At 44.2% G+C, this 71,798-nt stretch overlaps 1 protein-coding gene and 1 long non-coding RNA gene across 4 annotated transcripts; one reads left to right on the forward strand and one right to left on the reverse strand.

The window, feature by feature from the left end:
* Positions 1–14,269: 14,269 nt before the first annotated feature.
* 1700012B07Rik (RIKEN cDNA 1700012B07 gene) lies at positions 14,270–54,083 on the reverse strand. 3 transcript variants are annotated; one of them, XM_006534114.3, is made up of 6 exons: positions 53,842–54,083; positions 39,563–39,750; positions 23,282–23,415; positions 20,110–20,283; positions 17,640–17,798; positions 14,270–14,805 (listed from the first exon to the last, which is right to left on the reverse strand). In XM_006534114.3, the coding sequence occupies exons 1-6, from the start codon at positions 53,907–53,909 to the stop codon at positions 14,488–14,490; spliced, it is 1,041 nt and encodes a 346-aa protein (XP_006534177.1). In that variant the 5' UTR covers positions 53,910–54,083; the 3' UTR covers positions 14,270–14,487. The 3 variants fall into 3 exon arrangements, with proteins under 3 accessions (XP_006534177.1, NP_001155900.1, NP_081314.1); NM_001162428.1 differs by having other exon boundaries at positions 14,295–14,825; positions 53,842–54,050; NM_027038.1 differs by lacking the exon at positions 14,270–14,805 and having other exon boundaries at positions 17,565–17,798; positions 53,842–54,050.
* Positions 23,187–28,800, forward strand: Gm11683. The gene is made up of 2 exons (XR_389104.3): positions 23,187–23,317; positions 28,014–28,800. It is a non-coding gene; the product is annotated as a predicted gene 11683 (long non-coding RNA).
* Positions 54,084–71,798: the final 17,715 nt, after the last annotated feature.

The raw sequence follows: 71,798 nt of genomic DNA on the forward strand, positions 1-71,798 counted from the left end.
TCCTCGATATTCTAGAAATATTGAATCCAATGCAGAGAAGACCTTGGATAGAAAAAGCATGTGCCATCGTAATTAGCTCTGCTCGTTAATATTTGTGACATTTCTGTTCCTGAAGTCAGTGTTAGACAAGATTCAGGGGCCAGAAAGAATATAAGAGCAGTGATCTGCCAGATAATGTCAGAGCCATCTGGCCTGAGGAGACAACAATTAAAGATCAAGTTCAACTTCTGCATTTCTTTTGGTTTGAGTCTCAGGTTAGTAGTTCAGAGATAAAAGAGAAAGTCACAAATGACACCCAGGAGATGTTATTCCTGGGTAAGCAGCCTGACAAACCAAATATTTAACCATACATTTTAACGGCTGAACAAGACAGTGGCAAGAATGAGAAATGGGTAGATGAAGGAAGAATTGGCTGTTCCAGGTCTTATAACAAGCTACCAGATATGAGGTACCTATGTTGGTTTGAACGAGATGACTTCCATAGGTTCGCGGGTTTGAATACTTTGTATTCAGGGAGTGGCACTATTTGAAAGGATTAGGAGGTGTGGCCTGATTGGAGGAAGTGTGTCACTGAGGATGGGCTCTGAGGTTTTAAAAAAGTCCATTCCAAGCCCAGAATCCCTCTCTTTCTGCATATGGATCTGAATGCAGACCTCTCAGCTCCTTCTCCAGCACCATGTCTGCCCGTGTGCAGCCATGCTCCCTGCCACGATGACAATGGACTAAACCTCTAAAACTGTAAGCCAACCCCATTTAAATGCTTCCTTCTAAAAGAGTAGCCTTGATCTTGGTGTCTCTTCACAGCAATAGAATACTAATTCAGGCAGTACTTTTATGAACAACAAAAATTTATTTCTCATCCTCCTGGAGACTACAGGTATGAGATAAGGTTAGAGTCTGGTCACTGTAACAAAACATCTGACAAGATCGTTGTAAGGAAAGAAGGGTTTCTTTTGGCTCACAGTTGGAGGGGATACAGTCCGTCATTGTGGAGAAGGAAGAACATTAGCATGAGGAAGCAGGTCACATGGCATCTGCAGTCAGGAAGGACAGAGAGAGAGAGAGAGAAAGAGAGAGAGAGAGAGAGAGAGAAATATGAAACTGATGCTCAGCTTGCTTGAGCTGGGACTCTAGCTCAGGGAATGATGCTACCCACTTTCAGAGTAGGTCTTTTCTGCTCTGTTGAACCCTTCTGGGAATACTCTTACAGATGTTCAGAATGTGTTCCTGTGATGAGTCTCAATCCTACCATGTTGACAATGAAATTCAACCATTGCAGACACTAGACCCACTCATGAGGCCTCTACTCTCTCAGACTAATTACTTCCCAAAGACCCCCCCCCCCACTTCCTAATCCCATCACACTGGGAATCCCAGCCTATTTCAGAAACATACAAATAGATGATTAACTGCACCGATTTATCCTGCAGCTTATGGATATATGCTATTTGGAGTTTCAGGAGGCAAAGATAGATTTTTTTCATCTGGAAGAAAAGAAGATGAAGGGGAAGGTGGTATGATCGTGATGTGTCAGAAGGAATGGAACACTGCTCTGAAGCTGCAGCTATTCACTTGCTGGGTGTTAGAGCTTTTCAAGGGGTTAGACTTTCCACCTTAAGAAGAAGCCCAGAGAGGAAAGACCTCACATTGGGTCTAGCATGGAGGCAAACCAGCTGGTTGAGACAGTGATGAACCCGTGGACTCCTTTCCATACCTGTCTGTGTGGCTGGCTGACATCTTCGTGTACGGCTGGATAAATCTGCTGCCATGGTCTCTGGAAATGCCAAGTTTCTTCCTGTGCAGTTATTCCCCAGACAAACAGACTAGACAGAGCTTAGACTGCCTTTTTCCCCCCCTGCATAGAGTTTTATTAGTGTATATAAATTATACATAATAATGGGTTTCATTTTATTGTCACACATGAGTATAATATATTTTGATCATATTTACCATCCCCCCCATTACTTTTGCCCCCCGCCACTCCTACTGATGTCCCTCCATGTAGACCACCTTTAAAAAATGAACTCCAAACCTAGAGAGGCCTTGAAAGTTATCCTTGTACTTTGTATAAAAAACAACAAAGTTTTAAGCCCAAGGGGACTCAGCTGTTAGTGGCAAAGTTCAGACTAGAACACAGACTTCTCCTGTCTTCTCCCTCCACTTACCACCACCTTCTGGCTTTCTAGTCTGGTGTTCCATGCTGGAAAGTTCTCCTGTTTTCACAGCAGGACGCGTTGACCAGTAACATACATTTCCCACTCAAGTGTTTCCAGGATCTTCCTTGCAGAGGTGAGGCGAGATGGCTAGTTCTTGGTGATGGTGCCCCATAAGCTAGTGATGGTGCAGAGGCAAGGAGGAGTTGTCAAAGGAACTAGGCTGCATTCAACTCAGAGCCTCAAAGGATACAGGCTCAAACATCTCTCTCTCTCAGTGCTCCTGTGGAAGGTCCTTAGAATTAAGTCCAAGTTTGAGGAGTCAATGTGGACTCTAAGTGGACCCCTATTACAGTTGAGCATCAATAACTCATCAACAAACTCTAGCGAGTTTCAGGTAAACCATGACTGTGGAAGCTGTGACTGAGGAAAGAGACTGTTCCAAGTTGTAAGGGAGGCCGGTGCTGTTAGTGGGATGCCTTGAACCTGTTTTAAACAGCGAAATGGTGACAACCACAATGTATCATCAGACTGTTTTTCTGTAGAGAACACTGACTGGAGCTCGAACATTTGCAACTCCCACCTCCTTATGTTAATCAACAGCCTCCCTACCTCAGTCCTGCCTGCCTTCTTCTCAGGTCTCAGCCCAAGGCGTGCCCTTCTTTCTGGCCTGGTTGCCTGCGTGTTGCAGATGATGGATTCCTTTTGGTGTTCTGCTACATGGTGTCACATGCCTCATGGCTATACTTATTTACTTGCGTTCCAACATGGACAAGAAGGTCCCAAGGTCTGGGGTTTTGTCCTGTGTCTACCACTTAACATAGTGCCTTAGGGACTTTAAATGGCGATGGTAAATAAAAAACCAAAACTAAAATTTCCTTTACTCCCCTTGGGCGAGAAGACAAGACCTCCAGATATCCGTGGGCTCCAGAGATTCACAGAGTCTTGAACACAGTTAATTTGCTACTATGGTCTGGAGATACAGCTCAGTTAGTATAGTGCTTGCCCAGCATGCAATGAAGCCCTGGGTCCGATACCTAACACCAGACAATCTAAGTACGGTGGCAGATGTTCCTAATCCCAACACTAAGAAGTGGAGGCAGAAGAATCCGAAGACAAAGGTCATCTTCAGTTATTTAGTAAAGATTCAAGGCCACCCTGGGCTACATGAGTCCTTATTTAAAACAAAATTAAAATTGAGTGTTGCTTCTGAGATACAAAAGCTGCTCACGTTTGTCACCTAACAGGACCCCTGTCTTTACCATTTACTGTCAACCAGCACTGGTTCCTCTCTACTCCTGTCTTGGTTCCAACCTGTCAAGGTCTGGTTCTTACTTTGCCTGGAACAATAAGATCCGTCCATACATCTACAAAGGGTTTGTGTGACAAACTGCCATATTGTGTCAAAAAAATTTATGTAGAACCGAAGTCCTCGTGTTCACTAGGGAAAACAGGGATGTTAAACACACAGGGTTGTATCTTCAGAGATGTATAACTTGATTTCCACCTAGGAGGAGTATGAATGGATGGATGAATGAATAGGGTTAATAGCCTGGTGACTGCTGCACTATCTGTATGGTCTTCATCTGGCTCCCCCAGACCATTATATTTATCTAAGCCATTCTCCCAAACCCTTATGGTGAGCATTGTTTCTCAGTCTTTATGGGAACATGGACTTTACAAATGAGAGCGGAGCCTGATGACATTTTCCCTATCTGTGTGACCAAGACTATGCCAAATCCTCCTACAGACCCTTAAGATGTCACCCTTAGTTAATCTAGAACTCATCTTTATGGAAGCAGTCACGTCCATGCCTTAAGCTTTACGGTACACATGGAACCTAGTTAACCATCACCAGGAGACTTTCTCCAAACCGTGCTATACTTAGATCCCTAAAACGAACTAAGCTGGTGTCGGATTCTCCAAGTCTGAACCAATACTGGCTGAGCCGTGTTGAACTTGAATTCCTTCTTGCTTTATGAGGATCAGCACTCTGCTAGTCTTGGTGGTGGCAGAGACGCCCCATAAAACCTACCTCCTGGTTTCCAGGGGTTGAGATTCTTTGTTCTGATCACTCTTCCATCCTCTGGTGATACCTACACACTTCACTTGTTCCACTGAGAACAGTAGTAACTTGATTTCTGGGTTGTCTAGAACTTCAGGATCCTGTGTTTATGAGACCAGAATGAAGACTCTTCCATGTGGGTAAAAATCTACTGCACCTTAATGGATTTTATTTTAACCCAGATGCAGGTGGCCTCCTGCATCTATCTCCTATCTATCTATCTATCTATCTATCTATCTATCTATCTATCTATCTATCTATCTATGTATCTATCTATCTATCTATCATTTATCTATGTATCCACCATCTATCTATGTTTCTCTCTTTCTTTCTTTCTTTCTTTCTTTCTTTCTTTCTTTCTTTCTTTCTTTCTTTCTTTCTTCCTTCCTTCCTTCCTTCCTTCCTTCCTCCCTCCCTCCCTTCCTCTCTCTCTCTCTCTTCCTTCCTTCCTCTTTCATTCCCTCCTTCTTTTCTTTTTTTCATTCTTTTCTTTTTTCCTATGTGAACACACATAGGGCATTTTCCTAAACTTTCTGTCATTGTTAAACTCTACTGCTATAGTTACATCAAGAGTGGGCAGGTGTATCTGGAGAGAAAGACCATCAGGAGACTTGTGCCATAGACAACAGAAGAGAGCCAAACATCACAGCTCCCAAGAGAGTGTGGGAAGTTCAGGGCAAGTAGGAGCAAGGCCAGGTTGGGCTGCTGCACTTCATGGCAGACTGGTCAAATTATATCTCTTGCCCAGAGTTTCTCATTAAGGGTCTGTGCCTTGGAGACATTTTGGCCTACCAAGGTGCATCATTAAGGCAGCCTGGGCATAATAACAGTGATTCAGATGAATTTAAAAGAGAAGTCTAAATTAGAGCACACATTCATGTTTCTCTTGAAGTCTATCGGGTAAAGGAAGTTCACTGAAGGAATCATTAGCAAAATAACCAGGTGAGGTGATGGTTGCCAGTCGTCATGAGCAAAAGTTAAGAATATCCAGCACATCCTGTGACTGGTTCTTGTGTCTTCTCCAACATCATTTCCTTACAGAACATTTCTCAGCAGCACCAGGTCTACCCAGTGATTCAGTAATGCAACATCAGGCCTTTTCTGCAAGGCTGCCCTGTCTCTACTGCATACATTCATAACGAAATTTTTGGATGCGCTAAATATACTAGTTACATTTTTCTCGGCTAGAGATGGCTCTCTTGAGGTATCTAGGAAGGAGTGTGGGGCATTTCCGCCATCATTAGCTGAGTTCCACTATAATCTTTCACCCAGTAGAGTAAAGGTAAGAGAGCTTCTTAGAGAAGGCGTAGGGAGAGTTATTTTCTTGCTGTACCTTATAATACAGAACAGAGGAAACACATGGCCATGGGTGTGGGAGTTTGGTTAACTTAAGGTAAAAAATAAACATGGTTTCCTGTCTGGCTCTTATTTCTATTCTCTCTTCACTCATCTCATCTCTATTTTCATCGGAGTGGCTGGTGGGTACTTCCCATCAGGGCTAACATTTTTTTATGCAGGCGATGAAGGTATCATTTAAGGATAAAAAATACCAGCCCCTGCAATGTTCCAGAAATTCTCACCTTCACTCATCAGCATCTTTTCTTGAAATAATACCATCTTTGAATCAGACCTAACTCACTGTGTTATTTGTGTTGAATGAAGCACTGTAATGTTGAAGCTTTACAGTCATCTAATACGCCTCCTTAGTTTGAAGAGATGGCAAGTCTGGAGAACAGTCAGTTGTCCATTGCCCATCCATCCATCCATCCATCCATCCATCCATCCATCCATCCATCCATCCAGACATTCTTCCATCCCTTCCTCCCTCTCTCCCTCCCTCCTTTCATTCATCCCTTCTTCTTCTTCCTTCATCATCCATCCCTCTGTCCCTCACTCACTCACTCCAACTACCCATCTATACTTCCATCCAAAGAAGGGGCTAGTGTTCTACACTAAGGGAATAGTAGGTACATGGACCTTAGAGAACAGCAAGATCAACATTCCAAAGTAGATGTGTGTGTGTATGTGTAATACTACTAACTGAAGTATTGTGAGGAATGGAGAGGGAAAGTAGGATGGTAGGGGATACAGAAAGGAAGAGGTGGAGGATTTGGGGATGCAGTCATAGGGATCTGTATAGAGCATGTGTGAAGAGTCCTGATGGCTTTCTAAGTATGATGGAAACCCAGTGGTGGGCTTTGACCCAAGGGGTGACATAGTGCTATTTAGAGTTCACAAGCATTCCTCTGGCTTGTGTTTTGGGAAGAAACTTTAGGAGGCCAAAACCAGAGGCTATAGGTTCCAAAAGACATGGAGAAAAAGGGAAATATTCAGGCTACAGAACAGCATCAACAAGTACAAAGAATGGAGGGAAGAGAGCCATCACTCTGGGCATATGGCTTGAGAGACTAGCATTGGCACTGCTGACTAGGACAGAAAACACTGAGTGCATGATCAGACTTGGGAGCAGAGGCAGGAGCTGATAGTGCTTGTTTTATAATAGCTAAGTTTGCTACTTCCATGAATCTCTAGAGAGAAGGCAGAGGATATACAAGATGCACCCTGGCCTGCAGGATGTGTTGAAAACTGTGAGAGCAGAAGTTTCTCTTGAAGGTAGAGTACGGGCAGGGAAGCTCTTTCTAGCAGCTAGAGATTGGCAAGAAGGGGAGGAGTCAGGAAAGAAGGTGTTTGGGGCTGGTGAACTCAGGGGATGGGACAGTCACCAGTGAGTCAAGAGAGAGTTTGCATTGAGGTAAGACAGACTGAATTCTCACATCAGAAATCAACAACGGTAGGAACATTGGCCACTGAGCCTTGTCAGTTAGACTGGTCACTTTGCATAATCTGTGAATTGCTTGGCATAAGTTGAAACTTTGGGAAGAAGCATAAGAATTAAAAATTTCTTTCTTTCTTTCTTTCTTTCTTTCTTTCTTTCTTTCTTTCTTTCTTTCTTTCTTTCTTTCTTTGTGTGTGTGTGTGTGTGTGTGTGTGTGTGTGCAGGAGACTTGGAGGCCAAAGGTGGGTATTGGATTACCTGGAACTAGAGCTATAGATGGTTGTGAGTCAACATCTTGATGCTGGGGACCAATTTCTGCTCCTCAGAACAGTAAGCACTACTAACTACTGAGCCATCTCTCCAGCTCTACTCTCTACCTATTCCTTTTGAGAGAGGGTCTCTTCCTGTACCCAAGGCTCATGTTTTAAGTCTAGGCTGGAAGCCAGCAAATCCCTGATCCTCCTGACTGCCCTCTTTCCTAAATCTGGGCTTACAGGTCTTCATGGGGGTTCCTAGCTTGATATGTGGGTGCTAGGATCTAAATAACTCTGGTTCTTAAGATTACAAAGCAAGTGTTCTCAGCTGAGGCACTGTCTTTCCAGCTCTGAAAAAGCATAAGCTTTCTAACATCTTGTGTAGTCATTGCTTTTCTTGTTGCTGTGACAAGATACTTGACCAAAGATAGCTTAAATAAAGGTGGGGCATTTTGTCTCACAGTTTGATGATGTAGTCCATCCCAGCAGAATCTTGAGGCAGCTGGTCACATGGCATCTGCAGTCAGGAAGTGGAGAGAGACGGATGCCAGTGCTCAGCTTGCTTTCTTCTTTATATTTGGCTCAGGACCACAGACTGCAAAACGGGTGGCACCCACATTTTAAGGCAAGTCTTCCCACCCACATTAACTCCGTCCTGAAATTCCCTAACAGAACTGTCAAATGTTTGTCTTCTAAGCGATTCTAGAGCCTGTCACATTGCCAATATTAACCTTCAAACTTAGAAACCTAGTATCATGGGGAAACTCAGCTTCATAGAAACCAAGGTGTTTGTTAACCCATTGTTTACCCAGTCATTTCAGTGCAGGGTTAAAAAGATGTCAACAGCCTGGATTCCCATCCAGTTTCTGACATGTACTGGCTCATATACCTGGAGTGAGTTACGTCAGCTTCCGCAGCCTCACCTCTCTAACATGCCATTTTTGAGTTGTTAGCAGAGATTGCATGACTGTGTATGTGTGTACATGTGCACAAGAGGAACAACAGAAACAGCATAGGAAAATGGTAAGTGTTCATTCATTTTGGGATTGTTACTAGAACCACCTTCCTCTTCTCCTAAGATGGCATTTTCTGCCTCACAGTGTGCTTGTTTTTACTGTTTCAAGGTTTTCTTTCATTTTGTAGTGTTTTTATCCTTCTACTCTGCCTTTCTACTTCATATCTGAATTCTCTGTGTGTGTTTTTTCTTTTTAACCAAAGATAACATTGTAACGTTAAATTTCTTTGATCCTCCTGCTTCCATAGGAGTGTGCCACAATGCTTAGTTCTAGTTTTGCTGGGGATTAGACTTAGGGCTTCACACAGGTACTGCAAACACTCTGTTAACTGAGCTATATCCCCGGCCCAACTTCTTTTGTTCTATATTTTTAATCAATAATCAAGAAATATGTTTACCTTTTGCATCAAGCATTGGGAGCAATGTACTTTTCCTTGAATATGTCAACTTACCTTCCATGCATGCATACACACATGCTTGCATGCTACAGGCACTCCAGTGAAGTCTGCTTAGCAGGCCAAGAGGCCTGGAAGCACTCATGAGGCAAAGAGTTTCAAGGAAACAGTATCCTGGAACCTTGGCATTCTCATAACCCGTATACTCATACCCTATCTCCGAGTTAGTATGGTGTATGCTCTCTTTCAGTATTGTTTTATTATAAGTGCCTTTAAAGATTGAATTCTGACATAGGTAAGCTTCCACCAGTGATCCAATGTCCCAGAAAATCCTTGAAGCTGAGGAGCTTGGAATTCAGTAGGAATTCAGTGAGAAGTTTACCTATTCAGTAACATTCAAATTTACTTCTTGCAGAGACAGTGAAACTAATTAGGCATTACGAAGAAAGGAGCCCCGGAATAGCTCAGGGCTAGTCTGCAGAGTGATTACTTAGGACAGTAGCCAGTCTCACCCAAACAAGGTGAGTTTACCATGAAAAAGTTAGGGAATCCCCGAGACAGGTTTCTTCACTAGGCCCAAAGAAACAGCATAAATCAGGCATTTACTAAGAACCCGTGGTGGTGGGTTTAACAATAGACTAGCATTACACCTTGCTCCCTTCTTAGTGGTAAACACAGCCTGGTACCCACCATCTTTTGATGTATATGTTCCTTTTGTATTGTGTCACTGTAACTTAGCAGATGTGTTCGCCTGGTTTCTTGTTACTCTTCTGTATAAAATGTTTGTTGCTTGATTTGACACATTACACTCAAAGTCAACATGTTCTCTCTTTGTCGTCTTTGTCATTCATCGACTCCTTTGCCCACTTGCCACCAGAGACCTGCTCCACGCAGATAGGAGACCCCAAAAGGGGATAGTCTGTGGCACCTGCATGCCTGCATCTATCCATCCATGCACATGCATCCATGCATCCATTCATCCATTCCATCTATCGGTCCATGCATCCATACATCCATACATACATCTATCTATCCATCCATGCATCCATGCATGCATGCATGCATCCAGCCATCAATCTTTTAAATATAACTGATTTTATACAGTCTTGTTCCTTCTAGTAATTGCAGTGTGTATTGTTTGCTTTCTTAAATACATCTGGTATTTCTTAAGAGGAATGAGAATATCTACCACTTAAGAAAAATACAGGGCCAGATAGTCAATGAACATACATTGTATTCACGTTAAAGAAAAAAAGTGATTTAGCCAGCCTGGTTGGAGATGTCTTCCCAGGACAGCCCTCTCCCTGATTCCCTGCCAGACGGCTGCAGTGTGCCATCTTCTGACTGTGATTTCCAAGATGGGCAGAAATGCCTCAATTACACAAATCACACATTGCTGCCTAAGGAAAATGCCTGCCAATTTCAGGGAAGTCTGCTGACATTCAGTTTTGTTTGCTGCAGCTTCCAAACATCCAATTGCCCTCTGTCATGGAACTGCTCACCTCCAAATCACCTTTTGCTCTTCCTGACACCTTCTTCTACCCCCGGTGACAGCAGATGCCACAGTGCACAGCTACACTTGTTGTTTGGGTGCCTGAGCATCATTTCCCCATCTACTTATTATCAGAACACTTGATGAGAAGCCTTTGAAGACCTGAAACTGAAATGGGATGGAGGAATCCAATGGCGGATAATCCATGATCATCACAGTCTAAGAAAACAGAGCCCTCAAAGGGGACAACAGACAACCTCAAGTCATCATGATAAATAAGAGGACAAAACAGAGAATAACTAATTCTATCTGGGAGTTGTGGGAGTCCATGGTAGCCAAGGGTATAGTGTGGATGGCTATGAGCCAGTGAGTCAAAGTAGAGAGATAAGGAAGAGGTTAGGCTGGAGCTGGTGAAAATGGCCCTTTATGGTACACCAAGGATTTGGGCTCACTGTAAAATATGGGGCCATTGAGGGAGTCATTCAGAAACTCTGGCCAGTGAGAATGATCACCAGACTACTCTAAATGCAGAGAGTGAGTGATGAGCCAAACCCGATATGCTGTCAGGGATGTGGAGATAAAAGATTTGATTAGAAGCAACAGGTTCCAGGCATAGAGAGGCAGGGGCATTGAGGATGATCCAAGGTGTCCATTAGAAGTAGGGAAGATTGGAGGGTGAAAACAACAGAACGGACATGATGGTTTGGGACAGGAGACACCAGGCAAGATCATGGCTTTAGAGCATGGACCTTTACTTTGTAGACCAACACTTTTAGTGTGAGATGGGGATCATTATCTTCACGCTCCGTATTAGACAGGCTTGGGTACCAAGTCCATGGTTTCCTTTCATCAACACACTGATGTTGTCCTGCAGATCTGAAGACAATAGTGGAAGCGCTTACCTCAGCTCTCTGGGCAGATCGAGCTTTGCTTTCAATCGAAACAAGTAAAACGCCACCTAAGCAGAAAATCTGCCAGAATTATACTCAGGCCTGGCGCAGGGGTCCTCCTGGTTACCAATACCTCCCTTCCTTATCTTGAATATTTCCAAAACAAAGCTCAAAGGATGCTGGGCCCCTTGAGTCGATGCATGCATTTACTTTCCTGGCATGCCAGGAAAAACAAGAACAAGAACAAAAACACCAACAAAACTTGTTTTGGAAAAATTCCCTAAACCTTGCTATTGGATCAGCCAGTCTTCGGCTTTTACAGCAATTCCTCAATTACAAATTATATATATATATTCTTTTTCTTTTTTTTAATGAAGTTCAGACTACAGTATAACCAGCTGAAGACTGTGGGACTCAACCAGATAAAACCAACCTGAGGGTGGGGGGAAGAAAGAAACAATTCTCAAACATGCAAACGCTGGGTATTTTCCGAGCATATGGCGGCGTTTAGCTCCAGTCAGCAAGAAATAGGAACAGATCAAAACAAAGGCCAACTGTGAACAAGGCTGCTGCTTCCTCTCTTTCTGTGATGTTTTGCTTCTAAATTATGTGGCTGCCTGAGAGCTGGGCTTGGTTATAAAAAGAGCAAGCCTTGCCTGTAAAGCCCTATACCACTTAAGTGGTAAAAGTATAGGCTTCCCACAACTTCTGTCTGTGCAATCGAATCAAACATCAGTTGTTGGATCTGTGGTTGAAACTTGGAATTCAGTTTTGCAGAGTTACAGTGGTGGTGTGTGTTGGGGGTGTAGGGCTGGGAATCTAGGAAATACCCCCCAATCACCCACCCAGTTGCAACCTCCTTTTTTTTTTTTTTTTTTTTTTCGAGACAGGGTTTCTCTGTATAGCCCTGGTTGTCCTGGAACTCACTCTGTAGACCAGGCTGGCCTTGAACTCTGAAATCCACCTGTCTCTGCCTCCCTAAGTTCTGGGATTAAAGGCATGCACCACTATTGCCCGCCATAAATTGTTTTGCAACCTATTGATTTTAAATTTTTATCTATCTATCTATCTATCTATCTATCTATCTATCTATCTATCTATCTATCTATCTATCCATCCATTCACCTGGTTGCTTAAGCCAGAAGCCAGAAGGCAATTCAGAAATCCTTTCTGTCCTACTGGGCTAGCCACTCCAGCATCAGGTAGGGCCAGTCAGCATAAACCTGTCTGACATCTTGTCTTCTGTCCACAGCATTGGCATCCTTACAGCGATGTCTCATCTCCAAACTCTCCCGTTCCACACGATGTGTTAGGGTCATTCTTTACTTTATCATAAGGGTTACAGAAGCCTGTTTTCCTCCAAGTATCTAATTGTCCTTTTGAGCATGTCCTCCTCACCCTTCTCATTCTCCCCGTTAGTCCCCTTTCTTTCCCACACAGACTTGTTTCTGCTTTCACGCCACCTCTACATATTATGATTTTGTGGGTCTGTTAAGTCTGGGACACACAAATGGGGGACATGTGATATTAGTCTTCTGGAGACTGACTTAATTCACATAATCATCTATAGTCCTAGCCTTTATCTTTATGTCTAAAAAAAAATGATTCTGTTATATATATAACACCACACTATCTCCATCCATTCCTTTGCTGATGGACATTTAAATTAGATAGCTGAGTTAGCACTGCTCTGTTATTAGACGGAAGCCCACCATGTTTACCAATGCTTAAAGTCTTCCCTTGTCATCTTTTTTTTTTAAAAGATTTATTTATTTATTATATTTAAGTACACTGTAGCTGTCTTCAGACACTCCAGAAGAGGGCGTCAGATCTTGTTACAGATGGCTGTGAGCCACCATGTGGTTGCTGGGATTTGAACTCTGGACCTTCGGAAGAACAGTCGGGTGCTCTTACCCACTGAGCCATCTCACCAGCCCTTCCCTTGTCATCTTTGTGAATCATGTGTGATGTCTTTGCCTTGACCTCTGACCTCATCTGCCCTTATCCTGATGCTAATTTCCTCATTGCACCAATTCCCAGCGACATTGGCCCCCTTCATTGTGTTTCTATGACTTATCTTTCTTTTGATTTGTGTGTGTGTATGTATTTTAAGTTAAAATATTAATAATATAATTACATCATTTTCCTCTCCTCTTCCCTTCTCCACCCACATCCTTACCCATATTCTTACCCATATCATCACCCATATCTGTATCCATATCTGCACCCATCATCTTCACCTATATCTGCACCCATCTCAAAAATCACAGGCTCCTCTTTTAAAACTATTGTTGTTACATACACACATAAACAAATAAACATGAATTTATCTTAATGAATCTGCTCAGTGTTGCTTGCATGTATATGTTACAAGGCTAGGGAAGTCTTAATTTTGCCTCTTTTGGAAATTCTTAGCTGTCTGTAGCTCATCATCTAGGATTGGGGCCCTGGGATATTTCCCCTATCCACACTAGAATGGCAGCTTGTGTTCAGGCAGCCATGGTGTTGAGTTATCATGAGTGTATAACTTCCCTGTCATAGCTAGAAGGCACAGTATTACAGTAGAATTTGAACATTATAAATTAAACATAACATACAGGTTACCCTCATAACTCCTTTAAGATGCATTTTATTAACCGTGAGAATTCCAGATATGCAGAGGATGTCCTTAAATAGTACTCATCCCCACTGCCCCTCCGATCTCCTCCTGAGCCCATCCCTACATTTTCACACTCTTCCAATTTTAGGTCCTCTTAAAAAAAATCCACTAAGTCCACTTTGTGCCATCTAAATACTCACGAGTATAGGGCCATCCAGTGTGGTTGACCTGCCAGTGGCTGTACCATTAAATGACCTACCTCAGTGCCTCAGGAGCCATCAGCTGTCAATATCTACTCAGTTGGGTCTGGGTTGTCTGGGGTCTCGTGAGCCCCTCTCCCTCAAGCTAGGATGTTCAGGCAGTTACAGCTGCTGTGAGCTCAAAAACACAGTGGTCCTGACATTTCCAGAACAAACTGTTTTAGCTGGTTCTTCCCTGGCCCACTCCCCCACCATCCCCCCCCCCCCGGCTATGGTCCCTGATCCTTGGAGGAGGAGGGATAATAATAGATCTCCCGTTTGTTGTGGCTACTCTCAATTTTTGCTGCTTCCTCAGGGAAGCCTTCTTTTCTCTCTCAGCCTTCACAAGCTCTTCATTCCCCAATATGACCCTGAAGAATCCCTTATTTCTCCACGGAGCTCATTTATACACATGTCCTTATAACTTTTATGTTTAAGGTTGAGTGGATGGGGAGAGGCTGCATCTCCCGGGGTGCCCCGAACAGTGCCGGGAACATTGGAGACATTCAGATTATTGCCAAAGCACAGTCACCTGCTGCCATGTGTGACGATACCCAGGGGTGATATGCTCACGGTCCCTACAATGGAGATCTAGGGTAGACACTGTTTTCAGGTCATATCATTGGTGGTGGTTGCCCTGGTGAGGAGGTCTAGGTAGGGCAGAGCTGGAAGTGAGGTACACAGAGCAGATGAGGAGGACCAACCAGAGGCAATGGGGAGAGCATCCTCAGGACTCCCTTCGAGCAGGGCTTCTATGTTCACTGTTTTCCGCTGAGCCTGACTCAGATCTAGCAAGTAGGGTACACACTCAGGAAATGCCTTCAGAAGTTTGAATGAGGTCAAGGATGGAATAGTCTTCCAGGCGCAGTGATGAGATGCAAGCAGAGGTTTGAGGCTTCTGTAACGTCCATCACGTGGGAGAGGACCCTGATGATTGAATGATGGACCTGATGATTGTCAAGAAAAGTTCCTGGAAAGACCTGAAGGGTTCTCAGAATGGTCCAAGCACTACAAAAAACATGGTGCTGGGAGATCTTGCCCTTCCCCCTTCCCTTGCTAACCATTAGATTGCATTTCTACTAAAGCTGTCCACCAAGGTCTAGTCCTGTATCTGTCCATTTTCTTATGCCTGAATAAAACTCCAAGGTCCAGCTATCAAAATATCAAGGCCCAGCAATCAAAATTCATCATTTGGCTACACTGGCTAACCTGTCTAATCAGGACTTACTAATTCAACCTAGCACACACTTCCCCTTTCTCCTTAAAACTCACTCCTGGCCCACCTTGAGACCCATCCCATGGGGAAGCACCAATCTCTGACACTATTAACGATACTCTGTTATATTTGCAGACAGGAGTCTAGCATGGCTCTCCTCTGAGAGGCTCCACACAGCAGCTGACTCAGACAGAGGCATAACCCATTACCAAACAGTGGATGGAGCTTAGGGACTCTTATGGAAGAATTGGAGGAAGGATTGTAGGCCCAGGAGGGGATAGGAACTCCACAGGAAGACCAACAGAATACCCTGGACCCTTGGGGCTCTCAGAGACTGAACCACAAACCAAGGAACATACACAGGCTGGACCTAGGCCTCCCTGCATATAGGTAGCAGATGTACAGCTTGATCTTCATGTGGGTTCCAAACAACTGGAATGGGGGGTATCCCAAAAGTTGTTGTCTATACATGGGATATGTTCTTCTAGCTGGGCTTCCTTATCTGGCCTCAGAGTGAAAAGATGTGTCTAGCCTCACAGAGATTTTATGTGCCAAGGTGGGGGGATTCTTATGGGAGCTCCCACCTGCTCAGAGGAGAAGGGGATAGAGGATGGGGGATGGGGAATGGGGGATGGGGAATGGGGGATGGATTGTAGGAAATGGTAACTGGGAGGAGGGCAGTGTTTAGGATATAAAGTGAATAAATAAAAATAAATAAATAAATAAAGTTAACAATAACATTAAACAAAATTGAAGAAAATAAAAAAGAACCACTCTCGCAGAAATACCTGCTGCTGTCTTTGTCACATCCAGAGGCGGCCCCCAACTTGTCCCTCAGGGTAGTGAATCTCCTTTGTGCTGAGAATTTGGTGTCTGGGTGTGTTCTGTGCTGACTTGGAGGCCCCTCCAAGAACCACACATTCTACTACAATTTGTTGCAATGTGGCAGATCTAGAGCCTGTGTTATAATTTATTCTGGGTAATCTTTAGCCCCTTAGTAGCAATTCCTTGTCCACCTCTCTGACCTAACAGCCCTGTGACTGGCCAATTAAACTTGCTGGAGCGTATTCCTAGAGCAGAAGCTGTCCCCAACCAAGAGACTGAGAATGTTGCTGGCTCATCCGTGTTCCTTTCTTTTTCTGATTTTACATCTGTCTCTCAGGACATTCCCAGTATGAGTTTTATTAGCTTCTTTTATAGTTAGAGATGAGCCACCCCATTCCAGCAACAGCAGAAGTCTCCCCACTTTGAGTTAGGCTGCCCACGTGATGTCTCCACAAGCGTATCTGAGATGGTCTTAACTTACGATTTCCAAATTGTTACCCATTGGAGTATGGGGTTTGTGGTTAGCCTGAATCTACGTATCTTGGTTATGTTACTCATACTGGGTTCTAGAACAAGCCATTTCTCACCTCCTCTGAGTTAAGAGATTTGGTTTTGTGTCCGTGTGGTCTAGCAGTTTACTGCATGTGAAACTGATGACCCAGAACCGGAAGACCCTTAGAGAAACGTTGGGCAATGGGTCTGCGAGACAGCCCAGTATAAACCATGGCAAACAGGCCTTGGCTCAAGCACAGCTTTAGCCTTGTGAGTGAAGGAAGGAACCTGATAACTGACCTGAAGGTTTTAGATGCAGGTGCGCATGGTCTTCAGATACTGAGATCCGTGGTCATAATTTTAAAAATAACCTTTTTTTTTTTAAAAAGTGATGAGCATATATTGCTTTTAAACATTTAAGGAAAATGGAAGCTACTTAGAGTGGAAGAGTTCATTTAGGAGAGCAGCGTTAGCTTTTGCGCTTATAAATTATAAAGCGTTGTTTTCATTTAGCTTGGGCATTTCTCCTTGTCATGATCTGATTTATAAACCACTAAATGTCCCAGATCTTAATTGCATTCCCATCATCCGTGTTCCTTTTTTTTTCTGATTTTACATCTGTCTCCCAGGACATTCCCAGTATGAGTTTTATTAGCTTCCTTTATAGTTAGAGATGAGCCACCCCATTCCAGCAAAGGAGGAATTTTCTTTGAGCTGGGAGTCTCTCTCTCTCTCTCTCTCTCTCTCTCTCTCTCTCTCTCTCTCTCTCTCTCTCTCCTCTTTTTCTCTCCTTTCTCCTCTCTTCTCTCAATCTGTCTCTCTCTCCCACCCCAACCCCCACTCTGATCAGCCGCATTGTGAGGAACTAAACCCAAGATGCTCATATAATATCCCAGGAGTAGCGAGTGAGCAATGTTGGACTTCTGGTGCAGAGTGGCAGCCTTATCCTAATAATTTTTCAGGCTTCTGAGGAACGTGTCTGGTTGTGCCTCTTACACTTCCTAATGGTTCAGCCCATGCCAGAGCATAATATGGTCATTTCTTAGATCATATAAATGTGGTCATATGTGAGGCTGGCTCAACGGTCTCGGATCCCTGGACGTTTTCAGTTTTTACGTCAGATCTTGCAGTGAGGGACCACCATACAAGTTTTGCAATTTCATTTCATGTCGTTATATTTCATTGTTTTAACTATTGGGGGGAATAAAGGCTTTTTAATGTGGCTCACTGGCTTGTCCTTCTCATGATGGCCATCATCGTTTCCCAATGTCAGCTCTGGAGACAGGGGTGAATCCTGGAGGTTCATGTCACCGAGGGATGAAGGGTTTATTCTCCGCCTGTGAGAACTCATGGGCAAGTCTCTGGGCAGCACCAGCCTTCGCATCTCCTGTGAAGCAGGGAAGACTTGTGGTGAGAAGGGGCATGGAGGTGGAGAATACCTGTTGATATCTCCAAAGGGAGCTGTGCCTGGCTACACCTTCCCAGGCTCAACCCCTGGCTTCCCTATGGAATGCTAACAGATGAAGACAAGCAGCGGTGTTTTTCTAGCTTTAGGCCCTGTGTACAGAGTGTGCATGATACGTGACAATTGGACAGAGTGCGTGAGAATTAAGTGTTAGCAGAGTCTTCAGTGCACAACCTGGGTGGTAGTTTGAATGAGAACTCCCCCCCCCCCCAGTGATGCTGTTTGGAGAGCTTTGCTGGAGGAAGTACTGGGGGAGGGGGGAAGTGGCCTCCCTCCACTTCCTGTTCTGCCCTTCTGCTTCCTGTGCATAGAAATACATCACCAGCTGGTTTCCTGTTGTCATATGCTGCAGGATCCCCACCATCATGGACTCCATCCCTCTGGAGTCATAAGCCTGAATAAACCCTTCCTGCCTGCCATCATTTCTTGTTTTATCACATTAACAGAAAAGTCACTACTGCAACATGACATGAGTTAATAACTTAGCACATGGGAGATAGTCTCTTCCCATAGAGGAGGCATCCATTTGTAGGGGTTTGTTCTGCAGCAACACCACATGCTGATATAAATGGCTCTTAGCTCCTTCTGTGTAATCAGTTTATGCATCTTCTCATTAACCACGTATCATGACTGCATGACTTTGGTTCACGGCGTTTGTTCCTGGGGTTCCGGGAAGAACAGAGGCTTCTTGGGGGTGGGGTTTGGATCCCGTTCTCGTGTTTGGGCCTGGACAGAAGCACAGTGTCTGAAGAATATTGGTCAGTGGACAGAAGATGAAATGTGGCTAGTTTCTAGAAAGGTCAGAGAGTGGTAATTTTCAAATTCAACTTCACATGGGAATGTGGTTAATACGACAAACCATCTGGTTTGCTCCGGTCCAAAGGAGCTGAGATATTCGCTTTTAGAATGAGGACCTCGGAGTCTTCTGAGACTCAAGATTCCATGTGCTAAAAGTTGGAAACTGCAGGGACAAATGTCAAAGTCACTCTTGGCAAGCTAAGGATGCGCTGGTGACTTCATGTGCGGAGCTTGAAGACCTGCAGATGTGATGTCTGGGATCCAACCCCAAGCCTCTCATCTAACTGTTCCGAGGAAGGCTTAGACATTATTAATATATCTGATTTCCTGGCTGATCCTGATGTTCAGTAAGCATTAGTACAGATGTGTTACAAGCAGGATCCAGCACACGTTGGAGGGCTGTGACTAGCTGCAGTTGGCATGCTGTCTCTTCTGTGCTCAGGGTTCTAGTTGTTTAACCCTGTTAGTTACCCTCCTAGTGGGTAATTTTCTGTGGGTGCCATCGCAGAAGCAAGGCTGGGACGTGGTTGACTGGGTAATAAGGCACAAAGGCAGTATACAGAATAATTCAGGAAGGCAATTCCAAGCTCCCGCCTGCCAAAAAACCCACCACATAATTGGAATCACAAAAGCTTGGGATCCACACTGTGTGTGTGTGTGTGTGTGTGTGTGTGTGTGTGTGCACATATGTGCACATTCATGGGTACATGGAAGCCAGAAGAGGGTGGTGGATGTCCTGATCTATCATTCCTTGTATTATTCTCTTGAGCCAAGGTCTCTCACTGAACCCATAGTTAGACGACATCCACTAAGCCCCAGGGATCCTCCAAGGTCTGCCCCTTGTCACCCATAGAGCTACAATTGCAGGTATGCACGGAGCCACGTCCAGCTTTTTTATGTAGATGTTTGGGGATTTGAACTCAGGCCCGTATTGCTTGAACAGCCCATTAAGTCATTGTCATAGCCCCAGGAGTCTACATTTTTACACAGTCTGTCCAAGTAATGCTGAGGCACACTCAGATTTTCAGACCGCAAGTATACCAACTGCTTCTCCTTTCCAGTATAGCTCTTCCTGTGGAATTGCCTCATTTCTGAACATCACAGCTGTAGCCATCCCCTGAACTCCTCCCACACGTCACTGTCCCATATGATAGGAGAGACTACTTATGGTGGCAGATGGGAGGACAAGTCTCAGCACTTTACCCCCTCCTTTTCTGTGAGCTGGCAGTGAGTGAAAGCAACAGAAGTATATTCCTCTGTAGATAATGAGTCCGGAGAATAGATGCTTGCCAATCTAAGATACTGAGTTAGGGGTTAGCGTTAACCCTTTGCGACTCGGCATTCTTGGGGCCAAAATTGACTAATCCACTCTTGAAAAGGATGAAGACCCGAGGGTTGTCCCTGGTGGCCCCCGAGGACTTAATCTGAAACTTACTGTGGTGGCCAGAGCCTGGAAAGGAGAGAAGACCTGCCCAAACTGATAGCATTTGTGCACGTTGATGTCACCAAAGCGGCTACGGCGTTCCTTCCACCCCGCCAGCCTCTTCTCTGCCTTCATGTCCATAAGGTGCCGGAAAGGGCCCTGCTGGGGCAGACGGGCCATACGTGCCTGCAAAGGACCAGTTTGCATGGGTGCTTCGTTAGACAAGCTGTACTCTACAGGAGGCAGCTCTCGCTCATGCCTCTCATCGATGAGATGGGCTTTCATTGACTTTTGCCTTCTGCTATCTTGAGAGACAGAGGAAAGAGCCACGCCCTCCACTTGCTCTGAGAAGTTGTGATGGTTTGTATATGCTTGGGATAGGGAGTGGCACTGTTAGGAGGTGGGGTCTTGTTGGTGTAGGTGCGCTACTGTGGGCTTGGGCTTTAATACCCTAGCCCTAAACTGCCTGGAATTGAGTTTTAGAGGCCTGCAGATGAAGATGTAGAACTCTCAGCTCCTCCTGCACCGTGCCTGCCTGGAGGCTGCCATGCTCCTTCCTTGATGATAGTGGACTGAGTCTCGGGAACCTATAAGCCAGCCCCAATTAAATGTTGTCCTTATAAGAGTTGCCTTGGTCATGGTGCCTGTTCACAGCAGTAAAACCCTAACTGAGCAGGAGTCTGCGCCATGCGCTGAGAGCCAGAGCACAGACTGAGTTTCAGCTCAAATGGTGCTAACTCACTATGGGACCTTGGTTTTTCACTCAGCTCCATGGGGACTCCTGACCAAGGTTATTATTTTTTTCCCCAAGCTTTGGAGTGGCTTAGTTTAGACGAAAAGCGACACACTGGGCTCAGTCAGGTAAATGTTTGCTCTGACTTTGGATCACTGGCATTCATGTGAAAAGTTGGTGATAGCAGCGCGCGTGAACACGCACGCATCCATGCACACACACACACACACACACACACTCTTATGGAGCTGCATCACCACGGCAACAAACCCGCGCCTATCTAGGAGGCATTTTCTAGATTAGATGACATTTGAAGAAAGACCCACCGTAAATGTGGGTGACCCTTTCTGTAGGTTGGGGTCCTGGACTGAACAGAAAGCAACATATCAAAGAAGCACCGTTGCTTCCTGTTCTTACCACCAGGCTGTCTTGCCCACGGTAGACCATCCTTTTGAGCCAAAACAGTCTCCCCTCTGCAAATTGCTTGTATCAGGCATTTTCTCACAGTAATTAGAAAGATAACTACTGTGCTTTGCCTCCCTGACTTTTCTAGTTTCTGACCATAGGACCCTCGGCTCATTTCTCTCTCCTTACTCGACCCCTCTGGACTGTCAACAGGTCCCAAATTTTTCCTGAACAACACAAATCGTCCTTGTACAATGAGTTCCACCTCGTGATCTGCTCATGAGTGCCTCACCAGGAAAACTTTCCCCAGGAACGTTTGCCTTCCTTCTTAGTGGAGGAGTCCCAGAAATTACCGTCTCTCTCCACTGCTTCTTGTTTGTGTCTACAAAGCCAGGAATCTGGCCAATAACTGAGATTGGTGGCTAATGGCTTTGGGCTGCTGACAACTGAGTTCCCCCCTCCACCCCCATTCTAACTAGGCATGTGGTGGAATGAGTGTGTGGGAAGCCAGGCCCACCACAGGAACTTGGTCCCAGTGAGGGAGTTAGACCACATCCTGTCTCCCACATATCAGGAAACAAGACCAGGTTTTGTTTCTTCCAGCACTGACCAAAAAGACCCCAGATAGGGAGTGAAAGAGTCACCCTGGGATGATGACAGAGGAGTGACAATCATTCAAGGCCAATCAGATCTCAGGGATCAAGCCTTTCCCTTCCCAGATGGGAAAACTGACCCAGCAGTGTGGAAGGGGACTTCTCTAGGTCCTGTCACCTCTGCAGTCAGAGGTCAGTGGCTAGATGTAGTTTCAGGGTAGCTGCTCTTTCAAAGGAAGGCCATTTCAGGGTTTACCATGAAGAGCTATGGCTTGTTGGCGACAGACCTCAGATGCACCAAGACCAGGTTGTGACCAGAGCTGACCTCCCGTGGAGCTCTCTCTGCAGTGAAAAATGAGTGATCCTTCCATCTCCCTCCATCTCCATTTCTGCCGTTTCCTCCCTATTTTCTGTGCTCTTTCTTTATAAGATTTAGCATCACCATCATCATCCTCACCATCACCATCATCCTCATCACCACCATCATCATCCTCATCACCACCACCTTCATCCTCCTCCTCACCACCACCTTCATCCTCCTCCTCATCACCATCATTCACCAGATTAAATAAAGTCAACCATAGGTCAAGAGGCAGAGCAAACCACCAGTTGACAGGGAGTGAACACAGGAAGAATCCATAGAGACTGAGAGGAAGTAAGTCATGGGGACAGATAGAGAGATGCACAGGAAGTAGAAGGGAGGGGCATTCAGTTTGGAGGGTATTTAAGAAGGAGTGTGAAGGAGCTTTGTCCTTCTGCGATGCTGGTTGAAGAGGAAGTTTCGCTGGGTGCTTTGCCTCTCTGAGGTAGTAGGCTTTCACCCCAGCAATCTGACTCCCGAGTCTCCATTTGGTAAAATCAAACAATTGGGATTTTATTTTAAAACTAACAGAACCTGCCCCAATTAGGTGTTCACCACCGACATGGCTTGCAGACCATGTGGGAAGTTCCCCACAGAAATTTGTCACCCGTGTGAGCAATTTGATTTGGATTTTCTGGATTTTTAAATGTCTATAGTAGGGATAAAAATTCAGAATGACTCTGAAGTGTTGGTGGAACACGTTTCCCACAGAATGAAAGGAACCTACTACCTGTGGGAAAGACAGTCCATCAATGGTGGGAAAGGCAAAAGGGCTTCTGGGCTATCAAGGGGTAAAAGACCACCTTATGCAGTCTACACATGCACAGCAGACACTCAGGGCATGGAGGCAGAACGGAAGGATTCCTGGGTGGGAAATGCCTCCAGGAACCTCAGAGAACTATGTATGCACACTGGAGAGTGTATTCTTTTGGCCATTCCCCAAGTGAGGCTTACAGTACATTTCCACACTTGCAGCGGTTTCATTTCTCTGTCTAATCGGAAACAATGGCAGGCAGGTGACAGAGTCTGGGTGGGAATCCTGTCCTTCTGATCCCCCACCCCCACCCAGGGCTCCCCATGCCCTCCACTCACCCTTCTGTGAGGACTCATCTTCTCAGCCTGCAACGGGTAAGAAGAAAAGGGGCTCGCGTCGTATATTCGGATGCTCTTTGTTGTTGGAGGGGACAATTCACGACCTTGTCCAACGACTTTGCTGTCACATGCTCCTAAGGGAATTAGAGGTAGATTCATAGAACCCAGAGGGTTTGGCAACCTCTAACCTGTTTCTAAGTAGCAGGAAGAGAAAGGATTCCCGGATCTTCTGCCTGCTTCTTTGCTACAACGAACAGGGTTACTTTTGCAGTGTGTGACCACAGGGTATGACAAGAGAACACAACACACTCTCGAGAGCACCAAGAGCCAAGATTGGGAAGCTGTGGTGGCAATGAGTGGAGGCTGATCTGTCGACAACTTGACTAACTGAAATCACAAGCCACTTGTCACTACGGCGGGTGAGGGATTTTCTTGATCTGATGATTTCCAACAGGAAGGTTGACCCTGAATGTGGATGACCCCCTCTGGAGGCAGTCCAGATGGATGTGGTAGAAGGAAAGGGTGTTCTCTCTGCTTGCTCACACTCTCACTGGCAAGTTCATCTAGCTGGTTCTGGGGACATTCCTTCACCGGCATTAGAACGAATTTCTTTAGGACTCTTAAAGATTTATTATCTATAGGTACACTGTAGCTGTTTTCAGACAGCCCAGTAGAGGGCATCAGATCTCATTACGGATGGTTGTGAGCCACCATGTGGTTGCTGGGATTTGAACTCAGGATCTTCTGAAGAGCAGTCAGTGCTCTTAACCACCTAGTCAACTCTCCAGCTTCTTTAAGGATTCTGACCAAAGACCAGCAACTGTCCAGGGCTTCAGTGCCCTGTTTGGAACTGCTGAGACATTCAGCCTCATGGACTGAACAGCTACTGTATTCTCAACATCTCTACTGTGAGACAGCCATCGTTGGACTAAAAGGACCACGTCCTTTTAATACACGTTGTGTTCCTTTGGAGAACTGAATAAGACAGAGAACTGTCTAATAAAGGTGCTGTGAAATTCCTAGGTGATGCTCAGAGATGTCTTGTGGGGAGTGTGTATTCTCAGGAAGTCATTCTGCTGCAGCTATGTGAGCTGACCCTCACTGTGGGGATTTAACTGTGTAGAGAATATTATCAGCGCTCAGGCGTGGTTGCTTAATCAGGTCAGCTAAGGAGTCAATTGTGCAAACCCTTCATTTTGCTGCACGGATGGAAAATTCTCTATCTTAATGCAGAGGTTGACAAACCTTCTCCTCAAAGGCCAGATGGTAACTACTTTAGGATGTGTAGACTGCATGATTTTTTCCAACTATAGAGCATGTCTACTGGCACACATAAATAGCTCTGGTTGGGCTCGGTCAGAAAAGGGCTTGCTGTATAATCATGACACAAGTTTGATCCCCGAACTGGTATTAAAGATGCATGCTGCTGTGTCTGACTTTTTTACGTTGAGTGCTGGGAATCCAGACTCAAGTCCTCAAGTTTTTGAAGCATACATCTTATCTACTGAGTCGTCTCTCTAGCCTCAAGGCTCCTTTATATTAAAAACCTAATAAAGGTCCCTAATTTCTAGAGTAAATTATTTCATTGCCATATTCCTTAATCACCTCTTCTCATGCTGGCCAGCTTTCATGGATTCGTGAGAATTTCCTAGTGTATTCTACCTCCCAAAGATGCAGGAGGGGCTATTTATCCTCTCATGCATGAGCACTAGTGGGTAGTTAAGACCATTGCATCTCCTAGGCATTTTGTGAAGGTTTCCTCTGTTGGGCCAACCCTGCTGCTCATTCATTTCCTTTTCCTCTATAGAAGTAGCTTCTGTTGTACAGGGCCAGGGCTGCCGTGTGCTGTGTGCCTCCTCAACACCTCCTTCAGGCTGAGTGGAAGCCTTGCACTTCTCAAAGGATTAAAAACAGAGAAAGAAGTAAGGAAAATTGCAAACTACAAAGCCTCTATGAAATTCTATGAAGAGGATTTCAGACCAATTTTCCTTATAAAAAATGATGCAAAAATACTCAATAAAATACTCACAAGCCAAATGCAAGAACATATCAATGATATCATTCACCATGGTCGAGTAGGGTCCATCCCAGGAATGCCAGAATGGTTCAATATATGGAAATCCATCAATGTAATCCATCGTATAAAGAAATTGAAAGGAAAAAAAAACCCTATAATCATCTCCTTAGATGCTTATAAAGCCTTTTACAAAATCCTTCATGTTAAAAGTCTTGGTGAGACCAGGGATTCAAGGCACATACCTAAACACAATAAAGGCAATATACAGCAAGCCAATGGCCAACATCAAGTTAAATGGAGAGAAACTTAAATCAACTCCACCATACTAAGGATCAAGACAAGACTGTTCACTTTCTTCCTTTCTTTTCAATATAGTCCTTGCACCTCTAGTTGGAGCAATAAGACAACTAAAGGAGAGCAAGGAGATACAAATTAGAAAGGAAGAAGTTAAAGTATCACTATTTGTGGATGATATGATAATATACACAAGTGACCCCCAAAATTCTACCAGAGAACTCCTACCGCTAATAAACACCTTCAGCAAAGTGGCTGAATACAAAATTAACTCAAAGAAATCAGTAGCACTCCATTTTACAAAGGATAAACAGGTTGAGTAAGAAGTTAGGGGGACAGCACACTTCACAAATAACCTCAAATAATATAAAATACCTTGGTGTAACTCTAAGCAAGTAAGTGAAAGACCTGAATGACAAGAACTTCAAGTCTCTGGAAAAAGAAACTGAAGAAGATATCAGAAGATGGAAAGATCTTCCATGCTCATGGATCAGTAGGATTAACATAGTAAAAATGGCTATCTTACCAAAAGCAATCTACAGATTCTATGAAATTCCCATCAAAATTCCAACACAAGGTTCTTTATAGACCTTGAAAGAACACTCTCAATTTCATATGGAAAAAAAAGGGGGGGGGACCTTGGTAGCTAAAATAATCCAGGACAATAAAAGAACTTTTGGAAATATCACCACCCCTGTTGTCAAGCTGTACTATAAAGCAATAGTAATAAAAACTGCATGGTATTGGTATAGAAACAGACAGGTTGATCTATGGTATAGAACCCAAGAAGCAGAAATAAACCCATACACCTTTGGACACTTAATACAATGGGAAAGAGAGAGCATCTTCAAATAACGCTGGTCTAACTGGGTGACTGCATGGAGAAGGATGCAAATAGATTCATATGTATCATCCTGCATAAAACTCAAGTCCAAGTGGATCAAAGACCTCAACGTAAAACCAGATACACTAAATCTCATAGAACAGACAGTGAGCCTAACCTTGAACTCGTTGCTATCGGAGACAACTTCCTGAAGAGAGCACCCAGGGCTCAGGCACTAAGATCAATAATAAATGGGAACTCCTGAATTTAATTAACAAGTGGGACCTCATGAAACTGAAAAACTTCTGTAATGCAAAGGACACTGTCATTAGGATAAAATGACAGCCTACAGGATGAGAAAAATATCTTCATCTGACAGAGGGCTAATACCTAAAATATCTAAAGAGCTGAAGAAGTTAGACACAAAACACCAAAAATAATCCAATTAAAAGATGGGGTACAAAGCTAAACAGGGAATTTTCAACAGAGAAATATCTAATAGCCAAGAAGCACTTAAAGAAATGTTTAATGTAATTAATCATCAGGGAAATGCAAATCAAAGCAACTTTGAGAGAGTTGCTTTACACCTTACACCCATCAGAATGACTGAGATCAAAACTGATGGGAGTGCAAACTTGTACAGCCACTCTGGAAATCAATTTGGTGGTTTCTCAGAAAACTGGGAAAAGTTCTACCTCAAGATCCAGCTATGCAACTCTTGGGAATATATCCAAAAGATGCTCCACCATCCCACAAAGACACTTGCTCAACTCTGTTCATAGCAGCTTTATTTGTAATAGCCAGAAACTGGAAACAATACAGATGTCCCTAAACTGAAAAATGGATAAAGAAAATGTGGTTCATTTATAACAATGGAGTAATACTCAGCTATTAAAAACAAGGACATCATGATCATTTTGCAGACAAATGGATGGAACTAGAAAATATTATCCTGAGTGAGGTAACCCACATACAAAAGGACGTTCATGGCATGTACTCACTGATAAGTGGATATTAGTCATAAAGTACAGGATAACCATGCTACACTCCACAGACCCCCAAAAAGCCAAATAACAAGGAGAATCCACAGGAGGATGCTTGAATCTTTCTCAGAGGGGAAATAAAATAAATATCAGAGGTGGATGGAGGAGGGAACTGGGTGGGAAAGAGAACAGAAACCAGTAGGGGCAGCATCTCTAAGATGTGTCAGAGACCTGGGACAGGGGTGGGGGTGGGGGGAAGCTCCAGGGAGTCTATGGGGGTAACTCTAGCAGAGAATCCTAGCAGTAGGGGGTAGGAAGTCTTAGGCGGGCCACCTCCAGTGGCCAGGCAGGACTTCCAGTGAAGAAATAAGAACACCAACTTATCCAAAAAAAAAAAAAAAAAAAAAAAAAAAAAAAAAAACCAAAAAAAAAAAAAAAAAACAAAAACAAAAAACACCCTTGACCTAAAATGTATCCTGCCTACAAAATGTGCAGGGGAAAAGATGGAGCAGAGATGGAGGGAATGGCCAACTGATGACCAGCCGAAATTGAAACCCATCCCATGAGCAATTACCAATCCTCGACACTATTAATGATTCTCTGTTATGTTTGCAGACAGGAGCCTAGCAAAACTGTCCTCAGAGAGGCTCCACCCAACAGCCGATGGAAACAGATTCGGAGACCCACAGCCCAATATTAGATGGAGCTCACTTGAGTCTTGTGGAGGAGTCGGAGGGATGATTGAGGGGCCTGAAGAAGATCGAGACTCCACAAGAAGACCAACAGAATCAACTAACCTGGACCTTTGAGGGCTACCAGAGACTGAAACACCAACCAGAGAGCAAACATGGGCTGGGCCTACCCCAACCCCCAGCACATCTGTAACAGCTGTGCAACGTGGTCTTCATGTGGGTCCCCAACAACTGAAGCAGGGGCTTTCCCTGAGTCTGTTGCCTTCCTGTGGATCCCATTCCCCTAACTGGCCTGCCTTGTCTGGCCTCAGTGGGAGAGGATGAGTCTTGTCCTGCAGTGACTTGATGTGCCAGGGTGGGGTGATATGGGGGGGGGGCAGAAAGAGCTCCTCTTTCACAAAAGAGATGGGGAGTGGGGAGTGAGGGGAGGAGGCATAGGGTAGACTGGGAAGAAGGGGGTTGATATTGAAATATAAAGTGAATAAGTAAATAAATTGATAAGAAAAAAAAACAGAAAGAAGTCAGCTCACTGAACATTTCCCCTTAGAAGCCAAGGTAGATATAAAACCACGACTCAGCCTTTTCTGAGGAGAAAGGGAAGATGGTGGAGGGTGAGGTGAGAGGAGGGTCTAAGAGGAGTGGACTGAGGGGAAGCTACAACAGGGATGTAAAGTAAATTAATTAATAATAAAATGTGACTCAGAATCGTCTTTCAGAGTCTGCTAAAACATTTAATTCTGAGGTCCGTGCTGGTATGTGGGAAGCATTTTTTTTTCCTTTTTCCTTTGAGCTTGTGTTCTGAGCATGCACATCTGTGCTGACACACGTGGAGGATGGCGGTCACTCCTGGGTGCTGTCTGTGTCTCATGTACTGTCTGCCTGTATTTTTAGGCAGGATCTCGAACTGGCCTGGAACTTGCCTGTTAGGCTAGACTGGGCCATGGATTTCAAACGTCCATCTTTCTCCTTGTCCTAGTGTTGGGGGTTTCAGATGTGTGCCCACATTTATTACATGGTGCTGGGGGTCAAACTCATGCTTGTGCAGTGAGCACTTCACTGACAGACATCTCTCCAGCTCTGAACATTTTCATCAGTGGAGTCAGGTGATGGCTGGGCTACCATGGTTTAATGGGGTGTCTGGAATTTAACAGAGGCTCAATAAATGTTTGGGAAACAAGTTCATGGGGGGAGGGCTGTGAAGATGCCTGTCTGAGCTGAAACTGGACTTTTCTTCCAGGATGCTCTGCCTCTTGGGATGCCTGTCAAGAATTCGAAGCAGTGTGTGGTGTACTGGGAGGGACTGCCCCTTTAGATCCCAGGCACCAGAGCTCACGTGGCTTTCAATCTCAAATGTCTTCCACTACTCCAGCATTATCTTAAGAGGAATCTAGTCTCATGGGGCTTTGCTGAGACCCCCTTAGCCACTAACTGTTGGCCTTTGCAGCCAGTATTGCTGGACTCAGGGATTGTTCATCCAGCAGGCATCAGGGGCAGCCCCTCCCAGGCTGGGATGGAGGTGGCCCTGGGGAAGAGGAAAGGCACAGGGAACGGGGGAGTGGGAGACTCCAGGCTGCTCTTTATTTATTGTGAGATAACCAGGACATTTGACTACTTTTAAAATTCTTTCTTTAGTGATGGTTTTTAGGGGTGAGGGGGAGGGGGAGGGGGAGGGGAGGGGGAGAAGCAGGGAGGCATTCTCTGGAAGTGATTAAACCCGGAGATAACACATACTCATAGAAAACTGGAAATTTTGAAAGAAGACTTGTTTGTAACCTCAGAATTAATCCCATGCCCTTGATGCTGAAAATGCTTCTCTTTGAGCACAGAAAGAGAAGTATTTCCTACTTAACTCTGAGCCTTTTAAAGTAAAAAATAGGTTTCTGCTGAACAACTCTGTTTCCTCTTAAGAAAAGGACATGTACTTGGCAAATACTCTACACTGAGCTGCACCCCTACATCTTTGGGTTTTATTCTTGTTCCTTTGAGGAAACGGCCTTGCCATGTGCAGGCTCTATAAAAATATTAACTTACCCGTCTCCGCTACCATGCCCATGTCTGTGTAGGCCTCAGGACAACCCTGGGTGTCACCTTTGGCTCTCCCGTACCTTTGAGACAGGCTCTCTCATTTTCTTGAAGCTCGCCAATTAGGCTGGTTGGTGGACAAGTTTTCCAGATCTTCCCATCTGCACCTCCCCAGTGCTGAGACTCACACCTAGCACTTTCTGCAGCTTTATCTGGGCTCGGAGGGATTGGACTTAGGTTTTTGTTCTCTCACGGCAAGCCCTGTATGGACTGAACCTTTTAGAGCTATTTTAAAAGGGGTTTTCATGTTCATAGTAGGGGTACTAAATTTTCGCTGGCTGGAGAGTAGCAGCTCCCGGCTCTGGTAGTGTGTAGGAGCCTCCCATGGAGGCTTTCAAAAAGTCCAGTGCGCAGGTGTCCCCATGCCCACTGAGGTTGAGTTTTGCTGAGCAGTGCTTTGGACAAACCTCTGGGTGATTTCCACTAGGGCAGCAGGGACTCATACACCACCCGGTTAGAATCTGGACTTACCTGTGTAGACTCTGGCGACCAAATAGATGCTCCTCTGTGTTGCATGCTAGAAGCCAAATCGGGGGTGGGGTGGGGGGTGGGGTGGGGTTAAGGGTGGAAATGATCGCCTTATGGATTGCAGTGTTTGACTGGTTTAAGCACCTTTTGTTTCTGACAATGGCTTCCATATGCTTAAAAAAGAAATAAAAACCACACTGGGTTTTAAAATATCTATCTATCTATCTATCTATCTATCTATCTATCTATCTATCTATCATCTATCTATCTATCCACCTATCTATCTAAAAGTCATTCAGTTGTATTAAAGCTTTAAGGCTTCTTGCCAACTTCTGCATCAGGGAAAAGCTGTTAATGCAAGAGAAACACTGTAATTTCTAAACATTTTAATTTGATTCTGTTAGCGTTACTTTCACAGCTGCCTCATGTAACTCAAGCTGGCCTCAGATTCTCTGTGTAATCAAGGTCGGCTTGAACATCTGACCCTCTTTCATCTGCCTCCCAAGCACTGGGTGACATACATGCATCGCCATGCCTGGCTTGTGATTTCTTTTAAAACAAGTGTTATGTTAATATTGTTTGACTCTCCCAGCTCCTCAAAAGGGCTCTTCCCTGTGGCTTGAGTATTCAGAAGGACCGTGTAAGACACGTGTAAGAACTGAATCTTTATTGTATAGAGTATGGCAGGTAGAATTCTAAGATGCCTAGGATTCTAATCCCATATGATATATGTCCTAGATGATCCATGTCCTTGGATGTGACCTGGGCTGGTGAATGTGATGATCCAACATTCCAATGACTATGGCACTATAAGGCAAAGATAAAGGAATTTTTTAGTTTATAAACCCTTATAAGGTGACTCTAAAGGGATCAAGAAGGAGCTTATGGGTTGCAGAAATGGCTCAGTGGCTAAGAGACTTGTTGCTTTCCAGGGGACACCAGTCTGTTTCCTAGAACCCACATAGTGGCTAAGAGCCATCTGTAATTCTAGTTCCGGAAGATCTGATGCCCTTTTCTGGTCTCAACAGGAACCACACATATGGTACACATGCCTACACGCAAGCAAACCACTCATACCCCCCAAATAAAAACAAACAAACAAAGAGCGTATCTTGGCAGGCCTCACCTAATTCACTGAGTCCCTTCAAAATGATCTTGGGTTCAAAGCTTTCAAGAGACAAACCAATGTGAGTTCTAAGTCTGCAAAGAAATGGATCTTGCCAAGAATCCAGAGCCACAAGGGGATGCCAAGGGTAGGAGTCAGTAAGCTTTGTCCAGTTTCCTGACCCATAAAAGTAGACATAATTAGCAGATGTTGTTTTAATCCACCAGATGTGTGGTCATTTGCTCTGTGGCAAGAGGACTCTGATCCAGTGGTGGAGAGATAATAACAGAGAAAGGTTAAGGGACTTGGCCAGGAACACACATTGGAAGCTCGTGGGACTGGGAGTCAAGCCTCTTCATTTGCTACAGTGTGCTATTAACCACCATTCCACCATCAGTTTACAGAAAAAGGCTCACTGGCACCAACCCTCTTTTTTTCTGGAAAATATAAACTGGAACAAACCAAGGCTGATTCTAAACTCTGCTGCACTGTGAAAATCAGAAGAAGGAGCTGCTAATACAACACAGAGTTCACACACACACACACACACACACACACACGCACGCACAAGGTAGCAAAGCCAGGATTTGGTTACCACCTGGGCTCTCTTTGTGGATGCTGGCTGTGCCGGGAGATGAAGGGCAGGCAGCATTTGTGAGTAGATGTGTTTCAATGGTTGACTCTAAATGATGCCTCCTACAGGGCCACTGGTGTCCACACAACGGCAGACGATGGCTCCTTGGAAGCTGAGAGGTGCTGTTGTCTGTAGCTGCGAACTTGGAAAAGTCTCTAGACTTTCATAATAGAATATTTTTCCCTTATGAATCAGGGGTAATAATACCTGGTCAGCCCTGACCTCCACCATCAGTTTCCCATCATCCTTGATCTCGTCACGAAGTGACTGCTTTACATATAAAGCCATTCCACTGCTTTGCAGCGGGGACGGCCCTGTGTCATAGTTCTGTCCAGAGAGCAAGGATAGTATGGTGTGGGGGAGAGGATCATGGGAAACGATCATTTTCTAGTACACAGCTGGAATGAGATTGTTTCATTTTCCAGGACCCATCTGCCCCTTTCCTGTTTGGAATGCATATGTGTTGTACCTTAGAGGTGAGAAGCCATCTTGTGGAGGTGAGACTAAGGAGGAGGAGGAGGAGGAAGCTGTGGAAACCTTGGGTCTCTGATGGCAACATGGTGACACCAACCAGCCTTGTATATATTGTTCTGTATATCTTGTTAATTGTGTTCACTTAATAGGGTATGACCAGTAGAATTCTAAGATGCCTATCTCTAGGTACATGACCTAAATGATCCAATGTTCCTATGACTATGGTACTACAGGGCAAAGATGAAGGTATTCTGTAGTTAAAAATCCTTATAAGTTAACCCTAAAAGTTCATAGGTTTTCTTTATAGGTTTCTTCGTTCTGCTTATGACATGTTATTTTTAAGGAGTTTTTAAAACACTAAAGAGCAAATAATTCACACATTATGATAGCTGAATGATCCCTCTCTAGAGCTGTAATGGATGTAGACAAGGGATGTAGATGTAGAAAAAGCCAAACACCTCTCTTTCTCAGTACAGATTCTTGGGAATTATCGATGTAGTGTGGGTTGGGGCATAAGTGTGGCACAAATGGAATTTAACCAAGTAACAAGTCACCAAACAAACCTAATAAATATGGCCTTGTCAGAGGCATAACACACCCAAGAACATGCTGCCTTCTGTCTTTGAACACTGAAATCTGAAAATGATAAAGACTTTGGGAAGTAATGAGCCAATCTGCTAGCAAAGCTACGTCCTAGGTCAACAGACAGGGGAGTTGGAACCAAGAGATAGGCGTTCTCCCCATTCCAGTCCTAGCAGACTCTCTGGTTCCAACTCCAGGGTTGGCTGCAGGAGGCAGCAGAGAAAAATGTGGTTCATGAGTGGAGGATGGTGAAGGGGCTAAGGAAAGCAAAACTCCCCTGTCCTTTAGAGCCACATGAAAGGAGGGAACAACTGTCTTTGCAAAGGGTGGACCTAGTTGGGAACATAGGGTTGTTCTAGAATCTCATGTATTATGGGACATACCCATTTGGCTCTAAAAGACAGATGATGGAACTGGTAATGGCAACTTCTGAGAGGTCGGTTTGGGTTTGGATTTAAGGAAAAACCTTCTATCAATATCTTCCATGAATTCGTTGTGCTCCTTGGCCCTGTGACAAACCTGATAGAACTGGAGGGAAGAAGGACTTATTTTGGCTCACACTTTGAAGTGTACAGTCCGCCACAGCGGGGGAAGGCATGGCAGAGTTCTTAGCTTCATGAGTATATGGCTGGTGCTCCTCACATTTCAGGGGAGCAGGAGACAGAGGGAAACTGGTACATGGCAAACTCCATTTTATATCACAGAAGACAAGGTCCCTGAGATCAGAGGCAAACTACCCATCAGCACACAAGCATGCATGTGGAGGATCACTCACTATTCCTGGGTCTATGAAGTGGAAACTTAAGGGTTCTTTGGAAAGTTATTTGGATGGTGTTTTGCAGGGACAAGCATGTGAAGGAATGTATTGTTAACGTGGACACAGGTGTGAAAGGCCGACTTGTGAGGAAATGTTTTGCTGAAGGAGACACAGGATAGAGGATGCTCTGCTAAAAGACATGTAATGAAGGATTCTTTGCTGACAACACGCATGTGTTGGTCTGCCTTACACTGTGTAGTTGAGCTGCATTTGTTGGGATGCCATAGAGAGAAACCGCACCAAAAACTTCTGGTGGTGTGCTGCAGTTTCTTGCCGCTTCCAAGGACTTGGGCTGATTGGATGCACATGCTGAGGCAAAACCTATGCTGAGGCAAGGTCACGTGATGTTTGGAGGGTAAAAATAGGTCTCCAGGGAGTGACGGAGACAGAGCTTGGCTTACTGGTACAGTTAGTTGTACAACACTTGTCTCACATCTTTGCTGATTTTTGCTTCCTTGAGAGAAGCACAGCCAAGAACTTCTCCTGGTGTCCCTCCTAGTCCCTTCTGTTGACTCAGGCTGAGGCTTAACTGTCTCTGCTAGCTAGGTCATGCCACCACTATTGCTAACCTGACTCTACCAAACTGGACTGCTGGTGTATCTGTAAAGTGTTTGTGAGTAGATCCAGCTGCCACTGCCTGCTACCCTGTGAACTGAAGTGCCGATTTCCAAACAACACAAATGGGAGTTTCTCCAAAGAACCTTTGCAGGTCCACTACAGGTCCACTTCCCCTGTATCCTTTCTTTTCCACTACCTCTGATGGGTGGTGGTGTACAAGGGAGGTGAAAGCCTTTACGAACCATTATTAAAAATAAGACATTGAAAAAAATTAAAGTTACAGGTCTATCCACTGCCCTCCTTTTTTTTTTTCAGAGATCTATTCCTTCCCAAAAAACCAGTCATGTTCTGCGAAACAACCCAGACTAAGTGGGCATGTCCCACCAGGATGTGTGGTTATGCAATATTGGCCTGAAAGAGGAGCTTACTCTGAGTCTGGATAAATTGGAGCATTGCTTTTTTGATCTACAGTCTCCAAAGTTTTCCTTGATACTTTCAAGCAGAAGCAGATTCTAAGCAAGGTTTGTGGCATCAGTCACATCCAATACACAGCTTTTGGAGGAGGAGGACTGGGGACTCTTCAATCTGTGTCTCTGCCATTTGTCTGCACATAGATTCCAAAATTACTGTGGAAACCACACATTCCCAAGCAAACCGATTTCTTTTTCAAACATTCCTGGCTCTGACTCTGTCTCTCTGTCTGTCTTTCTTACACACATACATACACATACATGCCCATGCACACACTACAATTCCATTTGAAATACTAACATCTCCGTGTCAGTCAATGGAAGCCGATCTTGTTTCTGCAGCTCATTAGCTCAAAAACCAGCAAGGCTGCCCAGCCCCCACTCCTCCTCCTCCACACTATGTCGGGCTTGGGAGATGAAGTGAGAGTAAGTTGACAGACACAGAAACCTGCTTGGCTCTGGCAAAAGCATCTGTTGGAAACTTGCTCTGTGATTTCCTGAACACTTTGGGTCAGAAGTGGGAGGGCACCCTGAGATGTTAGAAAATTCTAGTTGCTTTGATGTGGGAGGTAAATAACAAACACACAGACGGACTTGAAAGAAGTATGGTGAGTGGGTTCTGAACTCAGGCTCAAGGATAAACATTTCCCAAACATTCCTTGCTCAGAGCTTGAGAGCTAATAGCTGCCTGAGAAAATTTACTTGGCCCAGATGGGACCACCTGCAGATGAGAAGGATGCTCAACACCCCCGCCCCCCAACAGAACTGTTCTCTGCAAAGATAGGATGCCTTGGAGACTGGATAATACATTATCTTCAAGCCTCTGACCATTTTTTAATTGGTTTTATTCTCCAGAATGTTTTCAGTTCTTGGAGCAGTGCCTGACACACAGTAGGTGGTCAGCAAGTATTTGCTGAGTGAAAGACAGAATGTGATTTCCATGTACAGCTCTGTCTGAAGTTCCTGTCACTGTGTTGACTGCATAAAGGATGTGTAGTGTAGAGGTAGGAAAGCTAGGGGGAACTTGGTTCCTGTGGTGGTTTGTATATGCTTGGCCCAGGGAGTGGCCCTATTAGGAGGTCCTGTTGGAGTAGGTGTGTCACTGTGGGTGTGGGCTTAAGACCCTGACCCCTAGCTGCCTGGACGTCAGTCTTCCACTAGCAGCCTTCAGATGAAGGTGTAGAACTCTCAGTTCTGCCTACACCATGCTTTCCTGGATGCTTCCATTCTCTTGCCTTGATGATAATGGACTGAACCTCTGAACCTGTAAGACAGCCCCAATTCAATGTTGTCTTTATAAGACTTGCCTTGGTCATGGTGCCTGTTCACAGCAGTAAAACCCTAAGACAGTCCCTAAACAGAATTGGAGAGAAAGATACACTAGGAAAGCTGGGAGAGAATCAATATGGATGTACATGGCAGTAGAAAAGCTGTGGGGTCCTGGGAGGTCCTTAGAAGGTGACTGATAGGAGATGGATACAACCCTTGATTCGAGCATCACCTTCAAAGCATTGATGATTTCTTGCCTCCTTGGCTTTAAAGCCAAAGCTTTTATCCCAAGATAAAGGATCTCCGCCCCCTTTCCTTTCACTTTTGCTGCAGGTCATCTTTTCTTTGCCTCCCCCGACCCAGTTCTCCTTGAGGACTAAGAAGGAAGGCAGGCTTTGCAGGAGACCCATTTGTTAAGCTCTTCCTAATCAAGGTCAAGCGTTCCTAGCTCTCATGGGCTGGAACGCCACGCCACGGCAACACGGATTTTTCTGGGGACCCAAACTATACATCTTCATAAAGCCTGTGGTGTCTGCATAAAGTGTAACCCATTCTGCTCTCTGTGTGGCTGGGCCCCTGGAGGTCACTGGGAGAATTTGGCAAAAGCATTCTGACAACCTCATCAGCGCTAATGGCTCCGTGTTCAATGACCAGGAGGGCCTTTTGTCTTTCAGATTGTAAGTGAGGTCACAGAGAGCTATCTGCCTCAGAATCAACCCCTGGTTTGTCCCTCTATCTTTGAAGCCTGCATAGAAGACCTGTTATGCATTAGCAAAGAGTTTGACTCCTTTAGCTAAAGAAAGACATAAAAATGTAAAGTCATCATGCCTCTCTGAAGCTCTCTCAGCTCAGGCAGTGTGGGTACCTCCAGGGTGAAACTGCCTTGCCTTTGGTGCTAAAACAATTCTGTGGGTAGATAACAGGTGAAGCTGAGAGCAAGGGAGAAAAGCAGGGAGAAAGGAGAATTTGCCAGAACTCGGGTGTAGCTTCAGTGGCTAGGGTGCTTGCCTAGGATGTAGAAAGCCTCAGGTTTGTTCCCCAACATAAACTTGATCTGGTGGTGCATAGCTGTCACTCCAGAGGTGGAAGCAGGAGGACCTGGAGTTCGAGGACATCCTCTATTACATAGTGAGTAAAAGGCTAGACTGCGATACATGAGACTGTGTCTATAAACTTGTAAATGAATGAATAAACCAATAAATATAAACCCATTGTCCAACAAATAAATACATATAGGAATAAAAAAATTCCTCCATTTAAAATAACAAAGACTCTGCAAGAGTAAAAGGAAGGAGGGGCTGTGGCATGACTCTGTCTCAGCTCTCTCAGTTACAGCATCATTACCCTGGCTCTTAAGGGACCTACTCTTGGCACTCGGCCAGGTTTGTTCTTCAAGCTTGAAGAGGACTCTCTTTGATAGTAGCTATTCTCGATATGGGAATGTTTCTGGGATTCACCTCACTGGATTTGGAGGGTTCCATTCTGCATGGAGGAACCCAACTCTATACATGCAAAAAAAAAAAAAAAAAAAAAAAAAAAAGCAAAGGGACAAAGCATTGTGGGCCCCTTGCCAAAGCCAAGTATCTCCAAAGGTCAAGCTCCGCACACTTCAGTCAGATTCTCTTTCTGAGGATTTGTTTTGAGTAAGAAAAATCTTGACCAGCTATGACCTCTGGGAACTATATAAACAGTCTGTCAAGGCATGCTCACTGATACCATATTGGTCTAAGATTATGAGAGTTAAAGCCCGCACCCACAAATGCCCGGCATTGTTATTGATAGGGTCAAGAGATAAGGAAGCTTCACCCCGATTGGCTGGCTTTTATAGATCTGAAAGGTGCTATACACACCTGCTGAGGAGATATACAACCAACAGTCTTACCAAACTATGAGTCCTGTGAACTATAATAACTGGCCTGACAAGACATGCCCACTGGATCAATAATGGTATGAACATCATGGGAGGAACCAGGCACTTTCTGATTGGATTTAAGTCTCATTCTATAAGATGAAATTCATACTTGGGCACCATTATCAAGCCAAGAACCTGTGTCTAGACAAGTAATAGGCCCTGATAGAGAACATACTACTATTATTCTACTAAATGGGCATAATATAAAACCATCTCCTAGTGACTTATCACTACACCCATAGATTATTACATCTATAAACCCTCATTAGAAAAGTTTCTTTTTTTCTTTCCTATTTTTTTTGTAGATGGTGGTTAACACAAAGTCTCATAACTGGTCACCATGTCACCTCACAGGATAAGAGTAATTGGGGCACTCATCCCTAAATTGGACATCCATATTGCACCCCTCCTCCCACAGTTCAAGGATCACCATGAAAGAGGGAACAGGAAGGTTGTCAGAGAGATGTAGGCTTTGGATGAATAGGTTGAAATAGTGTTTTCCAGACACAATGAGACAGTTTCACATCTGAGCTCAGAGAGGTTGTGACAGCAAGCACAGGATTTATGAACACCCAAGACAGGCGTTCGGATTAATATGGTAGAAATTATGAAATTCACAAAGAACTAATATTTTTAAAATAGAAATATATTAAAACAAACCCCTTCTTTCCCATGTTGTTATTGTCAGGTATTTTGTGATAACAATGAAAAAAAAAAGTAATATGGAAAGTAGAGCTTTTGAGCCAAAAGTTTCATCATGGATGGTAGTGGCTCTGTAGACTTGTTACTACAACATTAAAAAGTACTGCCGGGCGTGGTGGCACACGCCTTTAATCCCAGCACTTGGGAGGCAGAGGCAGGCAGATTTCTGAGTTTGAGGCCAGCCTGGTCTACAGAGTGAGTTCCAGGACAGCCAGGGCTATACAGAGAAACCCTGTCTCGAAAAAAAAAAAAGTATAAGATACTACATATTATATATGATTAGTCTTAAACACTAGTTTTGCCCTTGTCCTGGGTCTGGCTTCTAGATCTGGGGTCCTGTTTTGTAAACCCCTTTATGCCCACAATGTATGTATGTACAGCAGGGCTGGGCTCTCCTACCTTGCGTATCTTTTTGTAGTTCTGTTTTACTGAGAAAAGGTCCCTCCTCTGCAGCCGGGTCTTCTTCTGCCTCTTCAGTTCTGCTCCCAGGAAGCCAGACTCCCTCCTTGTCCTGACCGTGGGATGAGTGGTGGCTCTCTGGAAGCTCTTCATGATTTTTGTTCTCACTTTTCCTCTCATGAGAAACCCTGAATGTGGAGAAAAACACAAGTCCACCGTTAGGTGTGTTCTAAATGACCCAGTGACCTACAAACAACCCAGCTGGCGTGTGGCCAAGTGAGGAAGAGAAGAAATTGATAATAATCAGCTGGTTTTTGAAGAAAACATTGCTGGGAGAGGGTTAGCAAAACTGAGAAGCGATGCTAGCCGGTAGAGCTTATTAGTTTCGTTTGTTACTGCTGTGACCAAATACTTGACAAGAAGCAGTCTTAGGAAGGAAGGGTTTATTCTGACTTGCAGTTTGGAAGCAGACAGTCCTCGACAGCGGGGGAAGCCATGAAAGCGGGAATGGGAGGCTGGTAGGTCACCAGGCCTCAGGAAGCAAAAAGTGAACAGGAAGCTGGGCGGGGCCATGTAACCTTCAGGCCCACCCCAATGACCCGCTTCCTCCAATGAGGTTCCATCTGAAGGTTCCACAACCTTCTCTAACATCCGCCAGATGAAGAGCAAGCATTTAAACTCACGAGTTCTATAGGGGGTGGGGGGTGGGGGGTGGTGGAATTTCATATGTAAATCAGAACAGTTTTCTGATCTGAGATGCTCCCCCAGCTCCCCCAGTCACCATATGTTGAAGATACCTAGCTTGAGGTGCTTCAGAGTAGTAGAAATGTTTGAAACTGTGGCCTAGACGGAGAAAGTGTGCCTTTGAAGGGTGTAGTCTGCACCCCCCCCCCCCCCGACCGTTCTGCTCCTCACCGTGACGACCCCACGGTGATGTTTTGCTTCATCTCAGGCTCCAAGACAGTGGAGCCAGCAGACCCAACACTGAAACTGTGAACAGATATAAACCTTCCTCTTCTTAAAGTTGATTTCCTCTGGTACTTTGTCACAGCCGCAGAACACTAACCTATCAAGTTGTTTTTTTCTTTTCTCTTTTCTTTTCTTTTCTTTTCTTTTCTTTCCTTTTCCTTTTCCTTTCCTTTCTTTTTCCTTTTTCCTTTTTCTCCCTTTTTCCCTTTTTCTCCCTTTTCTCTCTCTCCCTCCCTTTTTTCTCCCTCCCTCCCTTTTCTCCTTCTTCCTCCCTCCCCTTCCTCCCCTTTCCTCCCTCCCCTTCCTCCCTCCCCTTCCTCCCTCTTCCTCCCCCTTCCTCCCCCTTCCTCCCTCCCCTCCCTCCCCCTTCCTCCCTCCCCTCCCTCCCCTCCCTCTCCCTTCCCCTCCCTCTCCTTCCTCCCCCTTCCTCCCCCTTCCCCCTTCCTCCCCCTTTCCCCTTCTCCCCCTTTCCTCCCTTTCTCCCCCTTTCCCCTTTCTCCCCCTTTCTCCCCCTTTCCCTTTCTCCCTTTCCCCCTTCTCCCTCTTTCCCCCTTTCTCCCCCTTTCCCCCTTTTCTCCCCTTTCCTCTTTTTCTCCCCCTTTCCTCTTTTTCTCCCCCTTTCCTCCTTTTTCTCCCTTTCCCCTTTTTTCTCCCTTCCTTTTTCCTTTTTATTTTCCTTCTTTTCTTTTCCTTCTTTTCCTTTCCTTTTTCCCCCTTTTCCCCTTTTCCCCCTTTCCCCCTTTCCCCTCTTTTCTCCCCCTTTCTCCTTTTTTTCCTTTTTCCTTTTCTTTCTCTTTTCATTTCCTTTTCTTTCATTTCCTTTTCTTTCATTTCCTTTTCTTTCTCCTTTTCCTTTCTCCTTTTCCTTTCTCCTTTTCCTTTCTCCTTTTCCTTTCTCCTTTTCCTTTCTCCTTTTCCTTTTCCTTTCTCCTTTTCCTTTCTCCTTTTCCTTTTCCTTTCTCCTTTTCCTTTCTCCTTTTCCTTTCTCCTTTTCCTTTCTCCTTTCTCCTTTCTCCTTTTTCCTTTTTCCTTTTTCCTTTTTCCTTTCCCCTTTCCCCTTTTTTCCCCTTTCCCCTTTTTTTCCCTTTCCCCCTTTTCCCCTTTTCCCCTTTTCCCCTTTCCCCTTTCCCCTTCCCCTTCCCCTTCTTCTTCTTCTTCTTCTTCTTCTTCTTCTTCTTCTTCTTCTTCTTCTTCTTCTTCTTCTTCTTCTTCTTCTTCTTCTTCTTCTTCTTCTTCTTCTTTTTCGTGGACTGAAGATATTAGGCATGGGTATTTTCCTCCATGTTAAATTGTTTGTGCATCTTTTAGGATCTTCCAACACGGGTCTTCAGTGACTCCCAAGCACCCACCATCTTACTCAGCATAGGTTTTCCTGTCCTTCCTGACCCAAGTCTGCTCACACCTCCACCCTCTCTGTTACTCCCTCCTCGGTGATGTTTCAGGCCCAGAGTCTTGGTGACTTGGCCCAAGTATCTCCCTCTGTCCAGAATACAGCGGTTTCCTTCCTCATGCCCACTCGCACTCCTGTCCTCATTCTCCTGGGAATATCTAGGGTCACTTCCTTTGTATCCTGTCCATGACACCTCCCATTCCCACCTCCGGGTGCAGACCCATCTTTCCCCTGGTCATCACTTGTGAGTAAATTCCCTTTTGTAACCAGACATCCACACTTTAATGTTCAGGCAGGTCACAGGTCTTTTTTCTCTTTTATGAGATGATAGGTTCCATGAGGCCCTGGTTCTGCCTACTGTGAGCACAGGTATTTCTCTGTCGTAGAGCGCTGTGACTGGCGTGAGGTGGACAAACTCTATTTCATGAGCAGGTGGGAGCACATGGGAAGGTAGAGAGAAACAAATAAGTGATTCCAAATATTAACTAGAAGGGAGGGAGAGTTGAGGTGTGTGTGTGTGTGTGTGTGTGTGTGTGTGTGTGTGTGTGTGAGAGAGAGAGAGAGAGAGAACTACATTACTACATTTAGTATTTGGAGTATACTAAGCAAATTCTCAACCACTGAGCTATACTCTCCTTCCAACAGCCCCCCCCCCCGCCCATTTTGACATAGGGTCTCATGTAGCCTCAGTTGGCCTCATCCTTACTATGTAGCTGAGAATAACCTTGAACTTCCAGGTTTGCCTTCTGAGTGTATTTATATATGTGCCACGTGTATGTAGTGCTAGGAACTAAACCCAGGGGTTTGTGTGTTTGTGTGTGTTTGTATGTGTGCATATGTGTGTGTGTGTGTGTGTGTGTGTGTGTGTGTGTGTGTGTGTTAGGCAAGCATTCTATTAACTGAGCCACATTCCCAACCCCAACCAGCCTTTTTAATCCTTATTTTCATTTTGGTACAGGGTCTTGGTAGCTTAGCAAGGCAATTGAACTTGGAATCATCTTCCTTCAGTCTCCTAAACTGCTGAGATTACAGGCCTGAACCTCCAGGCCTGGCTTGCATTGTGTTTTTTTGATCCACCCTAAATCCACAGTCATGACCAGAAAATCAGAGGAATGCATCTCTGTCTGAGAAGATTGAGTCTGTGATTGGTTAAGGGTGCCTTGGGATTGAGTCAGAGTATTTTAGCCCTGGCTAAAGGTGTCCTGGGATTGAATCAGGCTGTCTTGGGACTGTTTAAGGGTGTTCTGTGGTGGGGTCAGGCTCGCCTAGGATTAGTCAATCAATTTTTAGGGTGTTCCATAATTGGGCCAAGGCTCAAAACTTTTCTCTTTGGTATTATAAGGTTAGTCCATCTGCAGTAATACTGAGTGATAATGTTATCTACTGGCTTTAATTATTTGTTTTTCTGCCCAAACCCAGAAATGAAGTTTGATCACCATCATCCTAAATGTGGTCACTAGGATTCAAACATAACAGACTCCTGGATGGCCCCTCCTGTCCTCATTTGTCTCTAAACTATCCACACTGATACTGGACAGACAACTGGACATTTCCTCCAGCAGCCAGATGTAAAATGTTGCATCATTTTTCTTTTATGGGTTTGAACTTGGTTTCTGACATTGTGGTTTCCACAGCCTACATTCCCTTCTGATGTGTCTCTTGTTTCTCTCCAAAGACCTAACTTAAGCAATCCCTGTATACACAGTGGTGGGAAACTAGGGAGTTTTTTTTTTTTCCAAAGGAAAACAAAATTGTTAAGCTTAGGAAAACATCTGCTCTGTGTCCACTGGCTGGATTCCTCAACATTTCTAGCAAGCCGTGACACTTGAACTGACCAAAGCCCGAGACATATTTTGGCACATTAAGAAAATCTATACTCGATAAGTAAGTGGTGATGTATTTCTCCAGGGACCTCTTCTGAAAGTGTTCCTCACACATCTTGCGATGATTCTTGTTTACAAAGCGGCAGAGGCTTTGGCAATTTACCTTGCTAGGCAAATATGCAAATCTATCTGAGCCCACAGGACTCAATTAAGCCAGACCTTGTCAAGAGGAATGGAGTCATCCGGGGCTGCTGAGTAGTTGGGACGCTCCCCGAGAACAGCTACTGACGCCTAAAAACTATTCTCATAAGATACTGATGAAAAGTAATAATTTTTAAAAGGCCCCAGAATCTAGTAATTAACAGGATGTGGCCAGATTTCTTCTCTCCGAAATTAAAAATGTTTATTACCACCCCCTCAATGTAATCAGAAAATATCTTCGGCAATCTTAACAAGTTTTTAAAAAATTATTATTAATATAAGTTGATGTGGTGCTTGCTTGTACATTGCACATACAAAGTACTGGTATTTCTCCCCCTCCCATATATGCTTTATTGAAGGGGGAACATATTATTCATTGCCTTTATGCAGCAATATTTATTTTATTTAATTTTTGGTATCTCTTCTGCCGTCCACCCAACCCTCCATCCCGCCCTGGGATCTATGCTAGTTGCTAGAGGTCCAGCAGGATCAAGCCAGTAAAGAAATCAGGAAGGTAACTGTAGTTTATGGAAGGTGCCAGAAAGAAATAGAGGAGATGCTGAGGGAGAAGAAGCTGAAATTAGACGGTTGTAAAAGGCCCTTTGACAATAGAATTTAGAGCAGAAATCCTGGAGCCCATGGCAGCCACCCAGATGGAAACTGGGCTTCACAAAGTGTGCACAGGAGAAACAAAGTCTTTGAAGCAGAGTTGAAGAGAATCTGAGGACCTGAGAGAAACCGCTGTGGTCAGAGCGGCTGAGATGGGAAGCAGCACATGATGAGGCTAGAGAAAAGCCCGAGCAGGGCACAAGGCCTCATGGGTAATAACTATGATTTCAGATCGTAGTCTGAAAGAGATGGGAACCGAGGGAAAGCGCCATGATGGAATTTGCATTTTATGAAAGTTAATCTGGCTGACCTTTGAGGAACAGACTGAAGAGGAAAAAGATGAAATAGGGAGGAGGTGGGGAGGATGCGGAAGAGCACAGGATCAGTGTCACAGGAGATGGAGAAAGGATGGATGATGGTTTTGGAGGCAGGACTGATGAAACGCGCTGATGCATCGGATTGAGGGCATTGAGAGTGGCGAGTGGATTTCTTTACATATGTATATATCCATGTGTATGTTCTGGTGCACAAGACACGGACGCCATACTCAGGAACTCCACCCACTTCATTTGAGACACGGTCTCTCATTGGCTGGAAACTTGCCAGTTAAGCTATACTGGCTAACTGCTGAGTCCTAGGGATCCTCTTGTTTTGAATTCTCCAGTGTTGGGATTGCAGGCAAATGTCACTCTGCCCAGCAATTTGGGTTCTGCACTTTGAAAGGGCGGGGGGTGGGGGGTGGGGCGCGTTGTTCTGGTGAACAACTCAATCCTTCATGCTTCCAAGGCAAGCACTTGACCTGCTAAGCCACCTCCCCAGTTTCATTGCTAGTGCTTAGAGACTTAGTAGTGGGGGTTGTTGGTGTCACTGGCTAATGGAGAACTCTTTGTTGTTGTTGGTGGTGGTGGTTTTATTGGATATTTTCTTTATTTACATTTCTAATGTTATCCCCTTTCCTGGTTTCCCCTCTGAAAAAACCCTTCCCCTATCTCCTCCCCACTCCCCCTGTTCACCAACCCACCCACTCCTGCTTCCTATCCCTGGCATTCCCCTACAGTAGGGCATAGAGCCTTCATAGGACGAAGGGCCTCTCACCCCATTGATGTCCGACTAGGCCATCCTCTGCTGCATATGCAGCTGGAGCCATGAGTCCACCATGTGTGCTCCTTGGTTGGTGGTTTAGTCCCTGGGAGCTCCAAGAGTACTGGCTAGTTCATCTTGTTGCTCCTCCTATGGGGCTGCACACCCCTTCAGCTCCTTAGGTCCTTTCTCTAGCTCCTTCATTGAGGACCCTGTGCTCAGTCCAATGGATGGCTGTGAGCATCCACTTCTGTATTTGTCAGGAACTAGCAGAGCCTCTCAGGAGAGAGCTATATCAGGCTCTTGTCAGCAAGCATGTTGGCATCCACAATAGACTCTGGGTTTGGTGGTTGTATATGGGATGGATCCCCAGGTGAGTAGTCCCTGGATGGTCATTTCTTCAGTCTCTAGTCCACACTTTGTCTCTGTAACTCCTTCCATGGGTGTTTTGTTCCCTGCTTTTAAGATGGATCAAAGTATCCACACTTTGGTCTTTCTTCTTCTTGAGTTTCATGTGGTTTGTAAATTGTATGTTGGGTATTCCAGCTTCTGGGCTAATATCCACTTATCAGTGAGTGCATATCATGTGTGTCTTTTTGTGATTGGGTTACCTCACTCAGGATGATATCCTCCAGATCCATCCATTTGCCTACAAATTTCATAAATTCATTGTTTTTAATTGCTGAGTAGTACTCCATTGTGTAAATGTAGCACATTTTCTATATCCATTCCTCTGCTGAAGGACATCTGTGCTCTTTCCAGCTTCTGGTTACTATAAATAAAGCTGCTATGAACATAGTGGAGCATATATCCTTATTACATGTTGGAGCATCTTCTGGGTCTATGCCCAGGAGTGGTATAGCTGGGTCCTCAGGTAGTACTATGTCCAATTTTCTGAGGAACTGCCAAACTGATTTCCAGAGTGGTTGTACAAACTTGCAATCCCACCAGCAATGGAGGAGTGTTCCTCTTTCTCCACAACCTTGCCGGCATCTGCTGTCACCTGAGTTTTTTATTTTAGCCATTCTGACTAGTGTGAGGTGAAATCTTAGAGTTTTGATTTGCATTTCCCTGATGACTAAGGATGTTGAACTTTTTTTTTTTTAGGTGCTTCTTAGCCTTTCGGCTTTCCTCAGTTGAGAATTCTTTGTTTAGCTCTGTACCCCATTTTTAATAGAGTTATTTGTTTCTCTGGAGTCTAACTTCTTGAGTTCTTTGTGTATATTGGATATTAGCCCTCGCTATCTACCTATTCAATGCAATCCCCATCAAAATTTCAACTCAATTCTTCATAGATTTAGAAAGAGCAATTTCCAAATTCATCTGGGATAACAAAAAACCCAGAATAGAGAAAACTATTCTCAACAATAAAAGAACTTCTGGGGGAATCACCAGCCCTGACCTCAAGCTGTACTACAGAGCAATTGTGATAAAACTGAATGGTATTGGTACAGTGACAGGCAGGTAGATCAATGGAATAGAATTGAAGACCCAGAAATGAACCCACACAACTATGGTCACTTGATCTTTGACAAAGGAGCTAAAACCATCCAGTGGAAAAAAGACAGCATTTTCAACAAATGGTGCTGGCACAACTGTAGGTTAGCATGTAAAAGAAGGCAAATATATCCATTCTTATCTCCTTGTACAAAGCTCAAGTCTAAGTGGATCAAAGAACTCCACATAAAATCAGGGACACTGAAACTTATAGAGGAGAAAGTGGAGAAGAGGCTCGAACATAGGGGCACAGGGGAAAAATTCCTGAACAGAACACCAATAGCTTGTGCTGTAAGATCAAGAATCGACAAATGGGACCTCATAAAATTACAAAGCTTCTGTAAGGCAAAGGACGCTGTCAATAAGACAAAAAAAAAGCCACTAACAGGTTGAGAAAAGGTCTTCACCAATCCTAATGGAGAACTCTTAAGGACAGTTTTCATAGGGAGCTTGGGGATGAAGACACAAGGAGCTTGTAAGTTGGGAAACCCATTGCTCGTGCTATGAAGAAACGAAACCTTTTGGCAACACTTCATTCGAATGCCAAGTCTTGTCATTTATTGCTGTAACTCTTAAAGCCATGCTAGAAATATTCAAAAAACAACAGGCCACAGAGCTTGAGACACCTAATCTGGGGCATGGAGAGCGATTCAGGGATTGACAATGCATTTAGCAAATGGTGTAAGGGGTGCAAGTGTGCAAATGTAGGTTTCTCTTTCTTGCGGTTTGCCTGGTCAGATCTTGTTATTGCTTTTGAACTAACTGGGATCCAGGACATGTTAACCAGGCTCAAGGACAGGCAGGTACAGGGAGAGTGTCAGCTGTGCTGAAAGGGATGGTCAGAGCATCTAGAGAGAGCAAGGATGATTCCAAAGGGAAGAAAATGAGCCAGTAAGATGGCTTGGTGTGGAAAGGAGCTTGCTGCTGAGTCTGAGGGCCTGAGCTTGATCCCTGGGGGCCATATAATGGAAGGAGAGAAGAGACTCCCTCCCTCCCCCTCCCTCTCCTTCTCCCCATCCCCCTTACCCCCTCTCTCCCTCCCCTCACCAAATAATAATAAAAGGTAAGAAATAAAAGACAGACAGAGAGTGCCTGATACCCGTAGATGACACAACTTAATCATTGCTCTCCTTGTTTTCAAGGACATGTAGCTCAGAGCTTTAAATTAACTTACTCTTTACAGTGAATTTTTTCCTTTATAAACCAAGTATTTCACAAAAGGTGATAGCCCCAAAGCCATCTGTAGCATAATTCAGCAGAGCTGCCTTCGTATGAAATGTCACCAGCCTGTTTGCTCTCCTGCCAGCCTGCCCACTTCCGAGGACACACTGTCCGGTGCTCAGCCTTGCTTATCTCTACTTCTGTTTGCTCTTCTGACGGGGTTCGTGGTACTTTCAGGAAGCGTAATATTTGGATGGTGGGTTAGCAGGTGAAAGAGCAGAATGAGTAAATTTGAGGTGTACAGAGGGCAAGGCACCTGATCTGGAAGAATGGATGGTTGCAGGGGTTTCTATTTTGTGCATCTAGAATCTTGGCACTGTGCAGGGCCCAGTTCTCTGTGATTGGTACAATACACTTGAGCTTTGGAGTGAGAGAGAAGCCTGTCTTCAGTGCTTAGAGCCACTGATCTCTGCTTTGTAACTTTAGGCTTGTGACTTCATGTCTCTGAACCCGTGTTGCCATCAGTAAAGTGTGGATAATTATAGATATGCAAATTGCAGGGACAATGGGACATTGGGGAGAGTAATCACTATAACTCAAGTAAAGCGCTTAGCACACTACTTAATCATGCTGGGAAGCACCAAGCCTATTCTGCCCATCATATTCTAATTATTGAGTTTGCTAACATGGCTGCTGGTTTGATGGGAAATACATTCAGGGTTTGGAACCCTGATGTCACGAGTGGAGGGAGTTGAAGTGATGAGGGAGTCTCTCTACTGTACTCAGCAATGGTTGTAAACAGGAAACTTCCGGCACGTTGTACTCATTCAGTTTTCAAGCTCAATTAAAAATGTAAAATTAAACAATTAAGGGTGGGTGGGCATGGGTAGGTGGGTATATTATGGGCATAGAAGCTTGTGATACCAACACCAGGAGAGTCAGGAGGCTGAGGCAAGAGTATCCTCAGTTTGAGGCTTATCATTGGCTCCTTTGGAGAGCTGCTATCATGGGGGCAGAGGAGGGAGATAACTTAGTTGGTGAAGTGCTTGCCTTGCAAGCCCGAAAGAACCTGGGTTTGATCCCTGAAGTTGGTCAGCCACCCTACCCTACTTGGCAAGTTCCAGGCTAGTGTTTTATAAATCAAGATGGATGGTACCTGAAAAATGATACTACAGATTCCTCTGTGGCCTCCAAAGGTCCATAAACCCGTGAGGATGCAGTTGTCATGGATACAGAGAGAGAGAGAGAGAGAGAGAGAGAGAGAGAGAGAGAGAGAGAGAGAGAAGAGAGAGAGAGAGAGAGAGAAACTTCTGTGGTCAAAATGAGCCCTTTCCTATACAGGGTAGACTGTTAGAACCAGGACAGAGCCACACACCCATCTGAGGTGGCTATGCTCAGCCATGACTTTGAAGGCCATCTTCCCCATGTTTCTCTTCCTTCTCCAGCTCCATGCCTGACTCAGACAATTCTGTTTCAGTCTTAGACCTTTAACAAGTGCATAGTCACAGTCCTTTGTCATCTCCCTGGCTCCTGAGTGTTTGTTTTTTATCCTCAGCTGGCCTATCTTGTCACCTGGTGATGGTAATGTTGTTTACCACCAGAAGGATCTTATGAAGATAAAGTAACCCCAACATGAACAGATTTGCCAGGAGGGACAGAGACTAGCCACAGTTACCACCAGAAAGCCTTGTTAAGTGGTGGGCATCAAAGTGACCTTCCTAATAACAGAGTTATCATTGAGTTCTTGGGGAAGTGAGAAGGACATATATCCTCTTGGAGGAGGTGGCCCGCTATCATTGGGCTGCTTAGTCTAGGCAACACAGAGGTAGGTACTGATGACATGATGCGTTAGGAAGTAGTTTCTGAAAGATTGCCTGATGGTTCAGTGGGGTAAGGCAATGAGCAATTAATGTTTCCTGAGACCGTGGAGATGGTGCAGTTGCCACGAGGCATGAGGGTCTGAATTTGGATCATCTCTACAATCCTACAGATGGAGACTAGTGGATCCCCAGAGCTCTCTGGCTAACCCACCCTCAGTAGATTTGATACAGGGTTCAGTGAGAAACATGCCTTATAAAATAGGGTGGAGAATTAAAATACAAGAAGAGACATGTGACATTGGCTTCTGGCCTACACATGCACATATGTGTGCATGCATCTCCCTGCATGTTGACACAGAAATAAAGTTGTACACATGTAAACACCACGACACATACATATGCAATGCACTCATGCATACACCAAATGTACAGCTTCTCTTATGTTTCACAGTAGTGGCTAAGTACACGGAGCTGCTATTTGCTGAGATCTGTAGGGTGATTCTAACACATGATGATGCGTTAGGAAGTAGTTACTGAAAGATTGCCTGATGGTTCAGTGGGGTAAGGCAATGAGCAATTAAGAATGTTTCCTCAGGTGATTCTCCCCACATTCAAGAATTCTGCAAGCATAGGTTCAAACGGCTATATATTGAAAGGCTTCAGAGGGAAGAATGCATAGATCCTGCACATGGAAGAATGCATAGGTCCTGCACATGGGTGGACTTATTTTCCTTGCCCTCATCACCTCAACAACACAGCATCACAATAATTTCCATTGTATCAGGAAGACTGAGTGTGCAGAGGTGGCATGCAAATGCTACACCACGTGTTTCCTCCTGTTTTCAAATCGATTCTTTGATGATTTCATGCGTTTACAATATATTTTGTTCATATCAACTCCCCTATTCCCCCTCCAACTCAACACAGATGACCTACCACACTCATTTCCCAACTTCATGACTGCTCTTCATGGTCCACTGAGTCCAATCTCTACTGCCCTTTCGTGCATGGGTGTTGGTCTACCCACGGGAGCACAGCCAACCCAACAAAGACCAGTTCCCTGAGGAAAACGGATCTCCCTCTCTTAGCAGCCTTCAACTGCTAAAACTTCTCAGCTAAGGCTGGGACCTCATGAGCCTCCTTCCCATTTATGTTGGATGGGAGTGGGTTTGATCTTATACAGATCTTATGCCGGTAGGCATAGCTGCTATTGGCCAGTGATTACAAAGGCTCTGCTGTGTCCGGAAGGCATGGCTTCTCAGAAGTCCTCTGTCACCTCTGGCTCTTACCACCTTTCTGTTAACTCCTATGCAATATTCCCTGAGCTACATATGGAGGAGCCCACTATAGATAACTTATTCATGCAGACTTATAGTTTCACAGTTCTTCATCCTCTGCCCTCTGACCAGTTGCTTGGCTTCTGTATTGATTGCCATACTCTGTGGAAGTAGAACCAGGCACCCAGGGACAATTGTCTATACATAGATGAGTACTGACTTGTCTCTGGCATCCAGCTAAGTTGAGCCAATGGGCTGCTCCAGTGGGATCTGAAAAGATGCTAAAAAGGGCAATAAAGCTAGTGTTTATATCTTAACCTGAGAAGAAGGCTTGGGGTCCTTAGGACTTTAACTGAAGGTTATTATTCCTCTTTGTATAGTCTCTTCTGAATTTGATGCCTATTCCCTGAGTTCAGCAGGCCTTGGGCCTTGGGTTGCTAGTGGTTTCTTACAGTATTCCTACATTTCTATGGTATCTTGTTTTGATTTATTTTAGCTTGATTTCTCTGCTGCGTTTCCCTTTCCTTCTCTTTTCCTTTCCATATCCTTTCTCCCTTCCTTCTCTACTCCCCTCTTTTATTTTCATAGCCCTGCCTGTCTTTGAACCCATGATCACATCTACCCCAGCTTCCCAAGCTCTGGGATTATAAGTGGATTATAGTGGTGCTCCATTACACCTGGCATGAATTATCCTATTTTGAGTCAATGAAAAGTGATGGTGTGTCCAAAGACATTGAAACAAATTAGGATGGCTAAAGTAGGAAATGAAAAAAGGGAATCACGGTTAATGTTCTAAACCTCAAGATGGAATTTTGAGCCCACAGCAAGATATCATTCCAGAAATAAGCCCCTATGGAGAAAGAACATGGTTTTCCAAACATCTATAGAGTATTTTTTTTTAATATGCAAGGAGTCCAGCTAGATCCTGTAGGATCAATGTTACTGTATAGAGCAAACAGAGAAAACGACTGATGAAAATTTTTAGTAGAGAGGAAGAAGAAATGGAAAATATTAGCAAGGGAGGAGTGAGGAGAGAGGAAGGAGGAGGGAGGAAGCAGAGATACTCTGAGAGAGTACAACTGGTCATTGAAGAATGGGTATGAACTTCCTCCCTCTATCACCCTTAAGCAAACTTGGGACAGAGATTGATGATACATTAAAAACTCAAGAACCCCTAGACAGTGTGAGGAAGTGTTTATCCTTCCTAGCATCCCTACTGTGTCCACCATGGCTGAGAAGGGGTCCTCATAGTCTGGATCTTCTATCTCTGTTAGAGGTTACCCATGTGCCGAGGACAGCAATCTTAGCACAGCCTTGGGACCAGGGCAAGGCAGCAAGAGGGCATAGAGAGCAAGGGTCTGAGCGAATGTGGAGGCCACAGGGACCTTGGGTGTGAGCAGCAGATGACAGCATGGTATTCTACAAAGAACAACAGGGTCAGCTCAACCCCAGCAAACACAAGTCAGATGCTTAGGGACAACGGCAGTCTAGCCAAGGACACCAAAGGCTCCAAGGACCTTTGCGACAGGGCATTTCCACTTTTTTCTTCACCTGGTAGAGTGGGGAGCTTGCAGTCTTTTCTCGGCGACTGGTTGTACCTACCCAGAATTGCTCTTCCTCCTTCCCTGCTAAGCAATGCTTTCTAGGCCCTTTTCCTATCCTCTGGAAACTTCCTTTAGTTGTTGTTTTCCCTGCCTGGGTTTAGAAAAGAGGAATGGGCAAAGGGACTCCTGAGAGGGGAAGGTTCATTCCTTGAACTTAGTAGCTATTTTCTCAATGACGTTTGAGTTTATATAAGTGACCGGTTATGATGTAACAGGGGCATCATAATTAAACCTCCACTGACAATTTCCAATCTTCTCCATTAGAGTAGATGGTGGCTCCGGAGGAAGTGAGCAATGACTTTATAAAGAAATAATGAACCAGGTATTATGACACATGCCTTGAATCCCAGTGTTTATGAGGCAGAGGCAGGAGAATCTCTCTTAGTTCTAGGCCTGTCTGTTCTATATCATGAGTTCTAGGCCAGATGAAACTACATAAAGAGACCTTGTCTAAAATGCAATTATAATGAATTTCATCTTCTTAGGAAAATGTGCGAGTGTTTTCTGTACATTTTAATTTCATTTTTGGATTCTCTCACAAGGATGATCCTTTCCTGGACTGTCATTTTGACCCATGGAGTCAAGATAATAGGTGAAGCAGGGAGCTTTTGTTGAACATAATCACTACTTCTACTTACAAAGTAATTTTCAATACAAAGGCACTAACAGAAATTAATACAAAGAGACAAATGTCTATCTACAAAACAAAAGCATCATTTTGATTTGTCCTCTCTGTGTTAAAAATACTGGGTGGATGACTGACCTAACCCTTCTGCCTGCCTCGGGAAATCTGTGGTACCCCCATCCTTTGCTCACACAAAGCCAAAGAGAGAGACATGAGCAATTACCTGATGCTGTCCTGTGACGTCAAGCTCTGGCTCGTTTGGGCGCTCTTCCAATTATTGAAATGGGACATTCTCAAGATGGTGTCCAGACTCAACAGTGTTGACGGGGGTTTTGCTATTTCCTTCCTTCTTAGCCGTTGCCTTTATACAAAACCCCAGGATTTGTGGAGATTGCTCTCCATCCTTTCTCTGGCATCCTAGATCCTGACTCTGAGGCTCTGGACTCCTTTGGAATGTTAACATTGTGATGCTATGGAAAGGGTGTTGGCAATGTCATCCCTAGGGTTCCGAAGAACAGGCACTAGAGGACAGATGTTAGCCCTGTGTGTTCTCTGCACATCTTCCCTGGCTGTGTTCTATAGCCCATGACACTTGAGGGAAATGTTTCCCTTGGTCGGCTGAAGAATGGGTGTGGCACAAACACACAACCCTGCTTTTGCCTTCGTTCTTCTGATCCAGAAGCATCTGAAGTTTTAAAGATCACTTTTCTTTAGCTTAGAACTCTGTCCACCTCTGAGAGGGGGGGAGGTCCCCGTGCCAGCAGCAGCAACTATGAGAGTTAATGTGCAATTTTGGTTGAGGAAACCACTACCTAGCTTTCACAGTGCTACCAGAGATGACCACATGAATCACATCAAATGTGCTGTGTTCATAATTTCTGTCATGGTTTTCTTTCTTACCCATAAAGAGTTGTGTCTCTCCCTCTCCTCTCCTCTCCTCTCCTCTCCTCTCCTCTCCTCTCCTCTCCTCTCCTCTCCTCTCCCATCCCCTTCCCTCCCCTGCCCTCTTTTCTCCTCTCCCATCCCCTCCCCTCCTCTCCTCTCCCTCTCCTCTTCTCTCAACACCTTGTCTCTTCTTCCTCCTCTTTCTACGGTCTCTTCTCTCTCTCTCTCGAATTCAGTTCCTATCTTGCTACATATTATGATCAGAGATTATAATCTATGTGGCTTTAAATAAATTCACTGGAGCATCCTTTGTAGCCTGGACTGTGTTCAGTCTTTGAAACTATTTCCTGGACAATTGGAAAGAATGTAGATTATCATAAGAGTAGATAGAAAGTTCTGCAGACGTGACCACGATCAACTGTCTTATGTTTAACTTCTACCACCATTATTCATTTCTTGATGACTTAATCAATTTTCAATAGTTTGATATTAACATCATATTTTAAAACATTCACAGTTTTATACTTCAGTTGGCTTTTGATTTCAACACACTTCGTTTAGTAGACAGCACACACACACACACACACACACACACACACACACACACACACAGAAACACCAAGTCAAACGCTGGCTTGGCTATTGTTCAAACCAATGATTTAAGCCTATGCTCTTGATGGTTCCCAGCTCAAATTTGTCAATTTTTTGATTTGCTCTGAATAGCTTTCTGTCTCACTAAATAATGTCACAGTCTGAAATGTATTTAATTGTCTATGATGAAAGTGTCTTAATTTTATTAGTATTTTAAAACCATAACTCATGTTTCTTTGTTCTGATTTCTTTTTTGGATTGATGGTTTGTTTTTCTGGTTTTTTGTTTTGTTTTGTTTTGTTTTGCTTTGCATCAATTCTTTATTCCCGTTTTCCTTTACAGAAAGACAAATCTCTTCAGTGTGTTTCCTCTCTCACAATATTCTTCTAGAAGTTACTTATTCTACTTAATGAGCATTTCAATGGGGAGCTTATTTTAACATGCTATGCAAGCAAAACTCTTTCCTCAGGTTTATTAGGAGCCTAAATTTTGAGCATTTTAATGTCAAGGAAGTGCTTCGTTTAAATCAATGTCTACTTAAACTAAGTTTTCCCTCAAGCTGCTACCATTGCTGGTTATAACAATTGTCATTATTTGTTTTTATCAATCTGACACAAACCTAGACACATCTGGGTAAAGGGAATTTTAGTTGAGTTGCCTCCACCAGATTTGTCTATGGTCATGTCTGTGGGTATCGTTTTCTTGATTGTTGATTGATGTAGAAGGACCCAGCCCACTGTGGGTGGCTCCATTCCTAGGCAGGTGGACCTAGGATGTATAAGTAGGGTAGCTGAGGAAGCCAGAGGAAGCAATCTATTAAGCAGTATTCCTCTGTGGTTTCTGCTTCAAGCTCTCCTGCCTTGAGCTCTTTGCCCTGGCTTGCCTCTGGTCTGGATGACAGACTGTAACCTGTAAGATGTAATAAACCCTTTCCTCCTCGAGTTGCTTTGGTGATGGTGTTTATCACAGCTACAGAACGCAAAGGAGACCAACCGTATATATTAATATTCTAACCGTATATATTAATATTCTAACATATTAGAAGTGCATTTCTGGACCTCATTTTTGTTTTACTCTGATTGTAACGCAGTCCGTAAACAAAATCACACAGATAGGAAAGGGATGCTCCAGCAGCCTCATAAATATCTGAGGGAAGCGATGAAAGATGTGAAATTCTGCAAGGCAAGAGAGCCTTGATGGATTCAGGCCAAAAGATTAAGAACCTTTAGAGCTTGGAACACATTTTCTTTTACTTTATGTGTTTGTTCATTAAGAAAAACTCCATGGAACACTGAGACACTATAATATATGGTTTATTTTTTATAATTTTTTATTGCACTTGCATTCAGACAGTTAACAATATATTCCTTCTGACTATGTCACCTATTATGTGTCCTGTGATATGTTGTTGCTTCCAGCCACTGGGTAGATTTATTTATTCTTTCTTTATTTAGAGACATTGTCTTACTGTGTAGCTCAGGCTTGGCTACGTTCCATAGCAGCAGTTACGTTCAGTTACTGGACAGTAATCCAGATACTGGAGAAAAGGGCCAATAAGAAAAGTAAGACATTGTCATTTCTTTTGTGGGATAAAACTTGTGGAAGATTAGTCATTTCACAGAGCGGGGATTGTTAAATCCCATCACCGAACACGATGCTCTTCCTTACTGGGCAAACATTAAAGAAATTATCTGTAAACATAATTAACCTTAGATAGCAAGCCCAAGCCAGAGCAAATCCCAGCCTGAAGAGGGGAGATGGGAGTGAATTACTATTTCTAGAATAGTAAGCAAACAATCAAATGTTGCAAGTTAAAATCCTTCTAAAGGCTATGCCTCTACCCCTATTCACATCTCCCCAGATGGCAGAGAACGAAGCTTGGTCCAGGGCAGCCATATCTGCTTCCCATCTTCTTCTCTCCCATTTCCCTTTGCCTGTCTCATTCCCAACCTCTCCCCCCCAAGACTCCATGGAGGGAAAGAAGGAATCTCAAACACAAGCAAAAGTAGGGAGGTCTAACAGTGTGTCGAAGACCTCCTCAGGTCTGCGGCTGGCAGGTGTTTGTAGCTTTTATCTGTGAGTCTGGGTAAGTCACTCACCTTCCCTGTGCTCTGGTCTCTTCATCCTCATAATGGTTCCTCCCCAAGAAGTGACCATGAAGGTTAAAGAAGCTAACAGCTCAGGGACACAGAAAACTACAAACCAGTTGTCCAATAAACAGTAGCTATTGTTCCAGGATCAAAATCTTTTTGCTAGTTTAAGAGGATTGGTGGAAAGATAAAACAGGAAACACAATGTAAGTTAATTAAAATATCATCTGTATTCGTAGGTGCATAAAAACATGTATAGGATTTCCTAGCTTATGGCTTACTCTATCATTATTGCTTTGTTTTATTTTTTCCAAAATGACTGTGTACTGCTTGTGTTTAAGGACATTCTGAGCTTGTGTGTTTTCTGCATGCGGATTCAAACAATCAGACTGTAATTGAGAGAGTTCACAGTTGAGACCGGCCATCTTTCTGGCTTCACATTGTTGGGAGAAAGCCATTCAGACAAGTAACCTTTGTCTAACAGGAAGCCTTTCCCAGAATTCTAAGGCGTCTTGGTGCATAGAAAGGACTTCACAGTTCTCAACAGTGCCCGGGGTAGAATTTCATCAGAGAAAATCAGATCATTTCCCAAGGCCCTTAGGGAACAAACTATTTAGTATTCTATTTATTGGGGGGAGAGAAAGAGAGTTGGATCACAGTCCATAGGGAGTGGAAACCAGACACTCTACCTAATAGCGTAGGGTATCCAAAACACTCTTGCTTAATCCTCTATTCCTCTGATGTTTCTTGTCCTTCTTTAAAAACAAGGAACAAAATTGTTCTTCTAGTTTTAGGGGAAGCAACCATGGCAGATTTCCTGAGAAGCCTCCATTTTGTGCCATTGTTTCGGTTGTAATTATTTATCTCTGCTCTCTTCATTTGGAGAAAACAACCCCACGGCATGCCTTTTGACATCTCATGTGACTTTTGACTATTGGGTTAGATACTTCAGCTATGTGCCAGCTCTAAGTTGTGCTGATGTGGCAATTGCAAACTGAGACATAAATACTGAAGCAAGAAATAGTATCAAACCAACTTTTAATGCCATGTCATTATACCTATGTGTGAGAGATGTACCATCTTTCAACTCTCACCCGAGAAGCATCTGTTTGCAGTAGATAGCCATTAACTGAGAGACCCACAACTGGTCACGATGCAGAGCTTATCTGTGAACTGCTCATCCTTAAATAAGCCTTCTCTATTATATAACCTCCTCCCTAGACTCAGGGATCATGGCAGACGAGGGGACAGAAAGAGTTGAAGATCTAGAGGTGGTAGATGACCATAACAGCATGGTGTTCTCTGGATACGGTGTGCTAGCTGTCCCTATAAACTCACAGTGACCATGACAACATGTACAAGTTCTGAGCAAGCCCAAGCCAGACCAAATTCCAGGTGGGAATGAATTCCTGCTCCTAGAAGAGGAGCTATTGGCAATGGATGGCTGCCAGGAGAGGGAGAGTTAAGTAGTTTTTAAGGAGTGTAGCCCCTGGTGAGTTTATCTCCAGTGGAAGGCCACATGGGCAAAGATACATCTGCAGCACAAATTGGACAGACAGACACACAGACAGACAGACACACAGACAGACACACAGACAGACAAACAGACACACCGGAGGACACAAAGCAGAGAGGGTAGGGAAGGTGGTTGCGGTGGGTGTTCAAGGAGTAGGGGTGAGGGAGAGGATAATGACGATGAAAACGCAAGGCTTGAAATTCTCAAAGAGCTAATATCACAACAACAAGAATTAAAAACTGAAGCAGGGACTGGAAGATGGTTTAGAGAACACAAGAACCCCATCTCAGATCTTCAGCACCCAGATAAAAATCCAGATGCAACAGCTTGTACCTGTGATCCTAGGGCTGGCCAAGGAAAGGACTGGAAGGCTCCCAGGGCTGACTGGTCAGCTAGTTATGCTGGAATGGTGAGCTCTGGGTTGAATGAAAGGTCTTTAAAACAGAGAAACTGCAAAGGACGTGCTAATTCTTTTACACATCCAACCCAGGGGACCAGCAAAGGAGGGGATGGGTGATGGGCAGGAAGCTACCAGGAAGGGACTCAAAAAATTTCCCTTCTTTCCACACACCAGAAGCCCTAAGAACACTGAGGCTGCAGAGACCAATGGCTTCCGTTCACCTTTGCTGCACACAGCACCTCCAGGTGTCTCCTAGCACCAGACAGATGGGAGACTTCCCCCTTTCAGTTCAGCACAGCTAAGCCAGTAATTCGGTCCCTTAATGAGTATTGCTCTCAACACTACCAATCATAGAAGCGTCTTTTGCAGTGGGCAGTCGTGATGGTAGAGACTCATCACTGGTTAGAATAAGTGACTTTTGAATGCTCAGCCCTCGATGGGACATCCATATCAAGTCAAGCTTCCTAGCAAGGCTCAGGGAACATTGCAGAAGACAGGGTTAAAAGAGCGTAGGAGCCGGATGTGATATGATTAATGTACACATATATGAAAATTTCAAAGAACAAAAGAGAGATTTGTAATCATCAACAACAAATTAAAGTGTAGAGTAATTGAGGAAGATACTCAACATTGAACTTTGCATGGACACAGACAGACAGACAGACAGACACAGACAGACAGACAGACAGACAGACAGACACACACACACACACACACACACACACACACACACACACACTTCCAACACCCCACAGCAGAGCATTAGCTATTCTGTAAAGGAATCTATAGATTCTCTGGACAAGGCCTGGGGCCTTGCAAGTGGATCAGTGAGGAAAGACGGCAATTGGCTAAGTCAAGTTGACCTGGGAGTCATGTAGTGGAGACCAGGAAATGTGAGAGGAGCTGCCCAGTTCTCGTCCATGCTGAAGATAGTGTTGTGTGTGACAGGCTCTGAGCAGTACCTACAATTTTGTTTCCCATTTTTGTAAGCCAGTTGTGGAGAGTTCCTTGCCCTGCACACAAACACTCTGGGGATTTTCCAAAATGGCTTCCCGTGGCCCCTCAGAACACTTTACGACTAGTCCTTTTGCTGGCTTACTCGATTTTATTGGAAGGTTGCTTTGGTTTAACAGTAGCGGGGTGGGTGTGAAGAGCCTTAACGCTAGCTGTGAGATGGGTACTTACTCCCTACCGTTGATAATAATGATCGGCTGCAGTCCCAGGAAGAGAAGTCTCAGGAAGAGAATTACAACCCTGCAGTGGTAGAAGGCATCCTTTGAGACTTCCCACCCTGAATCTCAATTTTCGGAGAGGACTAGGGTCAAGACATTCCCTTTAGATGCAGGTCACAGAGGCTCTGAGGAGAGAATAACAATAATGTCACGTGACTTCATTTCCATTTCTAAATGTTTGCTGTGGAATATCAAAACAAGAGACTTCAGCCCAAGAAACCGAAGCCTATGGCACTAAGACTCAGCAATTTCCTCTGAGTGCAACTGGGTGTCATCTGAGGCCACATAAAAGGCTGAGTTTCAGATGATGTTTTTTTTTTTAACTAAAGAAGAGAAATAGCTCTCCAGTTAATAATAAAAATGAATGTAGAATTTTGATCTCTTGATTCGAAGCTCATCATTACTCATATAAGGCCACCCAAGGGTCCCCTGTGGTTAGGGCTCAGGAATGTGATCTTTTATGAGGCATTCATTTTAAGTGATCATATACAAATTATTATTATTATTGTTATTGTTATTATTGTTATTGTTGTTAATGTTTGTGCGGGTCAGGTGTGGTCCTCAATCATTTCTTCTCTTGGTTAGCTTTCTACTGCTGTGCTAGACAACATGACCAAGAGGGATGCATAAAGAAGACAGCTTATTTGGGGCCTACAGTTTCAGCAGGTTGGAGTCCATAATGGCAGGGACAGCAGGCAGCAGATGTGGAGGTCAGAGCTGGAATGTGAGCGCTCACATCTCAAAGCAACTGGTGCAAAACGGTTCAAGACTTTAAGCTGTCATCGTCCACCCCTCACAGTAAGGCCACACCTCCTAAGCCTCCCCAAACAGGGCCACACGGACCTGCAGGACTAGGCACTCTAATGCCAAAGACCATGGGGGGACATTTGTCATTCAGAACACCACATTTCTCCCCGGCCTTATTTCTTTGAGATTAAACACTAATTCCTCACTAACCCCAAAGCTCTCCAGTTAGGTTAGCCTGGCCGGCCTACAAGCTGAAGGGAACCTCTTGTCTCTGCCTCTCCAGCACTGAGATTACAGGTGTGTGAGGCACAGCATCTCACATCTAGCTGTAACTCCAGATCCAGCGGCTTTTCTGTCTTCAATAGGCATTGTAAGCATGTGATAGATACACATACATACTGTTAAACACTCAAAATACGCAAAATAAAGAAATAAGTAAGTGAATGAATGAATGAATGAATGAATTTTTAAATGAAAGAATAAGAGAAGCAATCTTATGCAGGTCTTATGCCCACACCCCACCTCGTCCTTCATCAGGATCTGTGGTCACTCGGAATCAGAAGTCTTCATGTTCACAAAGCTTTCTGTATCACACACACACACACACACACACACACACACACACACACACACACACACACACACACACACGCGCGCGCGCGCGCACCTATGAATCCAGGGCACGAGTGTGACCCAATTCCTTAGGAGCCCACAGAAGCTCTCAACAATCTGAGTGCCCCTGCAGCCCCTCTGTAATTATCTTGAGCCATATTGTGCTAAGAGAATGGCAGCTGTCTATAATTCATTATCTCAAGAGTGAAATCAAATCAGAGCCAGGCAGGTTACCTAGGCTGCCTCTATCATATGTACTACCGGAACTTTTCAGTTTTACTTTAGTCTTTTCTGCATCGGGCTGCTCTGAGCTCATCCAAGAAAAAGCGTCAGCCTCATGTAATGCCCGAGATAAGATGAACACAGAAACGGACTGGGACTCCTCCTTATTCTCGAAAGAGAGTTATGAGAGGACTAGTGACTCTGACTTGGAAGAAAATGCTCAAACGAAAACACAGGCAGTATGTACACGGTTGAAGTGTTTCAATGCTTTTCCGTTTGAACGAATTATATCTGAGGATCAAAATTAAATATTTAAAGGCTACACTATGACCATTTCCATGAAAAGAAGGATTTAAATGACTCCGATATAGTGGCTATCTACCTGCCATCCAAGGGTCTAGTTTGCTTTCCATTGCTGTAATAAACACCAGGACCAAATAAAACCCCGGGGAATAAATAGTTTATTTGACTTACACCTCCTGACCACAGTCCATCACTGTGAAAAGCCAAGGCAGAGACTCAAGCAGGAAAGGAGAGTGGGGGTAAGAACAGAAGCAGATCTGAAGCCATGGGAAAATGTTGCTGGCTGGCTTGCTTCCCATGGCTTTGTTCAGCCGACTTTGTTTTATTTTTTATTTTTTATTAGATATTTTCTTTATATACATTTCAAATTTCAAATGCTATCCTGAAAGTTCCCTATACCCCACCCCACCCCCGCCCTACTCCCCTACCCACCCACTTCTGCTTCTTGGCCCTGGCGTTCCCCTGTACTGGGGCTTATAAAGTTTGCAATACCAATGAGCCTCTCTTTCCACTGATGGCCGGCTAGGCCATCTTCTGCTACATATGCAGCTAGAGACACAAGCTCTGGGGGTACTGGTTAGTTCATATTGTTGTTCCACCTATAGGGTTGCAGACCCCTTCAGCTCCTTGGGTGCTTTCTCTAGCTCCTCCATTGGGGGCCCGGTGTTTGATCCTATAGATGACTGTGAGCATCCACTTCTGTATTTGCCAGGCATTGGCTTAACCTCATATGAGACACCCAAGATGCAATTTGCAAAACAAAAGAAAATCAAGAAGAGGGAAGACCAATGGGTGGATACTTCATTCCTCCTTAGAATAGGGAACAAAATACCCATGAAAGGAGTTACAGAGACAAAATTTGGAGCTAAGACGAAGGAATGGTCTATCCAGAGACTACCCCACCTGGGAATCCATCCCATAATCAGCCACCAAACCCAGACACTATTGCATATGTCAGCTGGCTTTCTTATAGAACCTAGAACTGCCTACTCAAGGGTACTGCCTACAATGGGCTGAGCCCTCCCACAACAGTCATTAAATTGCTCATTATTAATTAACTGATCATTAATTAAATCCAGAAAATGTCCCACAGACAAATCTGATGGAAGTAATTCCTCAATTGAGGATTCTTCCCAGGTGACTCCAGTTTTGCCAAGTTTACAAAAACTGACCAGTATACCCAGTGAGGGCACAGATACAGATAGCAGAACACTAACCAGCTTCACTCTTCATTGATAAAAGTCACGTGCACTTTCACATTATCCTTCATGAGGAATGATTTATCTCCATTCTAGAAGTGGGAGAAACTAAAGTCAAGGAATGGCCTGAGATTTAGCTATTATGATATTGCTGGTTATTAGTAAATCCAGGACATTTGACACATTCTCACTGTCGTGATTTTAATGTAGAATGTACCTCATGGGCTTACGCATCTGAACACTTGGAATCCAATTGTTGGTGCTGTTTTGGGGGGTTGTGGAACCTTTATGAGGTGGAGATCAGATAGAGAAAGTGGGTCACTGGAGGTTGACCTTTAAAGATGATGCCCTGCCTCCTGGTTCTGGCCTGGGTGCTATGCCTCTTGATTTGCTGAGATGTAAGGTGTGCCACAGGCTTCTCCTGCCATGGAGGGAGATGCATTCTTGCCATGATGGACTGATGGACTAAGCAGAGTGAATACTTGCTTTTGTAAGTTGCTTCTGCCATAATTTAGATTTCCAGTGGGGACAAATTATCCTTGCACCTTGGGTCATGTAGGTTATGACAACCCTACACTCTACAAAAGGAGTCTTACTGAATCCAAGCAGGGCTCAGATAATCCCAGCCCCTCCCACTCATGGGGTGCATGTAAGATGAGGCACCTATAGAGAGCTTCCTGCTCCAGGTACTAATGACTAGGAGAAACAGAAACATAGCAACCAGACTTTCTGCTCACAGTGATCCTGAGTCTCTTCTCTCCCACCTTACCCACCTCTCAATGTATCCTTAGGTAGACTGCTGTTTTCTCTGTATTTATGCTGATTGCACATTTGTGACATTTGTCTCCCATAGGCCCTCTCAACAGGGTATGGGTAGATTTTTTTTTTCATTTATGTATCTGTGTGTGAGCACACACATCTGTATGTGCACATGCATACCATGGGACATATATGGACATCAGAGGACAACTCATGGAAGTTGGTTAAGTTCTTCTTCCATGAGAGTTCCAGAGACTGAACTCAAATTCCCAGCCTTGGCAGCAAGCATCTTCAACTACTGAGCCATCCTACCAGCTCAGATAGGCTTTCTTCACCTCCCATCATTCCACATGTTACAGGTCTTTGTGGGGTTGCTTTGTTCAGCAAGTGTCGGGTTTTCCAGTTTGCTATTTCTTGTACTCACGGATGGAGCAGGACTGACTAAACCCTTACTCTGTTCTGGTTGAGGATATTCACTGGTAAAACCTCCTGTTGTGAGTGAAATGTAGGCTTGGGGCCTTTAAGAGAATAAGTCAGTCTCCCAGAGCCTTTCAGGCAGGAGAGCTCTCATCAGCTTTCCACTTTGGCAACTGACGCATCCTGGTGGGTCTAGCTAGTCATGAGATGTGTCCTCAGTAATTTTACCTCTAAGAAATAGGAGGAGTTGTTTTAGAGAAACATAAATATGGGTGGACTCAGAATGGCTTTTTATAGTGAGCCTTTAGGTTTTCCTGGCTTCGTGAGTTGTGAAGCTATAGTTTTCTACTACTTTTTTTTTTCGAGACAGGGTTTCTCTGGATAGCCCTGGCTGTCCTGGAACTCACACTGTAGACCAGGCTGGCCTTGAACTCAGAAATCCGCCTGCCTCTGCCTCCCAAGTGCTGGAATTAAAGGCATGCGCCGCCACCACCACTGCCTGGCTTCTACTACTTTTGTTGTTTCTTGTTTTACCAGCCCAGCACTACCTTCTTCTTATATAGGAACCGATTGCTTCATTTCACTTGCTACACGAATAAGAGAGGTGCTGATGTGTGTGTTTGTGTGTGTATGAATGTGTGTGCATGTGTGCGTGTGTGTATATGTGTGCATGTGTGTATGCATGTGTGTGTATGTGTGCATGTGTGTATGCAAGTGTGTACATGTATGTATGTGCGCATGTGTGTGTGCTTGTGCATGTGTGCATGCATGTATGTGTGTGTATGTATATGAGTGTGTATATGTATTCATGTGTGTGTATGTATGCATGTATCTGTGCATGTGTCTGTGTGCATGTGTGTATGTATGCATGTTGAGTGTGAGTGCATTGTCTGTGTGTATGTGTGCATGCATGTGTGTATGTATACATGTGTGTATGTATGTGTGCATTGATGTGCATGTGTCTGTGTGTGACATACAGCTCCCTGACTCAGACTCTTGTGTCTTTCTCACAAATGCCAGAATGATTATCAAATACAATGTCATTAATGGTGATATTACTATAGACACTGTCTATTGGGAGAGCGAGTATGGAGAGCAATAAAAACAAGTTAATCTATTGGATAGAGTTGATCTAAGTTATGTCTTGAAAAGTGGGTACGCCTTGAGAAGTGGTTTTGGGGTGTTGGGGCATGCCAGTACTAAGAGGATTTGAGCCATGTTGCCTAAGAGGGACAATATGGGAAATGTTCTATGAGTTACTCTATCAGAAACAGAATAGCGGGGAGAGAAGGGGAAGGGATATCAGTGTTTCTAGACTAGGCAGGTACATTTCTTGGAGGCCATTAAATGGAAGATGGTAGATGGAGAACCATCCAAGTTACTCAGATTTGGGCACATGAACAAAATCATAATAGGTGCCAGATATAGAATAATTTTAAATGGCTCTTCAGTTTGTCTTTCCACTGCTTGAAAGCTTTTAAAACTCATTTCTAAACAGCATAAAAGCTAACTCTAGAACTGATCTATCTATCTATCTATCTATCTATCTATCTATCTATCTATCTATCTATCTATCTATCTATCTATCTATCCATCCATCCATCCATCCATCCATCTATCTATCTATCTATCTATCTATCTATCTATCTATCTATCTAATTTTGTTGTTGCAGGATATATATCATAATCTGGCCTCAAATTTTCTGTGTAGTCAAAGATGACCTTGAACTTCTGATCCACCTGCCTGTCCCTCCTGAGGGCAGGGATTAGAGGTGTGGTCCACCATGCTGGACTTATGTTATGCTAGGGATTGAACTGAGGGCACTAAGCACACTAAGAATTCTTCCAATGATAACCCTAACATTTATCTGGTATGAAACTGGTTATTTGTGTTTTGGTTTAGTCATCTACAATAGAGAAATAGAGCAAGCAACATCTCATAGATTCATTGCACCTTGAATAGGTTGACATACAAGTGCTTAGAACTGTGTACAGGATAAGTTCTCAATACATTCCAACTGCTGGAAAAATTGCTGTTGACAGTGTTCTTTTGTGCATGCATATGTGTGCACAGGCATTGTGGTGGTTTGAATATGCTTGGCCCTTGGGAAGTGGCACTATTAAGAGGTATGGTCTTGCTGGAATAGGTGCGGCTTTGTTGAAGGAAGTGTGTCATGTGTAGGTGGTCTTTGAGGTCTCCTAATGTTTAAGCTCTTCCCAGTGCTGAAGAGAGCCTCCTCCTGGCTGCCTGCAGATGACAGTCTCCTCCTGGCTACCTTTGGATCAAAATGTAGAACTCATGGCTCCTTCTCCAGCACCATGTCTGCTTGCAGGCTGCCATGCTTTCTGACATGATCACAATGGACTGAACCTCTGAAACAGTAAGCCAGCTCCAATGAAATGTTTTCTTATATAAGAGTTGCCTTGGTCATGGTATCTCTTCAGAGCAATAAAACTCTAAGACAGGTATGTAGAATGTTATGGTTAATATAAAGTGTCTTGCTCAACCTCTCTACATTTTACTTTTTGAGATAGCCTCTCATTGAACTTTAAGCTCACTGATTCATGTAGACTGGCTGACAGATAAGCTCCTGGAATCTGTCTGCCTCTGTCACCTGCTCCACACCCACCCATCACAGTGCTTGGGTTATAGGTGTGAGCAGTCTTGCCTGGATCTTATGTGGATTTCTGGGATCTAAAATCAGAACCTCATACTTATACAGCAAACTATTTTGCCTACTGAGCCATCTCCCAAGACCCCATTGATAGGACTTTTTTTCGGGGTGTTCAGGAACATGCCTTGGGAATGTTTCTAATGGTGTAAATAAAGTAGGATCAGACCTTAACAAATAAATGCATACCATTGTGGACACTATGAAGGATTCTGGGGACCTGGAGAGGAAAGTCAAGGACCCAGTCCTCCGCAGTGTTGCAATGTTCAAGAAAAACAAGACACACAAGTTTGCAAAACATGAGGCAGAATCTTAGTAGCTGATTGGGTGACATAACCCAGTGCCAACCTGTGTTCTCAACAACACCCGTCTCATTAAGGATGCAGAGAAAGAAGAGATGGCATTAGTTGAGTGTTTGGGAGAAATCTGTAACACCAGAGAGGGGTCTGCCCAAGTATGAGAATGAAATGGCTCTTCTGTCTTTCTGGGTGTACATTATCAATACAGCGTTTCATCTTTATTCCCTTTCATTTACATCATGTTTGGCAGTTAAAGATGTTGTCTACATTTTCTCAAGTTTCTGCATTTTCTCCTTTATGTATGAGCCTATGTTTCTTGTATCGTGTTTATCTGTGCAGAGCCTCCCCAGGCTGCTGTGTAAGGCTCTGTTACTAAGCTTCTAAGAAATGACCTTTTCTCCTGATGGCATATTGGGGATCTCTGTGCTTTCAGTCTGCTGAAAGGGAAAAAAAAGCCTGAAGAGCTTCGTAAAATAGCCTCCCCTGGCACTGCCAAAGGAGGGAGAATAAAAGGAGAGGAATCTGGAAGAAGACAGTGTTGTGTTTCTAAGGAAGCCAAATATACGAAAAACAGAATCCAGGAGTATTTAAACAGGAAGTTGGCAGGGAGAATGTTATTCTCTGCTTATAATTATTTTGTCATTATTTTTAATTTCTTGTGATGGGGTCAGAGTCCATGGAAGGAGGAACAGCTTGTGACACAAAACAGGTGGCCTTGGGTGTGAGTACATGTAGAGTGCCTAGGTCAGCAGGTCCATACCTTTGTAGGGGATAAAGGTACAAAGGAGGAGAGTCAGCAAGAGAGCAGTGGATGGCAGGTCCCATCCTATGAGCAAGGGTTCCGAAAGTGTCCACACTCAGCAGTGCAGACATCTGATGACTGAAGGACCCAAGGGATATGGCAAGGCCAAGGGACTTGGATGAAGGAATGTATGGTTTAAGAATAAAAAAATGTGAAGGGGAGGCAATCATAGTAATCTCTAGTGTGTGTTACCACTTATGGTTTAGGAAGAAATGTCTCCCACGGGCACATGTGTTTGAGTGGGCCATGGTCCCTGGTTGGTTGTGCTGTTTGGGGAGGTTACATAACCTTTAGGAGAGGGAGGGAGAGAGAGAGAGAGAGAGAGAGAGAGAGAGAGAGAGAGAGAGAGAGAGAGAGAGAGAGAGAGCGCCTGAGCCTTGTTGGAGGAAAGCTTTGAGTGTTTATAGCTTTGCCTGATTTTCTGCTTCATCCATCCAGCCATCAATCTATCTATCTATCTATCTATCTATCTATCTATCTATCTATCTATCTATCTATCTATCTATCTATCAATCTATCTATCTATCTATCTATCTATCTATCTATCTATCTATCTATCTATCAATCTATCAATCTATCTATCTATCTTCATCATCATCATCATCTATCTGTACTTTTCCATTTGTCTGTCCATCCATCCATCCATCCATCCATCCATCCATCCATCCATCCATCCGTTTATCCACCCTCCCTCCCCCTGTGTATGGATGAACATGTGATAAGCTAGCTTCCTGCTCCTTTAACCATGTATCCCCTGACTGTTGCAATGCCCTCTTTGAAATGCTGGACTCTGGAACTGTAGGAGAACATAAATCATTTTCTTCTTTAGCTTGCTGTTGGTCATGGTATTTAACCACAGTCACAGAAAAGTAATCAATACATCACGGTAGTGAACGATTCTATAGTTTAACTTACGGTGCTACAATGCCCAGATAGTTGGTCCAAAACATTGTTCAAATGTTTCTGTGAGGGTGTACTCAGATGGCACTGACCTTTAAATCCATGTGGTAGTCTACAACTCGAGCACATTTTCTTCTACAGTCTCGATGGGCTACATCCTGTCTGTCAAAGCCTGACAACCCTGAACAGGAGGAAATTTTGCTTTTGACTTTCTTTGTAGCCTTGGCACTTCATGGTTTATTAGCATAGTCATTGGCTTTCCTGGTCAGAATTTGGGTTTACAAAATCACCACCATCACACAGATCCACCATCCAGGATTCTTTAAAACAAAATAACCAACCAAATAAAAATCTGCGTATCTCCTGACACCACCTTTTCGTCCTCTGGAGAGCCATGACAACTTCACTGGGCAGTGTCAACCCATGGATGAGAACATTTCAAGGTCTAATGGCTACTCAGGGTAGAGAGAAAATTCTAATCCAAGACTCTCTAGTTCCAGGTCCATGTTTTCTCTCCATCCACACACACTCCTTGGAGCCTGTGAAATGGCTCTGGAAAGATGCAAAGCTGTGTCCATGACTTCTGGTTGATATAAGACTGCCAATGGGAACTGGACCTGAGGGAGTCTTGATGATCAACTAAGGAATAGCAGCTATACTGTACTGGGCTGTGTCAGTCGAGCCTTTTAGGGCTTAACAGACTCAAGCTGGAGTCTCTAGCATCTCAGACTGGTTTGTAATGGGGATTTAATCTTTGTGAGCCGTCCTTCGGTGGAAGGACAAGCCAGGGACTTTTCCTGTTACAGTGCTGAGAAGCTCATATTATTCTGCCATAGATGTATCCCACCATCCCTTTCCTTTTCACTGTCTCCTGAGTCAGACCCCTATATCATCCCTGCCCCTTCCCATGTAAATGTGTAACCTGAAAAGCCAGACAAAACAGGAAGTGAGGAAACTCCACTGTCTGTAACAAGGGAGAAGGGTCCACAGAAACTCTTTCATTATTAGTTAATTAATTTTTGAAATAGGATCTCCCAAAGCCCAGATTGGTTTCAAAAGCACTATGTAGCTGACCTTGAATTCTTGATCTCTCTATCTTCCAAATACTGGGATTATAGACATGTTGTCAGCACATCTGGTTAGTGCAATGCTGGGGACGGGAGCTAGGACTTTCCTTCATGCCAGGCAGGCACTCTACCAATTGAACTATACCCTCAGACTTCCTTCCCAAAGTTCCTCTATTAGCACAGAGAAGAGACGGTCTGAGATGAAGGTCCCTTCTTACAAGTTCTTCCTCCCTTTGGGCAGCTTGGAGCTCCAGGACTATAAAACAACAGATTTTTTTCCAATTGCTTTGCACAGCAGAGGGAGTCCCAAATGTCACACACTTGAACTCCTTTGATTCTTGGAAGGAGGGCCAGCTGCCGACAGCTAGCAGCCAGGGGAGTGGAGGAGTCTGTTGGTACAAGGGAAAAATAAAATCCTCCACACTAACTGGCTTGTGACTCCTCAGGACCCTGCAAGAGCAGTATGCTGGTTTTATTCCTCGGTGATTTTCTTTGACCGTAAATATTCAGTATGCCAAAATGTTTACGTCCAGGGAATACTAAATACATGAATCCTTATCAAGTCCTACCCACAGAGACCCAAATCCTGATGGAATGTAAGTTTTCTGTAGTCACTTTCTCTCTTGGACTTCATTGAGAACCTTGTACAAAAAGCAATGCATTTAAGTAAATTAAAATCAGCCCCATCTAGCAAGTCATTTACTATAAATGGGCTAAATACTATAATTAAAAAAGACATGACTGGATAACAAAACAGAATCAGACCCAGTCTAAGCAGAGGAAAGAGACATATTTAACAGAGTGACACACGGACTACAAAGATAAAAGCATGAGAAGAGAAATGCTCTGGAAAAGGCAAGTTAAAAGAAAGTGTGAAGTTAAAACTAAGACAAAGGCGCTGCTCTTCCAGAGGTCCTGAGTTCAATTCCCAGCAGCCACATGGTGACTCAAAACCATTTGTAATAGGATCTGATGCCCTCTTCTGGTGTGTCTGAGGACAGTGTACTCACACTAAATAAATAAACAAACAAATAAATCAATCAATAAATAAATCTAAAAGCAAAACAAAACAGACAAAACCCCAAGACAAAGAAATCAAAGACATCAGCTAGCCCCACCCTCTGCCACAAAACCCCAAGAACAATACACAAGCGACAACACTTTATAATATTAAAAGAGACTCATATTTAAGCCCTAAGTATGTCCTGTGGTCCACAGGGCCGCTAAGAGTAGTTTTCTTTCTTCTTGTGAATGTGTAAGAAACTGGATTCAATCCCCACCACAAACAACAAACAAACAAACAAACAAACAAACAAACAAACATCTCAAAATAGACTCTGTGAAAGAAAGAAAAACAACAGCTGGTGTCCATCATGAACATGGCTGCTCTGTGTGTTTGTAAACCATGTTGAAGTGGAACACAGGCATGACCACTTCAGTGACATTCCGTTGTTGTGGTCACATCAG

The sequence above is a fragment of the Mus musculus genome, chromosome 11, assembly GCF_000001635.26.
Source record: "Mus musculus strain C57BL/6J chromosome 11, GRCm38.p6 C57BL/6J".
NCBI lineage: Eukaryota > Metazoa > Chordata > Mammalia > Rodentia > Muridae > Mus > Mus musculus.

What these genes read in the sequence shown, in the direction of transcription:
- 1700012B07Rik (XM_006534114.3), bottom strand. Translation starts at nt 53,909, where the DNA reads ATGTCCCATTTCAATAATTGGAAGAGCGCCCAAACGAGCCAGAGCTTG. An exon ending in ACGTCACAGGACAGCATCAG is followed by an intron (nt 39,751 to 53,841) that starts GTAATTGCTCAT and finishes CTCCACATTCAG; the next exon opens with GGTTTCTCATGAGAGGAAAA. An exon ending in AGATGAGTCCTCACAGAAGG is followed by an intron (nt 20,284 to 23,281) that starts GTGAGTGGAGGG and finishes GGTCCTTTGCAG; the next exon opens with GCACGTATGGCCCGTCTGCC.